Raw genomic sequence first — 72,089 nt, forward strand, 5'->3', positions numbered from 1 at the left:
TTATTTAGGTCTCCGTCTAGACCAGTGGCTCTCGACCTTTTTTTTTTTTTTTTTTTTTTTTTTTTTTTTGTTTTACCCATGGACCCCTTTTCCTCTTGATTTCTTTTGGTGGACCCCATAGCCATTCCACGGAAAAGGGATTCTTCTACTTTTCACTAATAAAAAGGAAAGGAATTGTATCAAAAATTTAAAAAAATAGTAAAATGATTATGCTTCATTTTGAAGGAAAACTACTTTAATGCAAATAAACTTATTTAACATTTAAATTCTATGGAGCATTTGTATACACTAGTAAACAATTCATAATAAACCATTTTAAGATGAGTGAGTAATTAAGGAAGAAATGCAGATTTACTCAATGAGATCCCTGTGGTTGATGCTGCTCAGCGGGTTTTTTATATTCGGCTCCATCGATATTAATGATAGTCGAAGATCACCCTTTTTCACAATGTCGAATCTATTGCGACCTTTTGATAATCAGTGAAAAACGCGACTAAATCCTGATTCAACCAGGTAAGATGATGGAGAAGCTATAACGTAGAGCTGTGCTTTGTCCCGGTGTCATTTGTTTCCCATATATTATGCTTCCCATCCTTGAATTTTGCATGCAATATTTCATCACTTTGTAATTCAATGGGGGTCTCCTGTAAAGAAGTGTCTACATCGGCAGCATTAACTTCAAAAGGAATTGCCACTCAACCGAGCTTGCATATTTTCATGCAAATTTTCCAAAGATTCACCATACAATGCGAGGTCATCATCGTCAAATCGCTGCTAATCGAGGCCAAACAAGGAAACTGTTCAAATGCACGACGTCTGATATTAATTTTGTCAGCTGCAGTTTTCTCAGAAAAGTAGTAATAGCACCTGTACTGGATATGAGATCAGAATTTTTCCTTGGAGCTGTTTAGGCTATTAAGTAAACTGATTTTTTCAAATATATCTAAGTAAAATACATCACATTTACAGTAGTTGTAAGCAGTTATTCTCCAAGTTGGGTGTTAGCCAGAAATAAGACAATAAAGTCCCAAAGTGCAATAAAACGATGAAAACAATTCCCCTTTGATAACCACCTCACCTCAGTATGCAAAAATCTGCAGAATTCACGAGAGAGGCGATCTCGAAGAGAATTTGATTTAATAAGGTTAACCACTTTTATCACAACACTAAGGGCATCATGAAGACATCCGCCAAATTGCTTTGCAACTAAGTGTTGACGGTGTATCACGCAATGAATGCAAAATATTTCGCGGACAGCCTTTTTCAAGAGTGTATAACCTTCGCAACTGACAGTAAAAGCAAGAATAGAATATAAAATACTTCTTACAGTCTTTAAAGCACTAAAATATGGTGAACCAACATATCTGAGAAACTGCTTAAGCTTCTTTAGACCTGAAATGAATATTGTAATCAGATATGCAAGTGAAGCATATAGGCTATTTGAACCTAGAACAAACTGGAAGTCAGGCGAGAGAACATTTGTACATCGCGCACCAAGACTATACAACAAAATACCGCCTGCAGTGATCATACAAGACTCTCTTATTCTGCAGGAGCTACGATGCTGAAGAGAAAATACTTATTATAAAATATAAGAAGCACCTTATTTTGAAAACGTACACAATCTCCGACCCACTTAGGTCGTGCTCCGAGTTTATGAGCGGGGCCTTTCTGGACGGCGGGCAACGCCAACTATCACGGATTGCAACACACTCGAACACCTGTTGAACTCTTCCGGATTTTGCTTTGGGTGTTTTTTTTATGATTTTGCTGCATATAATGCAAAGCAGTCATGGTATGATTATATAGACAACATGTGTTGAATTCTACAACCTGTATAATATCGAAACGAAGAAAAAATGCCGAAACTGCCGGGTTGTAGTTAGTAAAGGGTGGGGGGGCGGGGTGGGAAGGGTAGAATCATCCCTGTGGAGTTCTGTACATAAAACCAAACTAAGTAAAGACCCGCAAACTCAACTTGTCTCATGCATAATATTGCAGAGACATTGTCAGAGTTGTACGTTTTTTCGATGCATAAATGTTATTAGTAGATACCGGTTAACTATAACTGGCTGTTTGAACGACCGACGGTTTCGACAGCTGAAGCTAATTGTGAATGATTTTCAGTTCTTGACGGGTCTCCTCAGCGTTAGGGTGTGATGAATGGTGAATTCAAGGCAAAGTTTTTAGGTGTGATGAAATCTTTGGTGCTTATTTGACTATAGCTGAACAGCCTCGCTGGGAAAAGTTTTCTGATCGCATTTCAGATGTACTGCAACGTTAAAAGACCCTAGTCACCAAACGGATTAGTCCGCGCTTGCTTTTTGCCTCTTTTTCGGGTCATTTAAAAATTTTGGTAAGTTTTCCTCTTGAAGTGTTATTTAAAAAAAAAACTTCTGTTTTGCAAATACTTATGCCAACCAACGGTACCCATTCTGCCCTATGCAAACTTCCATCCCAACCCTCCATACCCACACCATCCCTCCCCTTTCCTCACCTAACCTCCTTCCCTAGTCCATACCCTCTTTCCTCTTCCATCATGCACACCCTGTTCCCCCTTCTGCTCACAGTGATTATTTAGCTTGTTACTGAAGATGAGCTGGCTTTATGCCAGCAAGGATTCTTGCTCCTTGAGCAGCCTGTAATCGCTGAGCGTGCAGTTAGGCTATTTATATGCAGTGGCATACGTAATTAAATTAGTCAATCTCATGATGACACGCGACGGTTCCTAATGGATTCTTTATATCAATGTATGATGCCCCGATATTCTAATAGGTTAATCTCGTTACAACACGCGGAACTAACTGATTGGTTATTCGCCACCATTATTTATATTCTCAATAACCAAGAGAATATCAGTTATTGCAGTCATTAGGTGGCATTATAAGATTAAAGCCATAATTTAAGGAAGAAGTGTTAGCTGTTCAACTTTTAAAATCTGTTGGGAGTGAATTTTGTCAAAGGTATGAATTACAGTACTTCAATTGTGCTTTCTTGTTCGTTCGTCATAGTCGCTTTGTCTCGCCAAAAATGATTTGATATCATTGTACTTTAATACCAGTCCTGGATTGGCTTTTTTCTTTAACCTTAGATTTCCTTAATACGCACTATAAGACATACAAACTAAAATCTGCTGCAGATTCACTGTACATAGATATTTACCGAAGATTGTTGTTACTCACTTGGACTTCTCCGAGTTCTTTGTTTATATTTCAACGGTCATGCAAGTGGGACGGGGGCTGCCGATCAGTTTTTGTTTGTCCATTTGTGTTGTGGGCAAGGATGACTTGCGTTATCTAAATAAATGCGAGTAAGTGGACATTAATGAAACCTGATTGGCTCTTTTGTTCTAAGTTTCAGCAGTTAAGTGGGATTTTGGCATTCAGGCGTTTGAAAAAACCGGCTTTAGTTCTTAGTCACGTCCCTCTTAGAATATTTTGGTTGATTTTTTTTTCGAACGTTTCTGGGTTTCAGTTCAGTAACATATAGTGGTTTAAAGCTACTAGAACCCCGTATAACCCACAATTACTTATGAATTTGGAAAATTGTTACTTTTGACCATGATTATAGTTGGAGCTAAGAATATTTGTTTTCGGATTGTTTGAGATTGAAGTGCTTTGGACTTTCATTTGGGTAGCAAATGAGTAGGCTATGCTTACTTGTTAGAGACGCTAGATCCATTCGATATCCTACAAGTATGGGAACCACAAGGATAAATGGGCTTGTGGGTAGGGGACAACATAAAAGAATGAGGTAAAGGGATGTATTCTAACATCCCGGTGATACTTATGCAAGTTGTAATTGTGATTAAGGTTTATCGAAGTTTTTTAAGAGAATCTGGTAACCTGGGTTATGTTCAGCGAGCAGGGTAAGGACCCAGCGCCCTAGGTTAGAAGTTAGGTGTGATTAGGTCAGGTTGCAACCCTGTTTTTTATTTTAATTCAGACGGGGGATCCAGGGGGCGTTACCTTTCCCTACTAGCCCGTTAGGGATTCTACACCCTACGTTAGGTTAGGTTTGGTTACATGAGGATGCAACCCCATTATTTAAATTTGCAGTTACTAGATTAGGCCAGACTGTGGGATTCAGGGGGGTCAAAGTCCCCTGCAAGTTAAGGACCTTATAGATTAGGTTAAATAGATTCTTTTATTTAATTCATTTTGTGTTTTCCCCCATCCAACAACACAGTTCCAAAAAATTTGGCGGATAGACTCTGCCATTACAAATTAGTTTACTCGGCCTAATTTATGTAGATAATGTATTAAGTTTCCGCATTGGTTGTTTTATAGGTCGTGTGCCAGTGACAGTATATCAAGAAAACTATCGGGAATTGAACTCAGGACTGTGATAGTGACTAAGTTGCCTTCAATCCACAGTATTAATCTTAAGCGGAACTCGAGCACCGTGACGCAGAATTTGCTGCAGTTCCAACAGTTCCTTGGTCATTGTTGAGTCTAGCGATTTGGTGCACACTAACTTTATCATTTGTTTACATTTTACAAGCACAGACATAAAAACAGCAAATGAGTAGGGACAAAAAATTCCCGATGACGAATCAGTGTTGTTAAATCTGGTTTTATTGTTTGTTGTCTGACAGTCGTGAGATGAAAAAGCCATTCAGAGTGGACAGCAATCACTCACATAAACTACCAATGGATTGATTAACTCGACACCTGCCACACCAGAATGATAACGCGGTAGCTAATGCTTAATCTTTGGAAATTCGATTTCATCTCCAGTTCGTCTCGAGAACGTGTAAGTTCAGATACTTTGAATAACATTAGATTCGTATTTGCCTTTTAGAATCTGGTAGAACTTTAATTATACTTAATCGATTTTCAGTCTCAGTATACCGGCTGTGATATGTATTACATGAACAATACGTATAAATTTAATTCATATATACTCTTTTTACTAACACTTTGGGTAAATATAGGCCTACACATTAATATCATACAGTATTGCACACACTTATATATAATTATATAATATATATATATATATATATATATATATATATATATATATATATATATATATATATATATATATATATATAAGCATTAAACTACAAACGTCCTTTAATATCCAATTCGCTCTACCTCGGAAATAATATATTTTCATATATGTTACTGAAGGGGAATTTTTTTAGTTGGTAATAAGTTCGTCGTCCCGTGGGCTCGAAACAGTGAAAGACAAGAACTGAGGACTACAGTGACGCCTTTACCCAAGCAGCCAACAAGTGAGGTAGAAGTTGATACCGACCCTCACATACAAATCCCCGTCGAACTCAGGTAATTGTATTTGGAATCGATATCAACCCACCTCTGCCATGCTGACCATGTAGTGCGTTTGTCGCACGTAGCCATATTATGAATGAATTTTTATCACATCGCCGTGATTCATATACAAGCATTAAGCTACAAACGTGGGTTCGAGCCCAGTTTTTTTTTCACCTTGACCTGTTTTACAAGGTTACATAGGTAGTTATAAGCTGGAGAGATTGATTTGTTTTCTGGTTTGGATAGAACTTGTTAGGTAGATGTCATGAGATGTTCAGTAATTTGAGTGAAACCCTAAACTTATTCTTCATATATTTCCTGAAATAATCTCTAATGCTGGAAAGGAATGAAGAAAAATAAAATTCCTTGAATCTCTTAAGATATATATTGCATATTTTTGTGATGTATATAGTTATGGAGCGTGAATAAGCGATAAAATACCGGAAATTGAATGCTGGTTATGTCCCAAGAGTGTCTCCTAGGCCTAAAGAAAGGAAGGTTGAGAAAGCTGTTCTTTTAAATTGAGATCGTACCATCAAGCAGGCCACTTCTTCCAACATTTTCTCTGTGGGGAATCGGCGTGTTCGGTTCAGTGGAACTTTTCCCCATCTATTACCTGACATTCAAGTTTTCCCATTCTTTGATAAACTTTCGACCTGCAACTGATTCGTGACCTTGTTTTATTTACCAGGTTCTTCACTCGGCTCACAAGAAGAACGAGGACAAACCAGTGCTCAAGGTTGCCTGTTTCCGTAAGTAAATCAGGTTTTGTTGTTTCAGAATTATAATTCTTTATTGGTTGAATATCTTTTATTAATATAGCAGTATACTGTATTAATGAGTTTACAAGTGAGATACAATTATAACTTCAAAACAGTGGTAAAAGTGAGATTAAGTGGCTGACCGGATTTTTGTAAGGTATGTCTAATGACACGTTGGGATAAAGTGATCCCATCAGTGAATCATATTTGGTAATGCTTTTATGTTAATTGCGTTTATTGTTGCTTGATGCAATTGTTGAGGGATGCAAGTGGCTTTGCTTGTAAGGAGAGTTGGTTGCAGCAGTATTCTCTTGCATGCAGCAGGGATGTAAAGAGGATTCTAGCCTAGGTGTGGGTAAGTCTATCTCCGCGTCAGCTTAATGCAACTGCTTATCTCATTTTTCAGTGGACAGTTTCTGTCGCTTTACAGTGTTGTCAAGAGGACAGCTGTAAAAGAATGCTGACAATTTTGGGTATTATTACAGTTTCGGTCAAATTCGGATATGTATTGTTTTTTTTTTTTTACTTATTCATTTTTGAGATGATTCATACGAAAAACTTACTCGAATCTAGTGCAAATTAATGGTTACGGAGATATTTGCCGATGAATATTGTTCGTACTTTGATGGGATAACAATAAGGAACAATATTCATCGGCAAATATCTCCGTAATCATTAATTTGCGCAAGATTCGAGTAAGTTTTTCGTATGAATCATCTAAAAAATGGATGATAGGTAAAAAAATAATACATATCCGAATTTGACCGAAACTGTAATAATACCCAATTTTGTTTGTAATTTTAGAATGCAATCTTGTCCACATTGGTGCTAATGTCAAGAGTTTAATAGCATTTTCTTGTATGACCTCCAGAGTCCTTTTCTGAGTATTTTATCACTTTTCATTTATGTTAACTCCGAGGTACAGGGAGTTGTCTACCCAGTCACATGTTCGTTATAAAATTGTTTTGTGGGATGAGAATAAGGTCCCCAATTATACAAACATGATCAGCAGTAGAATCGTGAATAACGCTGTGTAACTCACCTACTAGTAGGATCATTAGTTAAACATTAATTATTAGGATCTCAGAGTTCCCTACTGTCACTTGAAGCCCCAGCTATCTTTCACTTTACTGTATATTTATATCTATATATATATATATATATATATATATATATATATATATATATGTGTGTGTGTGTGTGTGTGTGTGTGTATATATATATATATATATATATATATATATATATATATATATATATATATATATATATATGTGTGTGTGTGTGTGTGTGTGTGTGTGTGTGTGTGTGTGTGTGTGTGTGTGTGTGTGTGGAAATCGCTTGAAAATGCCTATTCATATTAAAGTCCCAATATTCTTAAATTGTAATGTAAGAACATTAGCATCTCTCCGGTTTCATCTTTCAATCGATTTCTTTTCGGTGAGCAAATATTTCCACCAACACTAAATAACCTTTCGCTTTCAACAGAAGAGGGAGTTGCAGACATACTTTCTAGCCAAAAGTGCCATGATGGGAAATTTATTTTTACTTAACCTCCACCACCGCAAAGGATTCTCATCTTTTGTATATCCTTTAAAGCAGTATATTTGGCCATTTCATGCTCCAGTAAAATTCTTTTGTTCCTATTTTCGCCACATTCGTTATCACAGCTTGACGTTGGCTCCACTTATCTTGTAGAGGTTCTCAACTTGTTCTTTAGAAATAATGATACGTCATATATTAAGATTATATAGATTATACTGATATTTTAAAGTCGTCAAACAAAATTTTAACTTTTTCTTATTACCTGGAATCGAAAATTAAGTTTCAATCATACGAATTCCAAAGAATCGTTTTCAGAATCGGAGGTTGAATTTAAATTCTCCGATTCCGATACCTGAAAAAGTTCCGATACGATTCTCGATTCCGATTCCGAGTATTCGTCCCATCACTGTCAGGTAGGTGTTACCATTATCTGGTTGCTTGTTCTATTGATACTGTGCCCAGGGCACGGGCACTTAAGTATGTCTTGTCAGCGATCAGGCCTATCCTCCGCTGTAAGGCTCCCACTTAAGTAGAGGCGACCCACGGCTCAGCCGCGGCGCCACTATAGGTTAAGATGAGCCCCAAGGTCTATACAACCAGAGGCAGTATTCACCTGCAGTAGCTCTCTTACCAGGTAAGGAAATGACAAGCATCGTTTCAATGCTCGCAAATTTTCTATTTCAAGGTCATTATCATGCATCAGTGTTTTGGAATAGAGTATGTCCATGTATCCCAACCCCCTTCACTGTGGGATTCAGCTATGTAATTACTTGGTAAGTTACTTATATGAAAATGATATTTTCGTAATAAAACTAAGTTTCATGTATACTTACCAAGTACAGTAATTACAGAATCGGAGCCCGCCCTCCTCTCATGGACATAAGGGCATAAACAGAATGTTATCTGCTAGGTCGTTCCCAGTATACTCTTGTTAGTGGGCGGGGCTTGTCACCTACACTAAAACAATCGAAGTGCTACCGCAATTTTTTAAAAGGTTGCCGCAGGAGGTAAAAAACTGTTGCTATATAATTACTTGGTAAGTATATATGAAACTTAATTTTGTTATGAAAATATCATGTTGACACTGAAGAAGTTGAAGAAAGATGGTATGATAAAAGAATTTAGATCACACTTGAATTTCAGTCATAGAAGAGTAGTATTTGATAGCGACCTTTGTGAATTGACAGAAAGTGAAACATTAGAAATTAGACCAGCCTCTGTATGGAAGGTAAGAAAAATTCCAAAGGCAAATATGGTCATTTTTACTTTTGAGGACTCCGAGGTAAGTACCATCTTATGTCAATTTTGGAAATGAAAGCGTCAGAGTTAAATCATTTTTATCAAAACCTCTGCAGTGCTATAACTGCTTTCAATTCAGTCAGCCATCCAGATTTTGCAAAAACAATAAAATTTGTAATAATTGATGTCCCTGAACATGGTCCTTTTTCAAAATAACCGAAATATATTGGTTGCAAACTGGGTCATACCCCATTCACTAAATATTGCAGACAGTATAAATATGAAGAGGCAGCTGTATGTAAAGCTAATGCTGAACACGTAAGCATTAGTTATGCTAAAATAATTGGTCAAAGACCTATGCTATGGCTTTGAATTCCGTAGCCCCTCTAAAAACTCAAGCCAATAACGTAGCACCTTTGCCTACTGTAAAAGTTAGAACTCCTGAGACTAAGGCCGGCCACACACGTGCAGTTTTAACTGACAGTTATGACTGTTCAGTTATAACTGACACAGTTTAAACTGACGTCAGTTAAAAATGAAATGCACACACACACACAGTTCAATCCCTCAGTTTTTACCATGGATTCCGAAGATCTTGCCGCTCTCGTTGTATTCTTTGTAATGCTACAAACAAATAGAAAAAGAGAACTAAAATGCGTAAACAGTGGTGCAAAAAGTGGTTACGAAGGCGAAATCAATGTTCTGATATTAAATTATTAAAGGAATTAAGTGAAGAACCAATTGATTTTTTCACATATATTTTCATCTTGTTAAACATTGTTATTGATTACAATAACCGCGATAAAAAAAAATGGCCTTTTATGGCCTATGACATTTCGATTAATTTTCATATAATTTCAGTTTCTGAAAGCCATTTCTCATCTTGTAGGCCTACATTTATATTGCAAACATTGGGGTCTTTAGATGTTCAGTCACTGATAACACCACGGAATCTTCAGTAAAGTCACTGCATCAGATTTTACGAATTATTTAATTGAAATTTAAAGGAAATGCCATTTTCAGTAATATTTAGTTTTAGCAGCCTCTTTAACTATTATATAAATTTTGTTTGTAAAGGTAATGTTGCAACTCTTTTGCTTTTGTACAATGACCTTTCATAGTTTGTGTTTGAGGTTCCATAGTGGGGTACACTAAAGAACAGATTTCTTTACTCAAATATACTTTAAATCACATGTATGTATTAATAGATGTACACACACATAAGCACGCAAATTTATGTGTGTGCGCGTGTGTATATATATATGTATATGTATATATATGTGTGTGTGTGTGTACGTATATGTTTTATGTAAATACCATATTTAGTTAGTTATCATTTAAAGCAGAATACATTCATTTGTAAAGTTTCTATATTGCTGTTTTCTGTCATTATTAGTATTTTACAGTTTGTATGTAAAGAGTTACCCAAGAAACAAGGAAGGTTTATTAGTGCCACAGGCAAGGTTCAGATCAATAGAGTTCAATGAATCCAACAATCACTTCGTTTTGTTTACGTGCCATCTCAACAAACTGCACTCACCGCTACCACCTGTAGAAATGAGAAGTTGAGAACTGTACAGTTAAGTTACTCCTTTCAGTTAAAAATATGGAACATTGCATTTGTCTCAGTTTAACTGTACAGTTTTGTTGAACAACAACTGAGATACCCACAAGTTTTAACTGACAGTTATAACTGTCAGTTAAAACTGCACGAAGACCCAGTCATCTGGTCTACGTGCTCAGCTGCTAGGGCTGAAGCACCCCTCTTTAAAGAAGATGTGCCTGCTTATAGAGTAGAATCATCTCCAATTGATGAGACCTTCCTTCTGTCTCTCCCATCTCTCATGCAACAAGAAATCTTTCCCAAAGAAATGGAACAAGAACAACTAAAGATCCAAAGAGAGTAAGCACTCCTTCGTCCTCTCCTCCACCTGCTCAAAGTGTGAAGATTCCCCAACCCCATAAAAAGTGTAACGAGTGAGGCCAACAATGAGGGTGCTTCTGCCTCAGTAACAGCCAAGGAATCAAGTTCTTGGATAATAAGAAAATAGTAGTTGAAGTCCACTCTGCTCCGTATCAAAAAAGCTAATAGAAAACATAGTGGAGCTAATCATAAGCCACATATCTCAAGACAATTTAAATAAACTCCTATAAAGTCCTATAAGGAAAATAAATCAAAGAAATAGTATAGATTACAGTGGAATTGCCCTTGGCAGATCCTAGCACTAAAAATTCAATCGGAACATTTTACAATGGAACTGTAAGGGACTAAGAACTCGTTCAGAAATTCTAAGTGTTACTTCATGAGCATAAATCCAGGGGTTGTATATCTCCAAGAAACTAAATTAGGGGATGCGGTATACAATCCGGATTATCCGGGTCTAAACTATGAGATCTATAAGATGAGCCCCATTGATGGGGACTGTGCCCATGGAGGTGCTGCAATAATTATTGCTAAAACATTGCAACATTTTATTGTTCCCTGAACACGCAGCTTCAAGCAATTACTATCCAGGTTACTTTTGACCGTGAAATCCCAATCTGCTCTCTTTACCTCCCCCTGAGATTTAGGTTCACTCTTAGTGACATTCAAGGTTTAATTAATAAATTTCCTCCTCTTTTATTACAGTACTTGGTGATTGTAATTCACACAACCAACTTTGGGGTGGTAATTTTTTAGACATAGAAGGTAGGATCATTGATGACATTGTTAATAATAATGATTTTAAACTTTTTAATGATGGTACTATAACATCATAATATCTATATACAGGTGATTCATCTGCTGTAGACTAAAGTATTTGCTCTTCTCTTTATCTGGATTTTAACTGGTCTGTAGATGAATTTCTACATGACTGATCACTTTCCTATTCATCTGAAGTTTGGGAGAAATGTCCCCTCGAATTTTCCTGTTAAATGGAAGGAAAAGGAAGCAGATTGGGTCAGATTTCAAGAAGGTACTAACCTATCCCAGGAATTTGAGTCCTTTGAATTTCATATAAAGGCTTATGAGTACTTTCCCTCTGCAATATTGAATAGTTCTGAAAACTCAATACCTAAGACCAAAGGGAAATCTTGCAGGCCTGCTGCACCATGGTGGGATAAAACCTGTGGTAATTTGAGGAAAATTACCAGGAAATGTTACAGGCATTATAAATCCAGTCAATCTGCAACAGCAAAATCTATTTGCCAACGAGCTATGGCAAAACCGAGACAATATTTTAAAGTAAAAAGAGAACCCTGGCTCTTTTTATGGAAATGGCATAAATTCCAAGACCTCATCCAGGTTAATCTGGAAAAAGATAAGAAAACTAAGTGGCAAATACGTTCCATCGCCAACACTTTGTCTGAAAATCACTGGAGACCTTGTCACCAAGCCTAACGAAGTTGCTGGAATACTGGGTGAGCATTTCTCTGAAGTATCGAGTAATAGAAACAATTCAACTCGGCTCCAGAATATTAGGAATTCAACCATTTCCCTTAATTTAAATTCTGTAATTGGTGAATCTTATAATGACAAGTTAACTTTAAGGGAATTAGGGGATGCTCTATCATCTTTTGAATCGACATCCCCCAGGAATGATAACATTCTTTATAGCATGCTTAAAAATCTTCCAGATTCAGCTAAATCTCATCATCTTAAAATCTGTAACAAAACATGGGAAACTGGTACATATTCTTCCCCCTTCTTGGAAGATTGCAGTTGTTGTCCCTTAAGAAACCATTGAAAGATCCACATCTTCCTACAAGCTTTCGGCAAATATCTCTTACAAGTTGTGTGCAAATTGTTTGAGAAAATGGTGAATTCTAGACTAATGTGACATCGAGAGAAAAATGGTTTGTTATCATCTGTCCAATTTGGCTTTAGGAGAAATCGTTCCACTCTGTACCCACTACTAAGATTATCATCACAAATTCAGCAAGGTTTCTCAAAACACAGTCAGACTATTAGAGTCTTCTTCGATCTCGAAAAAGGACACTACTTGGCGTTTTTATATAAGCGACTTACCAAGCAATTACATAGCTACCAGCTTCCTACCACGGCAGACCAAAAATTCAAATTTCGCAGTGGGGCTACCATCACTAGTGTAGGTGATAGGGTCCCGCCCACTATCGGGACTGACAGGTATGTAAGGACGGGAGAGTGAGTGACATACTGGCTGGGTGTTAACTGGTTTATTGGTGGTTCCTTACTGAGATGAATGTACATGTTGTTTTAGATTTAGCTGGCCTTGTGCCAGCACGGGCTCTTGCTCCTAGAGCAGCCCGTAAGAATGTACAGAATCTTCGAAGATGTTATTGACATGTGCGAGCGGTAAAGTAGCATCTACACATAGACAGGTGAAAACAGAGGTAAAAGATTCAGACATCTGTGTTTGTCGGCAGACAAACAGATGGCGATATTGATAGACATGATAACCGTACATACATCAATGGAAAGGCCAGGAAATTCTACATATGGCCAATTGCATGAGATTCGAGACAGATTAATGAATACAATGCAGTAGCATAATGTATGTGAAATGGAGAGACGTTTGGCGTCTTCACAAACAGAAACACATACAGTTTGATACAGAAGATTCGGTGGAACATTGAGTACATGATTAGAATGCTTGCATGGCAATGCAAGTAGTGGTGATTGTACATAAATCAAGACAACAATGGTTAGGGAGAAACAGACGGAAATATTGTATGGTTGAAGTCGCATTCCGTCAGAGAAAGAAAACGAGATGCTCTTGTTTTGTCTTGTCCACTCCGATGGATGATGAATGACGAACACACGAACACGTGTTTGGAAGAGACGGCGTCGGACTCTTACAGGTACAACTCAGGCAGGAAACATCAGTTCGTTTTCTGCCGGCTTCCGATAAACATTGGTGGTTTTTGGGCAGTACCTTTTGTCATTCGTTGGATTGGTTTCCAGTTATTGGTGACATACTCAGATTTTGTGTGGCCTTTTTTCAATTAGTGAATTGGTGGTTTTGATTAGCATTTTTCACTTTTTGTCATGTCAGACCCTAGTTCCTCTAGTGTTCAGTTTTGTACCAAGGGTGTAAAACTAGGTTAAGTAAAGTAACATACAGTATGATTCTCATACTAAATGCATTAAATGTAGGGGGCAGGATTGTAATGGGGAGATTACCCGTCCAGAATGTCAGGATTTGGATGAACATCACTGGAAAGTTTATAGGTCTCATTCCAATAAACTTGATAGAAATAGGAAAAGGACGGCGGCTCTTAGAGCGGAGCATAGAGCTAGCTTAGAGGCAACTCCTTTGCCTTCAGTGGCTGAGGGTAGTGCTGTTTCTTCTCCACTTATCCCTTCTTTTTCTCCCATCCTGAGCCCTCCTACTGTTTTACCTCAAACTCCTTTACCAAGTTCCCGTGCTTCTGATCTCAACACCATTGTCAGTCTCGAATCTAGGTTCAATAAGAAGTTTGAGTTCCTGGCCAATACAGTCATGGAATTAGGTTTATGTTTTAAGGCTTTTGTAGATAAAGCTTCTGTTCCAGGTGTTTGTGCTCCCAGTGCTAGTGCAGTGCAGAGTGAGAGTGCTGTGATTTCTGAGGAGGCGGCTGTCTGTCCTACCAGTGCTCCTAGACGAAGGTCCCTGTCCCACTCACCCGCACCTGGGAGAAAAGACACTGGAGTTCGAAGGGAGACTGGTAGGGTTTGCCCACAGGCAGTTATCCCCCTTTGTCGAACCTGTTGCACATTCCCAGGTGTCGACTGAGTGCCACTGGAAAGGTGTCTCTTTTAGTGCACATTGTATGTCAGACTCAGAAGATTCGTCTTTGGATGGAAGGCATCATTGGCATCGGTCTTCTGTCTCTCACCCTTTAAAGAGGCATTCTGCTGCTGCACACAGCTCTCCTCCTACTGTTAAGAGGCTTAAGGAAGTCAGTACGAGTCCTCAACCCTCATTCAGGTTCACTGATCCGCTGCCTCCGTCAGCACAGATTTGGCAGTCAGCTTGGGACAGTCCGGAGTCTCTTGGTTCTGGAGATCTCCAGGTTTTGTCTCCTAAGTACTCTCATCATAAGCGCTCGCCGCCTCAGCCCAAGCACTCCTGTTTTCCTGAGCGCCTGCCTTCTGAGTGCTTGGCGCCAGCTGCTCAGTCTCAGGCATCTGCACCTTCTCATTTGGCGCCAACTTCGGACCATTCGACTCCTTCTTCTTCTAGCGCCCGGCGCCATCACCGCCTCGCCCTCTTTTGTCTCCTCAAGAGGATTCGTCTTTGGCCCCAATTAAGCATCAACTAGATGACTGAATGAGCTTCTTGAAGAAGACAACTGTGCCTAAATCTGAGGAGTTCGGCTTGTCACTGATTTTGTCAAAGGAAGAAGAAACTGACTGATTCGGCACCTTCTTCAGCTTATTCGAGTCTCCTCAGGTTCCTTTTGGCGAACTTCCTGGACTTCTTCCAGCCCACACCTCCAGATTCTCCTGCATCTACATTTTTGATGAGGAGGCAAGCTACTGACTCTTGCCTTCCTAAACTTGTCCTCTCCTCTTCATTGAAGAGATCTTTGAAAGAGGTCGACAAGTGGGTGGCTTCTAAGAGGGACTCTGGCAAGGGTACTTTCGTATTCCCTCCTTTGAAGCTTCTTATGAGGAGGTACAGGTTTTATGCCACCAGGGAAGTTCCTTCCTTGGTAGTTTCTGCCTCCTCCCAGGGGGACATTCCAGCTTGGTTGACGCTATGCGTCATACTGCTTTGGCCTCTGCGAAAGTCTTTTTCTCCTCTCCAGAACTGGATCACCTGGTACAGAATATCTTCAAGGTTTTGTAGATTTTTAGTTTCCTTGATTGGACAGTGGGTGCCCTGGCAAGAAAAACTGAAGACTGTCCAGTCCTTGTGGAGGACTTCGCCTCAGACTGGCTTGATGTTCTGTCTTGTGTGGACAAGGCGGTTAGGGATGGTTTGGCAGAGCTTGCATCCTTATATGCGATGGGCTCTTTGAAGAAGCGAGAGCTGCAGTGCTCCTTTGCTACTTAGGGAGTTACCACAATTCAGAAGTTAGAACTTTTGTTAGCTCCTCTCGATAAGTCTTACCTCTTTCTCCAGGACACTGTGAAAGAAGTTCTTTCTGCTCTGCAGAAAAAAATCTACAAACGATCTTCTGGCCCAATCCTCGAAGCTTCTCAAGGTAGTTCCTGTAGTTGCTCCGAAGACCTTCTCACCTCTGCAACCTCAGCCCTTTCATGGAGGACAACCCAGATCCCAGTCAAGACCTCGCTCCAATCTTTGTCCCCCAGCGAAGTCGTTCAAGAAATCATCTGCCAAACCGGCCACCAGCAAGTGAGACCTGTGTCCTTCGCACCCTGTTAGGTGCCTTGTTGCACCATTTTTGGAAGGAATGGAGTTGCAGAGGTGCAGAACCTTGAGTAGTGCAGGTTTTGAAAACAGGCCACTCCATTCCTTTCAAGCAGAAGCCGTCACTTTCCAAGTTGCCGATCACCTTGATGGCTTACTCAGCAGGGCCTGAGAAGTTTGCAGCCCTTGCCCAAGAGGTAGATTCTCTCATTTGCAAAGGAGCAGTGGAGGAAGTAGTGTGTTAGGGCCTTTATCCATGCCTGGCATGGTTGGGAGAGGAAGCATAGGGGGCTCTCTGTCCCTCTTCTGTCTCCTCGCCTTGTTGTTAAAGGTGTTGAGTTGTTGGGAAGCCTGGGGGTACAGTGTACTTTGAGTACCCACCAGTTTTTTATGGTTGGGGTGACGGTTGTCTAGCTCTTAATTGTGGTGTAGGTGACAACTTTGTTTTTATTCTGGTCACGCCCAGGGCAAGGGCACCCTCTTTTGTCTTTGTCAGCCGTTGGTGAACCTCCACAGCTGTAAAGTACCCACTGACCACGTAGGGGTTAAGATGAGCTCTGGCTGTCTTGCCAGGTAAGGTATAAATAATAAATATACACCCACTGAGCTCAGCTCTCTACGAAGGTTAAGATTTTACGAGAACCAATTGCCAACGGGACTTACAGAGGTGGAATCCGAACCACATTATTTACCTATCACCAGCAATAAATTCTCTAACTCTTCATCAGCCGGCCCGAGGAATTGAACTCCGGCCCATCCAGTGTCTTGCCAGGTAACAAAGGTACAAGCATTGTCTCAGTGCTAGCAAGCTCTCTAGTTCGAAGTCATTATCTTTATCTACCTCTCAGTGTGGAATCAGCTATGTAATTGCTTGATAAGTCACTTATATAAAAATGACATTTTTATGATATAGTTTTATATTACTTACCAAGCAATTTATATAATCAGAGTCCTCCTTCCTTCCCCACGCATGGACATTTTGGTTCAAACGAATTAATGTTTCCTGCCGAGTTGTACCTGTCAGTCCCGGTGGGCGGGACCCTATCACTTACACTATTGATGGCAGTGCCACCGCGAAATTTGAATTTTTGGTCTGCCGTGGTAGGAAGCTGGTAGCTATGTAGGCTAATTGCTCGGTATTTTATCATAAAAATGCCATTTTGGTATTAAGCAGCTTCATGACATGGGAATACAAGGTAATATGTTAAATTCCATCAACTTATTTCTCAGTGATAGGTATATTAAAGTTAGAATTGGAAATACATTGTCTAATGCTTTTGAGCTGGAGGAAGGCATCCCACAAGGCAGTATATTGTATTGAGTGTCGCCTTATTTGCTGTGGCTATAAGCAACATTGTTGAATATGTCTCACCTCCAGTAAAGGCATCTTTCTTTGTAGAAGATTTTGCTTTTTATGTCACTAGTTATGATGCTATTGCAACTTGTAATTTCTTGCAAAAGTCAGTACAGTAAATGCAATCGGCAATTGACTGATGACAATGGCTTTCGATTCTCCCCTTCCAAAGCTGTGGCAGTTCGTTTTACTAGAAGTACTCGACAGGAAACCATTCCAGATATTAAGCTGAAAGACACTCTAATACCACATAAGGAAGAGGTAGTTTTTAGGGATGATTTTTTATCAGAAGCTGACATGGGCTAGTCATATTGACGCCTTGAAAATTAAGTTAAAGACATCCCTCAACATTTTAAAGTACTGTAGTCTCAGGTTTTAACTGGGGTGCTGACTCATTATGTAAATCTAAGTTTGAGTTTGGTTGCCAGGTCTACTCTTCAAGTGCAAGCAAACTTAAGAGAGTTGGATGTAGTTCATCATGCTGGTCAAAGATACTCTGGCGCATTTAAGACATCACCGGTTGAAAGCTTATATACTGACACCGAAGAGCTCCCTTTATATTTACATTGAGAGGAAGTGGGACTGTGGTATATAATCAAATTTAGAGGTTCCCCTGAAAACCCTGCAGCATCCATTCTTAACCAAAGCGATCCACGTCAGTTTGCAAACACTGCTGTAGAGCATCCAAGTCTTTTCATGTAAGAATAAATGCTGCAGTTGACAATGTGTCTATTAAAAACCAAAAAATTAAGACAATACATTGCTCCATAAAAAAACAAAAAATTAAGACAATAGCCTACATTGCTCCAAGATGCCTCCTTGGTTGATCCCAGAACCATCGGTCTGTCAAAAAGCTGCTGTTAAAAATCAGTTAATGTCCAGGAAGTGAAGGCTCGTTTTCTTGATCATGACCAGATACCTTCGGGTTCTGTTAAACTATTTATTGATGGATCAAAGACATCAAGTGGCTTTGGTTGTGCTGTTGTTCATGGTAATAGGTCATATGCGGGCAGACTATCTAATGCCTCTATATTTAAAGCTGAATTAACTGCATTTGCCAAACCTCTTGAGACTGTTTCTACTCTACAGTACAGGGTAATACTTGCACCATATTCAAGAGTGGTTGTATAGGCTTGCTTCCAAATTCAAATTAGTCCATTTTTGCTGGGTCCCCGCCCATGTAGGCATTGTAGGTAACGAACTTGACTATGAAGCTAGAGATGCCATTTCTAAGGATATCATTCTATTCCACCATATTCCCGCTACCAATATGAAATGGACTGTTCAGTCATATATCAAAAATACATGGCAAGTGTGTTGGTAATCTCCCCTTCTGGGCAACAGTAAAAAGTACTAGGAGATCAGACAAAATACTGAGCATTGGCCATCTGGATTCCAGCAAAATTGTAGGGTAGAAATTGCAAGATGTCTGAGAATTGGCCATACACGATTGACCCACAGATTCCTTTTAGAGTGGGAACTGCACTTGTATGTATACAGTGTGACTCTCCTCTTACAGTGGAACGCGTTATTACATTTCCGTTGTTATGCTGCAGCACGGCAAGGACATGGGTTAGTGGGCAGGGATATAACAGAAATGCTTGGGTAGTTGCATTCCTTAGGCACATTAACCTCTATAATGAAATTTAATACGTATTGACCTCTTGGTACGTTGCCAAGCGTAGTATATACACTTTTGCAGTTATGTATGTATAAGCATGTTTATGGATATTTAATTTTTTTTTACATTTTTATACTTTAAAGGTTATATGCATACCCTAATTGCAAAGTTATAATTTTGGGGGGGAATTATCAGTTTTTGCCAAATGTAGATTTTAAAACGTAAAAACTATTCTTTTATTTATTTAATTTATAAATTCATTGCAATACCTATTTCTCTCAAACCAAATTCATTATAGTGCTGAATAATCCCTCGGATTCCAGTGCTTGGCTTCAAGCCTACATTTCATATTCCATTCCATTCCTTACCCGCAGAAAAGTTGCTGATGTCCAAGCAATGGGAAGAGCACAACTCTTGGCGAAGCAGTGTAGCCTCTTAGTGTTGTCTTATGAAGAAACAAATGGAGTAGCATACAGCTCTTATCAAGAAAAGCAAATTCTACCACATCAGAGGTTAGTAGAGTACTACCCTTAGAGGAAGCAGCAGCATGTGGAGTGATAGCCTCATCATAAATTGACATATTGAATCAGAGGTTAGTACAGTACTACCCTTTGAGGAAGCAGCAGCATGTGGAGTGATAGCCTCATCATAAATTGACATATTGACTAGTCATGTGTTCCTATAGCAAACTGAAGCCACAAAGTAGAGCTGAGAGCCAGCCCTTGAGGTGACAAAAACTGATACTTTCCAATGTGAGAACGGCACATATCTCTATTGAGGTGGCATACATATCAAATCTCTAAAGGACAACAATCTTGTACTGTGAGAAGAGATAAAGTCATCATCCTGGCCTAAGGATGGATACAGATCTCAAGCAAATTCTCCAGTAGGTGCAAGAGGCTTTTGTCAATCTACCTGTGAATAGATTTAAATAGTTACTTTTTCATCCTACCAAAGTTCAATGCTGCCATCCTTGACTATGCCATAGGAAACCTAGTGCGAAAGGACTTCAACAGATACTTGGACAAGGTTTTATAGGCCTCTGATACAGACTAAACCTCTGTGTCAGATGATTGCTTCAAGTATTTTTAATGCCTTCTGGAACTACAAAGTAGCCACTGCAACAAATCTTAACAGACTGAACTGTACCTTAACCAAGTTGAGCAAACCTGGCATCTGCAAATACTGCATAATACATGAGAATCCTACTCTAAAGAGGTCATAAGACTTTCACACTACTTACCTGGAGTACAAGAACACCTCCTTTGAGCCATAATTACCAATAATTTGACTACAATAATAACACGCTATTCTGAGCAAAATATACCTCAAAAATGTTCTTGTCAGAACAAGGTTACAGCATACAAATATTTAATATAACAGGAAGATATAATAATCCATAAGAAAGTTTTTCCTTGGCTTGAAATAACAACACTACCCAGCCCAGCTGTGTAAAGAAAAATTAATGAACTACCTAGCTAAGGTACATAATCAGCAGAGGAAGTTCAAGTATATTTGTACTTAATTTGGTTGTTAGACTGGTGCTTTGAAAACTCACATGAAAGAAAAAGTATTTATTTGAAATCTCACATGAAAGAAAAAGTATTTATCATTAGTCTTCTCAGAGGAAAAAGCCCCAGAGACAGAAAAAATAAGAATAAACACTGAAGATCAAAGAGTTAAAGAACAAAAATTAACAAAATCCCTCCAAAACTGGGAGTAGCAACAACAGGTGAGCTCAGGCCAAAGAGACACAGGGAATGATTGGTAGTCATTGGAGGAGGCTCTGGGGTTCCTGGATGTGTGGCCAAAAGGAGTGTGTTATTCATTCACTGGTGTGTCTTTTGGATTGCTGACTGTACAAAGACTTGTAAAAACTGATGGGATTTGTGGTAAAACAAGGAATTCGAACATATACAGTATACTGAAGCTGAACCATATTATCAAAATCTAATCCAGTCTAACTAAGATTTTCCATTAGTTATAGGGGATACAAGTGCACTAGTAAATAATTTTATGGTGTTTAACCCCTGAGGACTAAAAAGGATTAAAAAATGACAGCACTCTATATACTGTAAGGAGTAACAAGGATTTAAAAACAAAAATATATTCAAATATTTTACTTAACTCACATTAGTCATCATTAAAATCTATCAACGTCATTATAAAGCCAAGAAAGTACTGTGGAGCACAGCTTTTCAGCTTGTTTCTGGCTGACCTGTCTGCAAAGTAAATTTCTCCTGGAATGGAACAAAAATAGGATTTTTGGTATGTTTCCACATGTGGTAACTCCAAGCCATATTATTAGCACATCCTTCACCACATATGTTACATTTAAATGGTTTGGGTTCTTCTGGGGCTTTACATTTATGATTTTCAAGGAAGTGAAGGGAAGAATATTTTTTCTTACATATACTACATTCATACTGCTTAGATTTATTATGCGTAATGTAATGTCTCTGAAGGTCACATTTCTGGAAAAAGCTACGGCTGCAGATTTCACATCGATGTGGTTTGTAGCCACTATGAGCAAGCCTGTGCCGTCGCAGAGCACTAATATGAGATAAACCAGCACCACAAATGTCACATTTATATGGCTTGGCTGCCTCATGACTCTCCACATGCTCTAACAGCTCTTCTCTATAAGTAAATTCTGTATCACACATAGCACATTTATAAGGTTTATCAACTATTGAGCATTGCAATGTATTTGGAATGGTCTGGCCAGTGTCAATTTGTTCTCCTAGCATATAAGAATTATCTTTAATATGATTTTCCATATGCTCATCAAATGAAGCTTTGGTATAGAATGATCTACCACAAGCCTGACATTTCAGTTCCATAAAGCGTTCATGTCGTCTCTTCCTTTTCATGACACAACTATGTTCTTCATGTGCTTCATAATGTCCTTCCATAGTTATGTGATTTTCATTAGCATGCACAGATGGTACCTGGATCATACCTTGATGATTACCCATTATTCCTACTGGATAAGAATGATGAGGATGACTAGCAGGAGAAATATTTACATTACCACCTGGTATGGGTGAAGGATGATGGTGTAGAGGTGGAGCAGCTGGTAGTGGGGGCTGGTGATGAGGCAAGGGTGAAGATAGTGGTGATGAAGACTTTGGTCTTCCGGTTAAATTTAAAGGTGAACATCTTGTTCCATTTACTGTTAAATTTGAAGGCTCTGTCTGAGGAGAGTAAGTGTACTGAAATCCTTGCTCAAAGTGAGAAGAGACTTCTAGATCTTCTGGATTCAAAGGAGTATTTCCAACTCGAATGTCTAATTGAGGTTCAAAAGCACAAGGACTTAAAGCCAAAGACTCTAAGTTAAACTGTCTCCAATGATTGTTTATGTGTGTCATGACAGCAACAGCATCAGGTGGAAGATCTAAGCCACAAAAACGACACCTTTCCCCTACAGGAGCTCCATAACAGGCCATTCCTGCCTACTCCTGCAAAATGAAGTCATGGAAGATAAAAAAATCAGTAAAAGCTTAAATTCATGATAAATATACAAGTTTTTAAAACTTACTTCAATATTTATATAACATACCCTACATCTTACAGTGGCATTAAACACTGGACCACAGGCTATACCATTCTAGTTAGTATTTTAGTTTGTTTAGTGGCTTAACAACAGTGTCTCATAGACTGCTGTATGTTAAGCAGGTACTTAACAAGTAAGATGGCTTTCACTTTTCTTTGGACTATATTAACCTGCAGAAAAAGAAGAATCATTAAGGTCACATACAAATGACCTAATTACAACAATATATATCAGTACTATTTCTGGCAAGTTATGTAGGCTATGCACAAATCAGTCTTTTTGTTTATGATATTCACAGCATTAAACAGTTTTTCATGACAATGGAATTTTCTAAATACATATGATACTGTACAAACATTTTACAATATAAAACTAAAGTTAGACCAGAAAAGGAAGCCTGTCATTCACTGTCAAATGTATTTTGAAATAAGTACAGGCAGTCCCTGGGTAAAGTTCCAAGTTTACATCACTTTTCAAATATATTCATAATAAATTGGTTCCAGGTTACAGCACATTTGAAATAAGTACAGGCAGTCCCTGGGTTAAGTTCCAAGTTTACGTCACTTTTCAAATATATTCATAATAAATTGGTTCCAGGTTACAGCACATGTTCCGATTTTGTCATTCATACAACTACAATATAAAGTAAAAATTTAGAGGTTTTAGGATGCACACCACATCAGAATGCAAGTAAGATACTGTACACCCAGAGGATTAAAGATAGGCTTTCATCACTTTATTTCTCATTTTTATACATCTGTCTTGCAATATTCCGAGTTACATCACTTTCCAGGCTACAGCGCGGTGTTGGAACAGAACCCCCAACATAACCCGGGGACTGCCTGTACAGGTCTAGTACATGATTTTCAACCTTTTAAAACCTTTATTACATCTCTTAATTATGTATACTATAAATTCTGAGCTCTGACCAGAAAGTTTGGTCCCCTGTTGAATGCCTCTTGAGATATTAATGTTCACTTATGATCCCCCAATTTAAAATAAATGATAAAATGACATTTTTATGATAAAATTAAGTTTTATATATACTTACCCAGTGATTACTTAGCTAAGAGTTTCTACCCAAAACGGCAGTTAGAATTCTGAATTCTGCGGTAGCGATTCTTTTTTGCGTAGGTGACTATGCCCCGCTCACTTTTGAGGTAAGACAGAGGAACAGCGTTGCCAACATGACAATTTATTTATGCAAAAAAGAGACCATGTGTGGGGAGGTTTAGAAATTATGGTATGGGTGGGGTGGTGAGCGAAGTGAGCCCTATCAGCTGGGGATGATGGCGGCACTGTAAGCCCCCCAAGAAATTTTTGGGAAATTTGTGCGCAATTTGGAGCATTTTGAAGCCATATAAAAGCTGTATTGAGTTAAGAAAGCCACAAACAGGTGTGCCACACCCACCCACATAATGTAGTTGTTGTTATTATTATTATTATTACAGGCAGTCCCCGGTTTACGACGGGGGTTCCGTTTTTACGCCGCATCGTAAACCAAAAATCTTCGTAAACCGAAAAATCGTCAAAAATCCTAAGAAAACCTTACTTTTAATGCTTTGGGTGTATTGAAAATGACTTCAACAAACTCTTCAAAAGATAGTCTATTCCTGGGCTGAAAAGAACGTCTTGGCTGAAGCGAGAGCCAATCTATGTCCCGCGTCAGTGAGTGCATAAAAGACCCCCTGGGAGGAGGCAGCCACTCCCAGGGAAGGAGCTTCTCCCGTTGCATAAGACAAGTACCACATATGTGCGAGACGAGAGGGTGGAACACTAAAACATGCTTTCCCTTGTTCCCTCTTCTTGGAAAGCCAGTTCTCTACCTGGCGAAGAGCTTTCTTCGATGAAAAAGAGAGAACCATCTTGGGAAGTCTCGTCGAATCTACGGGCTGATTGCTCATCAAGAAAGACGAAGCTGGAGAGGGAGGAGTGACCGGTGTAAAAAAAATCGGGGAACTGCAGAAGGAACTTGAGGAATGTTGCATACGGTGTAGAAGACAAGTCCTGCTCTCCTTCCTTGTCTACAGAAGAGATCGGAGACAAAACCAGGTCTGATTCAGAAGTTGTCTGTGCTGCAGGTTTCTGTAAAAGATGAAGGATCTTATCTAGTTGACGTTGCAAAGGCGCAAGAGCTGGGTCCAACACAGGAGAAGGATTATCAGAAGATACAAGGTGCTTGGAGTCTTGAGGGGGTTCAAGTGCTAGAGGAAGCTCGGAAGCTTCAGGGCACTCTGACAAAATAGAGCGTCCGACCACCACAGGGCGCCTGACAGCTGCAGGGAGCTTGGCTGCTTCAGGGCACTTAGCTGCTTCAGGGCACTTAGCTGCATCAGGGCACCTGGCTGCTTCATGGCGCTCATCAATGCGTTCCGCCGTTACAGGACTTCAGAAGAATCAGGGCGCTTATGTGAAAGCTGGAGCTGCTCACTCAATTGGTGCAGTGAGCTAGATTCTCACTCCTGGCACTGAGGAGAGAAGCACTCCAGACTGTCCCACTTACTACACGAGGGCTGAGGACTGAAGGAAGGCTCCCTCATTCTTTTGCAAGGAAGATGCGGGGACTGATCTTCACCCGAGAAACTTCTCTTACCGGGCAAGATTCATCGGGGAAGCGACGAAAGCAGCTCTTACAAGACAAGGACTCCTCAGAGCTTGATGAAAGCTGACAAACTTCCGAGGCACCTTTCCAGCAGCTGTCTCTAGTCGCGACCTGGGATACAACAGGCTGGACTGAGTGGAGCGACTGCCCATGGGCAGGCCCCACTGACCTCCCTTGGGCTACCGGTATGCCACCTCCCAGGAAGCGGGGAGTATGGCAGGGACCAACACCTAGGAGAATCAGCAGGACGAGCAGCCCCCTCCTCCACTGACACTTCACCTTTAGCACTTTTTTCAAACTTGTCCATCAGGACACGCACTGAAGCCTCTAACTGGACCACTGTACTCACTACCAAATTTAATTGCTGCTCAAATTTATTCTCAAGGCTGGCAAAGCAATCAGGTTCGGGAATGATGGAGCCAGGAGGAGTAGGTGGTTTAGGAGAATTAACTGGTGCAGGTGGGTAAGGGTTAACAGTTGGAGAATTGACAGAAATGTCAGCCTTATCAGATCTAGGAGTCAAAGCCTGACTAGCTAATTTCCCGCTGCCTTTAGCGGCTGCTTTCCTCTTCCGATCTCTTTCTAACTTAGCTAAATGTGAAGTTAAAGTTTTCCATTTCTGCTCTCCGAAATCCCTGCACTCATCACAAGTCAAATTAATAGAGCAAATGTGACCTCTGCAACCGGATCACAAAGTGTGAGAATCGTAGGTCAATTTTGTCATTTGGGTATTGCAGCCTTTCGGAAATTAGAACTACTGGTGTTGGACATACATAACTACTGTAGTTGAAAAGTCAAAATCGTGAAAAGACAATTCCAGAAAAGTCACTATGAAGAAAAAAATGCCGAAAAGGCCACAAAAATACTTCACCAAGGAAGAAAATAATGCATCCAAAACTCTAAGCTGCTATAACAACACCAGGTGTTGACTCTACTAGTGGCAGAAACAAAACTGTCGTGTTGGCGATGTTGTTCCCTGTCTTACCCCGAAAGTGGGCGGGGCATAGTCACCTACACAAAACAAAAGAATCACTACCGCGGAATTCAGAATTCTAACTGCCGTTCGAGTAGAAACTCTTAGCTAAGTAATTACTGGGTAAGTTACACATATATATATATAAATTTACATTATATTTTATGCTCATAGCACTGAAAAAACTAAAATAAACGTTATTTTCATTTGTAGAAATTTCATACACTCACTGATAATTTAGTACTATACGCAAGGGGCAGCAAAACTCAAGAGCAAAAAATGATATTTTAATGATAAAATAAAGTTTGTTCATACTTACCTGGCAGATATATATATAGCTGTAATCTCCGAAGTCCGACAGAATTTCAAAATTCGCGGCACACGCAGTGGCCGATCAGGTGGTTAGTACACATTCCCGCCGCTGGGAGGCGGGCATCAGGAACCATTCCCATTTTCTATTCAGATTTTCTAACGCCACTGTCTCCTGAGGGGAGGAGGGAGGGCAATATGAATATATATATCTGCCAGGTAAGTATGAACAAACTTTATTTTATCATTAAAATATCATTTTGTTCATGAGACTTACCTGTCAGATATATATATAGCTGAATTTAAAGGTAAAATTATTTTGGTTCCTTACCTGATAGCATAGCTGACTGCGTGGTTACTGTCACCCTAGTCTGCTTCTGCTTTTCTAGAGACCCCAGCGAGGTAGTGACCTATAAAGCTGGCGACTGCTAGATGATCTGTCAACAGGGGCGTGACCACAATGTGACTAGATCATAGACCATACAACAAGAACAAAAGAGCATACTAACCACCTAACCAACACTAAGACATTAGTCTGCAGTGGATTGGGACGACTGTCTCCATCAATCGACCCAACAACCATAAAAACACAATTAAAGGATAGGAGCAGAGCTACCCCCTGACCCCAAGGTTGTTGAAGCAGCAATGTATGGTCCCAGCGAAAAGCAATTTTCGTATGCTACCTTAACATCTCTCAAGTAGTGTGAGGCAAACACCGAATCGCTTCGCCAAAATGTGGCACTGAGAATGTCACTGAGTGCCATATTTTTCTGGAACGCCATGGAGGTAGCGACCGCCCTCACCTCGAGGGCGTTGACTCTCAACAACTTGAAGTTGGAGTCGTCACAACAAGAATGTGCCTCCTTGATGACATTCCTAATGAAGAATGCCAGTGCATTCTTCGACATGGGATTAACTGGCTGCCTCACAGAACACCATAAGTTATCCGAGGGACCACGAATGTCCTGAGTTCTTTTAAGGTAATACTTGAGAGCTCTAACAGGACATAGAACTCTCTCAGGTTCCTGTCCAATAAGGTCTGTCAAACCTTTAATTTAAAAAAATCTAGGCCAAGGGTTAGAAGGCCTTTCGTTCTTAGCCAAGAACGTAGGGGTTAAAGAGCAGACGGCATTGTGTCCCTTGAAGCCCACATGACGGTTGATAGCCTGAACTTCGCTCACTCTCTTCGCCGTCGCCAGAGCAGTGAGGAAGACCGTCTTCCTAGTAACATCCCTAAAAGATGCAGATTGGAGAGGCTCAAAAGGACTGGACATTAAAAACTTGAGCACAACGTCCAAATTCCAAGTAGGAGGAATTGGCCGAGGAACCTTAGACGTCTCGAAAGACCTCAAGAGATCGTGGAGGTCCTTATTGTCAGACAAATCCAGTCCTCTGTGTCTGAAAACAGAAGAAAGCATGCTCCGATAACCTTTGATTGTCGGAACTGCTAACTTGAGTTTTTCTCTCAAATAAAGGAGGAAATCAGCGATCTGGCTCACAGTGGTCGAGGAAGAGGAAATTCCCTTCTTGCTGCACCAACCTCTGAAGGTTGCCCACTTCGCTTGATAAACTCTGATAGAGGAAGCTCTTCTGGCTCTAGTGATGGCCCGTGCCACTCGGCCAGAAAACCCCCTCACTCTGACCAATTTTTCGATAGTCTGAATGCAGTCAGGTTCAGAGCAGGGAGGTTTTGATGATATCTCGCGAAGTGGGGTTGTCTGAGCAGATCTGCTCTCGTAGGTAGGGTCCTCAGAACGTCTACCAACCAGAAGAGAATCTCCGAGAACCAGTGGTTCGAAGGCCAAAACGGGGCGATGAGAGTCATCCTTGTTCCTTGTGAGGCCGAGAACTTGCGAATCACTTCTCCCAGAATCTTGAACGGGGGAAAGGCATATACGTCCATCCCCGTCCAATCCCAGAGAAGAGCGTCTATTGCCACTGCCCCCGGGTCGTGTACAGGGGAGCAGTAGAGGGGAAGCCTCGCTGTTCTTGAGGTCGCGAAGAGATCCACGAGAGGGCGACCCCAAAGTTTCCAGAGATCTTGGCAAACCTCCTGATGAAGGGTCCATTCCGTCGGCAGAAGTTGATGGCGCCGGCTGAGCAGGTCTACTCGAACATTTTCGACCCCTGCAACAAATCTTGTGAGGATTGAAATGTTGCGAGCATGAGCCCAAAGGAGAATCTCTCTTGCAAGGCCGAACAGGGAACGAGAGTGTGTTCCGCCCTGTTTCTTGAGGTAAGCCAACGCCGTAGTGTTGTCCGAGTTCACTTGAACAACACGATTGGAAACTTGGACCTCGAAGAATTGGAGGGCTAAGAAGATCGCCGCCAACTCTTTGATGTTGATGTGCCAGGACACCTGTTCCCCTCTCCAGGTTCCTGACACTTCTTTTCCCCCCAGTGTTGCCCCCCAACCCGCTGATGATGCGTCGGAAAACAACACTAGGTCGGGGCTCAGAAGCTTGAGGGAGATCCCTTTTCCCAACTTCGCAGGATCGAGCCACCACTTCAGGCACTTCTTTATGGAAGGAAGGATCCTCAATTCCTCTTCCAAATCTTCCTTGTTTTGCCAGTTCTCTAATAGATAGAACTGAAGAGGCCTGAGATGCAGTCTTCCCAGAGAAACAAACTTCTCCAGCGAGGAAATGGTCCCCAGCAAACTCATCCATTCCCTTACCGAGCATGTTTCCTTCTCCAAGAAGACCGAGACTTTTTCGCAACATTGAAACTGCCGTTCTTGCAATGGAGACGCTAGAAAAGCCGCTGAATTCATCTGAATCCCCAGATAAACAATGGACTGTGAGGGGATCAGCTGCGACTTTTCTGCATTGACTAGAAGTCCCAGGGACTTCATGAGTTCCAGAGTTAACTGAAGGTCCTCCAGACAACTTTGTTTTGACGACCGCACAATCAACCAGTCGTCCAGGTAAAGAGAGATCCTGACGCCCGAGAGGTGCAACCACATCGCTACGTTCTTCATAAGAAGCGTAAACACCCTCGGGGCTGTGCTGAGTCCAAAGCAGAGAGCCCTGAACTGGAAAGTCTTGCCCCCCAAGACAAACCAGAGATACTTCATCGAACGCGGATGAATAGGAACGTGGAAGTAGGCATCTTGGAGATCCAACGATACCATCCAATCCCCGGGACGAAGGGCTCCTAGTACTGACTGAGACGTCTCCATCTTGAACTTGTCCCTCAGGACAAAGTCGTTCAGCCTGCTGACGTCCAAGACGGGTCTCCAACCTCCTGAATGTTTCGGGACTAGAAACAGTCTGTTGTAAAATCCCGGGGATTTTGTGTCTTAAGACCTGCTCCACTGCTCTCTTCTCGAGCATCTGTTCGAGAAGTTCGAACAGAATTTTCTGCTTGGCAGGATGGTAATGGGGAGACAGATCTCTGGGGGTTGGAGACAAAGGAGGAAGAGTCAGAAAAGGAATTAGGTAGCCTCTCTCTACTACTTGGAGGGACCAAGCATCTGCCCCTCTCTCTCCCCAGGCTTGGGCAAAATGAAGAAGCCTGGCTCCTACTGGTGTCTAGAGGTGAAAGGAGTCACTTGCCACCTCTCTTGGAGGCGACTTTGCCTTTAGGGAAACCTCTCCCTCGAGGCGCGGGTTTCGAGAAGCTCCCCATGGAAGCTCCTCCACGAAAGGGCTGCTTCTTCTTAGCCTGCTGTGGAAAAGATGAGGACGATGATGGTGCTGAAGGACGCTTAGAAGACCTGGAAAGGAGGTCTTGAGTCGCCTTCTCTTGAAGGCTGGCAGCGATATCTTTAACCAAGGTCTGGGGAAAGAGATGGCTTGAGAAAGGAGCGAACTGTAGCTCTCCCTTCTGTGTTGGGGAAACAAACTTCGCCGAGAAAGAGCAAAACAATGCCCTCTTTTTTAAAAGGGCCGACGAAAACTGCGAAGCAAGTTCTTCAGATGGAACTCGGGCTAGTAGCCTTCGTGTGCAAAACTCCCAGACACCAGTCCAAGAAGTTAAAGACTTCCACAGTCCTGAAGAGTCCTTTAAGATGGTGGTCCATTTCCGTAAGAGTCCAAGAAACCTTAGAAGAGGACAAATGAGATCTTCTGGAGGCGTCAACAAGACTCGCAAAGTCCCCTTGAGAAGTCGAGGGAACTGTCAAGCCAATATCTTCACCTGTATCATACCAAATGCCTGCTTTGCCGGACAAACGTGAAGGAGGCAAAGCGAAAGAAGACTTTCCTTGGTTTTTTCTCGTAGTCATCCAGTCCTGAACTTTCTTGAATGCCCTCTTGGTAGAGAAGGACTTCTTCATCTTAAGAAAACCAGGAGTTCTTCTCGCTTGAGACGAAGCCAACTGTGAAGGGGGAGAGAGAGGAGCTGAAGCTTGAAAAGTATCAGGAAACAGATCCTTAAACAAAAAAGTCAGAGTTTGATAATCAGTAGAAGAAGAAGCGTGTTTCTCTTCGTCCGAAGGCTCTGACGGAAGGGGTTCTTCTTCCTCCACTGGAGGGTCTAAAGAGCGAGGAGGAAGGAGACCCGACTCGCCGATACGTAAGCGGGACCTCTCGTATTTAGAAGAAGTCGTGGCTAAATCCTGAAGAACGACAGAAGTCGAAGCGGGAAGTTGAGCATCATGAAGCACTGCAGGCGTGGTGTCAACGTAAGAAGGGCGTGAAGATATAAAGCGAGGCAAGCGAGGTGCGTCCTGGCTGGGAGCGCCGGCTCCATGGCTGGATATGGAAAGAGCTTCCTGGTTGTGGCGCGAGACTCAAGGCGCCAGAGACTCAAGGCCAGGCGCGCGAGCGTGAGCGCGCGAAGTGCGAGACACGCGTTCTGGCGTATCGAAGAGAAAACGTCCAACTCTTCAAATCGGGAAGACGAGAAGGAAGCTTCTTTATACCTTCTTTAGGTGAAAGACAAGAAGCTTCATGCGATCTAGCAGACGAAGACGACGAAGCAGGAGACGAAGGTGAAGGCCTGGACTTCTTAACAGGCAGATGCAGATCCTTGACGAGGCCTGTCCTTTCTACGGTCCATGAGTATCCAGCTGCTGTTGCAAGCCCAACAAAATCTGGCGTGTTGGAGAAACAGCTCTCTCGGGAGAAGGGCTGAACCTGCGAGAAGGAGAGGGGAGATGGGACGTCTTCTTCTTTCTCACCGTGAATAAGCAACAGCTCTTGCCTTAGCGCGACTGGGGTCGAGCAGCGTCATCATCCGTTGCACAACGAAACTTCTTCCGCTGAGGAACATTCCCGAAACTTTCAGGGGAAGAGCACAAAACGTCTAGAGGAAGAGGACGTGAAGCGTCCTCTCCTCTCCTCTCAAGCTTCTCTTAAGAGGGCGAGAGTCCAACCAAGAGCTCCAATCCCGACGTGGGGAGGACGTGTCGGAGGACGAGAAGCAATCCTTACGGATGCGTGCCAGTGCACGATCCCTGGCAGCCTGGGTAGGGTCATCAGGACCTGCCGAAGTGACGTCAGATCGGTGGGAAGTCCCCGTAACCTTCATGCAGCTTTCGACATGCCCCCTCCCTGTATCCTGGGAGTTCGGCAGAGGTCCAGGCCTAGAAGCATTATAGGGCCAATCTGACGCCCCCTCCACAACACTAGGGGCATTAACACAAACAACACTTTGCGCTTGCAGGGCATTCACTTTGTTTTCAAGAGCGCGAATTGACTGTAAAACGAGAGCCAAGGTATTATTCTCTGCAGCAACAACCTCAGGGCCCGAAGGCAACACTACGGGGTTAGGACTAAAAACTACAGGGTTACTAACATGAGAAATCCCTGACTGTCCGTCTACAGAAGCACTCCTGGAGGAAGACCTCCTCAACCTATCACGCTCCAATTTTCGCATATAGGATTCATACTTCTTCCACTCCCCTTCAGATAATCCCTCACATTCATTACAACGATTATCCATAGAACATTCCATACCCCTGCATTTCATACATAAAGTGTGAGGATCTACAGAAGCCTTCGATAGCCTCACCTTACAATCACCCAAGCTACAGACACGATAGCTAGAGGAAGACATCTTATTTAAAGAAAAGTCAAAAGCAAAATCAAAAACGGTCCAGAAAAGCGTATGCCAAGTCACAGATCCAAGTCGAAACCAAAAAACAACCAAAATACTTAAGTGACAACAAATTTCGAAATCCAAATGGCGGGGGAACTGACAACAGGTGTTGACAGTCCGGCGACAGAGAAAATCTGAATAGAAAATGGGAAAGGTTCGTGATGCCCGCCTCCCAGCGGCGGGAATGTGTACTAACCACCTGATCGGCCACTGCGTGTGCCGCGAATTTTGAAATTCTGTTGGACTTCGGAGATTACAGCTATATATATATCTGACAGGTAAGTCTCATGAACAAACAGTATATTTTAAAAAGGATTACATGTAAAGACAGAAGTGTGTATGTCAGAGAGGACTGAGTTGGTTGTAAAGATGTAATGGAAATATATAACCTGGAAGAAAAAATCATGAAAAAGCAATGCTGGAATTCTGCTTTGATGGATTTCTACCAAAACTAAGGATTAGAATTCTAAACCACATTATGCCAAAACCAAGGATTAAAATTCTTAAATACAGGATTAAGAGACCCAGAGAGAACCTGATAACCCAAAAAGAGTTAACAAGCTGAAATACAGTGATTTCAAGAAAACGTGTGCAGATGGCATCAGTAAGGAATTGCACTGTTACCAAATTTGAGAGTTACAGAGAAATGGAAGATTAGCTACTGTCAAAAGAATAAAAAACTAGAAACTGAGAGATAAAGAGTTAAATAAGAAAATCCAGAAAGTGTCACCATATACAACATCAAAACATCAAAAAATGGTCTATGCAGAAATGTAGAAGTAAACATTGGGATATTGGAGATGGATACAGAGAGACATGATCGTGGAGTCAAGCTGTATAAAAGAATCAAATGAGAAGAAATTAGCTTCAAGCTCTGGCAGAAGACAAGCTGGGAGATAAGACATGTATGCAGGGAAATAGTCTAAAAATCTGGTGGTAATGTATACAGAGGGAGCTGGGAAGAACAGGGAGTCTCAAAACAAGAAGAAAATATTTGAGGTAGCAATGTGGCTGAGGAGAGATAGAAAGGATGTGCAAGGGGGTGAAATACTGTACATAAAAGATGACAATACTTTCAAAGTTTGAAAAGAAAGAGATCCTGAAACAACTGACCACACTGTGTGACAAGTGACTAAGATTAGGGGGGATGAGAAGTCTTATTCTAGAGTATCTCCTTTTAGAAAGGAAGTAATTTCACCAGCAGCTACAAGTGGGCCAATTGAGACTATATCTAAGACTTGAGAGTAAGATCCCCTGCAAAAATGAACACAAACTTATTAACAGCTGTGCAGTCAGATAAAAGTAACATTAACTCTCAAGGGGTGGGTTCCCAAAACCTCACATTTGCTTGCCAATTTTCAACAGCTGTACCAATCTTTGCCAAAAGTGTATCCACATAAAAGACAAAGGTTTATATCCTCATAAGGACAACATCAGAACATAATCTTCAGGTGTTGCTAGGTTCAGTAACCAGGGTAGGAGGGATTATGTACGTACATCTGTGATCACTCCTTGTAGTGAGGAGCGTAGAGAAGATTCCCATACTCTCCAAACAGTTCTCAAGCACCAATCTAAGATAGGGGAAGAGTCTGGGTCTTAGAAATAGAGAGAGATCAACTAAGCATAAACTCATGCTCTGTGAAGAAAGCATGAACTTGTGCTCTGCAAAGGAAGAAAATGAGAAGGGTATGTGGAGTGTAGATGAGTTTTTTCACCTACAGTATTCCATCTAAATCCTCTCCCAACATCACCTCATCCTCTAAGATCAAAGAGGAAGATGTAGCAGTTTGTAAATTGACCAAAAAATAGGGGGGACCTAATCTAAACCTGCCTTGAGAGTCTTGTCAAAGGTTGGTCACAGCTCTCATGATCAAACCTACAGCTTTTCCCAGGAAGATGTGAAACGCTGGCCTCCCTTCTACCAAAGGGAATATTTAAAAATCAACACCGAAGCTTAAACCACATCAAGTTCAAAGACCACCGCAGCTGCAGAAATGTCTGGACTCAATGCCTGTTGTAGATGAAGTCAGGTTGAAAGTTGAGTCACATGAGCAGGCAGTAACCCCCCCTCCCACCTACCAATTGTTAACTATCTTGTTACCAAGCTGTAACACATGGAACAACTTTTTCTGTAAACAACAAAGATTCATAATCTTGTAGGAAGAGCTAATTATTATACACTTATACCCACACTGAAAGGATATAATAAATTCTAATAAAATACAAATCGGGCATGATTCGCCATATTACTTTACCATAAATACCTACTCCTAGAGAAGTCATCACTAACGATACTCAGCAATTGTTCAGAGAAAACAGACGTGCTGTACTTACAAAGCCCAGCATGATAGTAATAAGAGACAGTACTTTCAGCTGGTGAAGGAAGATTATACATAATACTGTACTTGCATTTATAGAATTTGAGAATTATGCACAAAACATCAAAATGGGACAATACTAAAATCCCTACAGAAATATGGATGAAGCAAGAAAAAAATATGAAAATGTAAAGAGCATAAAATCAACAATTTTAAGAAAGTCATAAAGTAGTTGTTTCCTTCTGGGACACATGGGGAATGACTAGAGCAAAGTCACAAGTGGTTTCTTGCTTCAGGAACACACAGGGAAGATAACTTAACTACCACTATTACCTCCACAGACTCTGCCCAGGGGATACCTGGCCAAGTGAGTGGTCTTCCTTTGTGCATGGGAGCTGTTGACTGCAGGATTGGGCACATGTAAACTGATGAGATTGAGTTAAACAAGGACAAGAGCAAAAAACTTGAAACTTTGTACCTTAAGAAGATGGGGCAAGAGTAACCTCGAAGTAGCACTGGCATTATTTATACCAGTTGAACTGCAACTGTGCCAGAAATATCCCATAGCCCATTTGTAAATGCCAGTTTAGTCATCAATCAGAAATATTCTGTAAATGGAATCCTAATGTAGATATTTAAGGAAGGTGCACAGTAACTTAAACTTACAACTTTTATTTAATAGCAATCCTATGAATTATATTAATCATTCATTAACTGTGTACATTTATGCTGTACTGGTAGTAGTCCCAACAAACCATGCATCTAGATACTGTAATTGCAGGAAATTTAGAGAAAGAAAGGAAAAGAAATTTGTCTGAAAAATAAAGGAAAAACTGCAATATATGGCCACAAAAAAAACTGCAAAACTTGTCACTGAAAAACTATCAAATTTAAAGGTAATTTGTATTTTCCTACATATACCAGGGACTTTTATACACAAGTGTTCTCGGCAAGAGCTGGAAACAGTCATTAAAACTTTATGAAGAGTTCAACTGGTAGTAAGTGGCAAGGTACTAACTTTTAATTCTAACATTGTTCAGACTCCACACACAAATGTAATTTTCCCAATCACTTGTAATAAGCATGGGAAAAATCCTGTAACTACTTGTACAGGCTGACAGGGGGAGGCAGAGCCTGAGAAGCCAATGAGCCAGCCAGAGAGAGTTTGGCATCTGAAAAACTAGCACCTGGAGAAAATTGAAGGATCATATCTATCTTACACTAAATGGGAAGAACAGGTTGTTAGAAAGTTAGTTATACAATACAGTGGGTCCAGATGATCAGGCTCTAGTGCCCCCTTGTTAAAAAGAAAATGGAGGAAGTAGCACATTTTGTGCTGAAGCTCTAAGGATAGGATACTCTGATATCTAACATACCTGCATGTGGCCAATCCCAGCAAGTAATCAACCTGACTTCAGCCTCTCAAGAAAGAAGCCAGTCATTCATCTGTTTGACCTCAGCCTTACAATACCCTATTAACTTAGGCAAGATGCTGTACTGTGCATGTGCAGCGTGGATAGCCACCACAGGTACTGTAATAACAAGAAATTATCTAAGAATTTTGGATGACATTGCTCAAGCAGAATGAGATGGTGGTATGTCAATGACAGATCCTGGCCTTCATTACTTGTCACATTGAGACATTCCTGTGTAATGCCAGGAACAAGACAATGGCTCTGACTCCTTGAGCTCTCACCTAGATGGACTGTGGTTCCCCTCACTGGACACTTTCCCATGCCTGCCAATATTAACAACAGTAGGAGCAGGAGTCAATTGCAATGAAGATCAGGAAAGCAAAAATCCTCTGAAGGTACCAAATGTGCCTTCCTTGATTTCTTCCACTTTGACCTGTACCTCTTCCACTAGGCAGGCTACCATGAGTCACTCAACATAATTCAGAGACTGCATACATTCCTGACCTCAACAGAAAGAACAGTAAGAATAAGAGAACATCAAAGAAAGACCTGAACCTTGCACTCACATGTTCACACCATGGACACTTAATGATTATTCTTACTAGTGAGAAACTCATCAGCCATCACCATTATTACATCATTAACAACCATGATTAAAAAGAAGCACCCCAGTCTTCAACGATTCAAACTGAATAATACAAAAACCTAAGTAAATCTCAACAACAGCCATGGTAGAGAGGGACACAAGACATCCATTCAGCAAACCTTTGTATTTTGCATGAACACTCAATCCTTAGCAGGACTTCTGATGAAACAGGAACCTAAGGTTATTAACCTCTGCTATACCCCAGTCAGTCTCTGTTAAAGGTGAAAGACAGAAGGAATGGTCTAACACCACCAGGAAATGCAAGCTTCCCAATCCAGTGTATTAAGTATGGGAAAGCTAACTCCTATGACCACTTATACAGCCTTTCATCTGATGCAAGAGGCTGAAAGGGCCCTAAGCCAGAGTTTGGTTTTCCCTTAGGAGGTTGCACTGTGTAGGCATTACTTGAGGTTGTTCTGCAAAGAACCTCAAGTAATGCCTTTCCTTCCTTTTATTGTACCTCCATTCATTCTCTTTCTTTCATCTGACTTTCTACCCTCTTCTAACAATTGTTGTATGGTGCAACTGCTAGGTTTTGCTCCTGTTGCACCTATAAAACCTTTTACTCTCAATTTCTCTTTCAGCACTAAATGACCTCATAGGTCCCAGTGCTTGGCCTTTGGCTTAAATTTTATATTCTATTCTATTCCATTCCATCTTCTAGAAAAGATTCTAGAGAAACCCTGTCTTGACAATAAAAGAATGGGAAATCCAGATTGGTAGTTGGCAATAACATCCAGGAATGAATCATAAAGCATTACAAACACCCCAACTTGTTAGGTGCTAGGTCATGAAAAGACCATGCATCCAATGTCTCCCTTCTCCCACCCAAGTCCAACTGTTAACCTCCAGCAGGATACAAACTTCTCCTGTTGTTGCTAGGAAAGTTACAAAAATTACTTAGCACCACTATAAGACTAACAAACAGGAGTTAGGCCTAAAGTGTCACTCTAATAAAAGTGAGGAACAAAGCTTGTATGCCATATGGCTCCTTTCTCATACCTAACTAAAGTTCCATCTAAAGGGGTAGTTGCAACCCTAAACCCTGTGAACTAGAAAAAGCATGGAAATTGGTCCTTAACTTGCAAAAGTGGTCTACAAGTTTGCACAAGGATGCAGGATTAGAAGTAGTGCCAAGCTAAATTTGGCCTTCCTGGACCACCCAACTTGACATTTTGTATAGCGGAAGAATGCAGGCACAACTATCTGTAGTACTACCTGCTCTCCATTTTCCATTTCACCCTACCCTACCTTTCCCACTTTGGCCACTGAGCCTCCATATGTTGTGTTCGGGATATTAGGGATAACAAAAAACAAACTGACTTAATTACTTCCATAATGATGGTAAAAAACATCCAATCACAAAAGAACTAAATAAAGAAATAAAAGTCTAATCCTAGACTTAGGCTATATTCATAGCATAAGAATGCTAAATGATTAGCCATGCATGGAACCATTCCATAGGTAACATGGAAGTCCAGTTTTTCTCCCAACAATAATCTAGACTATTCTTTTCTTAGGACTACCAAATAAGTAAGGCTCACATTCCAGCAAGGTACTGTGAACATAACCTTCCCAAGGTGGATAAAAGGATAAATCAGGTATCTCGTGCCTACCCAGTAAGCCGTTACACCCGCATTAATGCACCTAGCATACTGTATGGTATCCTAGATGGCTGCATGTCATTTAACCATCCTATACTACGTTTCCTAATTTGGCATTATTTAAACTAAATACAGTTTATCAGAACTTTTAATACCTGATAATCATATTACTGTTTCAGAATTGGGTATAAAAAATTACTTGGAGTAAATTATGGAGTAGCCATGTTATCTGCAAGTGGCCCTTTGTCGGGGACCTGACCTCAGGTAAATCTAAGCAACAGCTCTGCAGGGACTGTTACCTTGAAATGATTTTTCCTATACTTTTAGTGTTGCTTATTGTTGTCAAATTATTATTAACTTCATATCTACCAAACATGGTTGGGGACCCTTTGGGAACACAGGGTTTTGGGTTGGGGGAAATTGTTGGGAGAAAACTGGACTTCCATGTTGCTGCTATGGAATGGTTCCATGCATGCACAAGTCATTAGGGAGCCATATGTTCAAGAAGGAACTGGCTAAGGAAACCTATTATAAAAAGGAACTAGGCCCATACTAACCAAACTTAGCAGGCCATGTTACTTAGGCAGAGGCCCCTGGACCCCCCGGTGAAGGAAACTCCACTTCTTACCAAACACCCCCCTATAATACTGTGCGTGCGCGAGAGCATTCCAGGATAGTCAGCATACAACTAATGATGTTAATTACAAAAAAAAACAACGGTAGGTAAATTCTGAATAAGCAACCAAAGTACTTGGAAAAATCAATTTCCAAAGTAATACCCCATGCTATTGCTTGGTCTACTTGACCTCACACTAGCCTGTAAATGTTCACAACTAAGCTAGTCCAGGTCTACACGTAAAGCTGTGGACTTCATAAGCTATAATACACAAACTCCAAAATATAGGTTTAGTTTCAGACTAAGGCAGCCTACAAACATTATATTTTACGGCCTGCAGACGAAAACACACCAGCCGACACCTAGGCTATCAAAACAAAAGGACCTGTCACTCAAGTGCCATAACTTTCGGAACCTTAGCCTAAATTTCGACTCTAGTTTTACTTTACATGCTGTATATTAATTTCCCTTATTCATTTAGTTAAATATAAGCAAATTGTTAACGTGTTAATGTTTTTCAGGTGGTGCTTGAAAAGGACAAAAGTAGGCAGGGTTTAGTTGCTACTTACCTTTACATAAATGGTTCAGCTGATCGGCAACAAAGTTTGTGACGTCATACGTAAACAAAAAAGAAAAGCATGATCAAGGAAAATCTATACTCAGAAGCTTTCGTTCGTTTGCTGAAGATATTTTATGAAAATCAACATTATGATAAATATTACTTTGAATATTATATGGTACTCAACAATTATGTAGTTCTCACAAAGTCTCATTTACCAAAAACTGAATATAGACAGTCTTCTTCTGTTTTCATAATTCAGTCCGTTGGCAATTGATTGATTTATTTTAAGGTAGGTTGTCTTTTTCCTAAGGCAGCTCATAAGTGTCATAAGATGTGAAAGGGATTGGAAGGCCTGGTGTGCACCTGCAAACTCTTTAATCCAACAGAGATGAAGTCGTTTGAATCTATGTGCCTTTACATTACTTAGCGTTATAACTTGGGCGCTTTGGGTTTCCAAAACGTAGGCATTAACAGACATATGATGCAAAAAAAGTGTCTTCTAAAATCCCTGAACATTTGGAGAAATCTAAAGCTTATTCCAATCGCCGAGTGTCACTAGAAGATCCGGAGAAAATATCAGGAAGCTTTCAAGTGTCAGCTTACACTAGACGTAACTGTTAATTGCTTGAGATTACCTCGTGGTAGACATGAGTTAAGATTTGTGTGACTTGCTGTGTCAGGTGGGCCTACTGCTTAGAAAGCTTTAATATTGTATTGAATATTACTCCAAATCAGTCACTGAAATATTTGCATAAAGTTCCTGTTTGAACGTACATGTAAGAGACCCATCGCACCGATGGCGGTCTCTTTCGAGCACACGTGTGTTCGTCATCCATCGGAGGGGACAGAGAGAAAAACAAGAGCATCCCGTTTTCTCTCTCAAGGAACACAATACTTCTACCATACAATATTTCCGTTTGTTTCTCCCTAACCATTGTTGTCTCGATTTAAGTACAATCACCACTACTTGCATTGCCATGCAAGCATTCTAATCATGCACTCATAATGTTCCGCCGAATCTTCTGTATCAAACTGTATGTATGTTTCTGTTTGTGAAGACGCCAAACGTCTCGCCATTTCACATATATTATGCTACTGCATTGTATTCATTAATCTGCCTTGAATCTCATGCAATTGGCCATATGTAGAATTTCCTGGCCTTTCCATTGATATATGTATTATCACTGTACGTTTATTATGTCTCTCACAATCGCCATCTGTCTGCTGAAAAACACAGATGTCCAAAACATTACCTCTGTTTTGCCCTGTCTGTGTGTAGAAACTACTTTGCAGCTCGCACCAGCCAATAACAACTTCGAAAACAGTACATTCATACGGGCTGCTCTAGGAGCAAGAGCCCGTGCTGGCACAAGGCCAGCTAAATCTAAAACAACAATGTACATTCATTCAGTAAGGAACCACCAATAAACCAGTCAACACCCAGCCAGTATGTCACCCCACCCGTCCTTACACTGGTGACCCCGGAGTGACACGAAGGAGCCGATGGCAGACGGCCGACCCAAGATGACGACCCATGCGCCAACAGACCCTTCGCTGCCTCCCCGCTTCCCGCCGTTCCCAAGCTCTCGGTAGATGTCCAACGCTCCGAGATGACCCACCCCACAACAGGAACCCTGGACGCCTCCTCCAGGCAGCCTGCCGCCGCCCCCGAACTCGTACCGGACAACCTGACCAACGAAGGACCAGCCAACGTCATCCTTCAACCCGCTACCGTCCTCGAGTTCCTGCCGGCCGGCGCCGCCCTTCAGCCTCCTACCCGCCCCAAGCCCAAGCCCTTCGGGTCCATTCCCATTGTCAGCAAGATGATTTCCGCATCAACGACTTGTTTGTGGGGGGAGTATTGTAAGAGACCCATCGCACCGATGGCGGTCTCTTTCGAGCACACATGTGTGTTCGTCATCCATCGGAGGGGACAGAGAAAAACAAGAGCATCCCGTTTTCTCTCTCAAGGAACGCAACTTCTACCATACAGTATTTCCGTCTTTCTCCCTAACCATGCAAGCATTCTAATCATGTACTCATAATGTTCCACCGAATCTTCTGTATCAAACTGTATGTATGTTTCTGTTTGTGAAACTGTATGTGTTTCTGTTTGTGAAGACGCCAAACGTCTCGCCATTTCACATATATTATGCTACTGCATTGTATTCATTAATCTGTCTCGAATCTCATGCAACTGGCCATATGTGGAATTTCCTGGCCTTTCCATTGATATATGTATTATTGTAAGGACAAGAGATTGAGTGACATACTGGCTGGATGTTTACTGGTTTATTGGTAGTTCCTTACTGAATCTCAATGTACAGAATCTGCGGAGATGTTATTGACGTGTGCGAGTGGTAAAGTAGCATCTACACACAGACAGGTGAAAACAGGTAAAAGATTCAGACATCTGTGTTTGTTGGCAGACAAACAGATGGCAATATTGATAGACATAATTAACGTACAGTGTTAAAACATACATCAATGGAAAGGCCAGGAAATTCTACATATGGCCAATTGCATGAGATTCGAGACAGATTAATGAATACAATGCAGTAGCACAATATATGTGAAATGGCGAGAAGTTTGGCATCTTCACAAACAGAAACATACACACAGTTTGATATAGAAGATTCATTGGAACTTATGAGTGCATGATTAGAATGCTTGCTTGGCAATGCAAGTAGTGGTGATTGTAATTTACATACATCAAGACAACAATGGTTGGGGAGAAACAGATGGAAATATTGTATGGTTGAAGTCGCGTTCCGTCAGAGAAAAAAAACTAGAAGCTCTTGTTTTGTCTTGTCCACTCCGATGGATGACGATTGATGAACACACACGTGTTTAGAAGAGACGGCGTCGGGGTGACGGACTCTTATAATACTTCCCCCCTCCCCCAAGACGTGGGTAACGTCTGATTAATCGACGTTTCCCCCCCCCCAAAGCAAGGCGTCGACGCGGAAATTGTCTTGCTGACAATTGTAGTTGGCTCAAAGGTCTTGGGCTAGGGGCAGGTAGGGGAGGCTGAAGGGCGGCGCCGGCCGGCAGGAGCTCGATGAGATGGAACGGAGGGCGGGTTGAAGGAAAGACGTCGGATGATCGGCCTCCCCCCAGCTGGAGGGGGACGGCTGAAGGAGGCTGATCCTTCAGTAGCCGGCTTGAGGGCTGAAGGATGACGGCAGCTGATCACTACCCTAGCCAGCTCGAGGGGGCGACAGCAGGCTGAAGGATGACGTTGGCTGGCCCTTTGTTGGTCAGCTCGTCTATTTCCAGGTACCTGTTGCGGGCGGCATACCAAAGACAGTTTCCTGGAGGCGTCCAGGGTTCCAGTGGTGGGGTGAGTCATCTCGGAGGGTCGGACATCTGTTGAGAACTTCCAGCGGCTCATGGAAGCAGCGAGGGGACGAAGGGTCTGTTGGCGTGTGGGTCGTCATCTTGGGTTTTCCAGCTCTTCCGCTACCCTCCAGGGTCACCAGTGTAAGGACGGGAGATTGAGTGACATACTGGCTGGGTGTTTACTGGTTTATTGGTAGTTCCTTACTGAATCTAAATGTACAGAATCTGTGGAGATATATTGACGTGTGCGAGCGGTAAAGTAGCATCTACACATAGACAGGTGAAAACAGAGGTAAAAGATTCAGACATCTGTGTTTGTCGGCAGACAAACAGATGGCGATATTGATAGACATAATTAACGTACAGTGTTAAAACATCAATGGAAAGGCCAGGAAATTCTACATATGGCCAATTGCATGAGATTCAAGACAGATTAATGAATACAATGCAGTAGCATAATATATGTGAAATGGCGAGAAGTTTGGCGTCTTCACAAACAGAAACATACACACAGTTTGATATAGAAGATTCGTTGGAACATTATGAGTACATGATTAGAATGCGGCAGTGCAAGCAGTGGTGATTGTACATACATCAAGACAACAATGGTTGGGGAGAAACAGACGGAAATACTGTATGGTTGAAGTCGTGTTCCGAGAAAACTCTGAACGAAAGCTCTTGTTTTGTCTTGTCCTCCGATGGATGACGATTGATGAACGCACAAACACACAGCCACTGTTTAGAAGAGAGAGACGGTCATTATGTCTCTCACAATCACCATCTGTTTGTCTGCCGAGGTGACGGGCTCTTACATTATCACTGTACGTTTATTATGTCTCTCACAATCACCATCTGTTTGTCTGCCGACAAGTACAGATGTCCAAAACATTACCTCTGTTTTGCCCTGTCTGTGTGTAGAAACTACTTTGCGGCTCACACCAGCCAGTAACAACTTCGAAGATTCTGTACATTCATTCAGTAAGGAACCACCAATTTTTCCTTTTTTTTATCCGATCCTTTATGATAAGTAGAAATAGAGGATCAGGTACCCCCTGGGCCCTTTGATGATACTGTTTTGGTACAGATGACAATCCCTGCACCCACCTTGGAGAGTGAAAATTCTCCAAATGTTAAGAATTTGTGAGTGCTTCATGTAATAGACTTACCAGTCTGTACGATATGTTTTGATAATGTGCTGCCAACTGATAAGGAGTGGCAACCTGCAACACTACTACAAGTCAGTCAGCTCTCTGTTTTCTTACAATAAACATCACAATAGAATGTCTCCCATTGCAAACCCAACATGGCGCAGTGAGTTTTCGAGCCAAGTCATCCCCCGATACGTCAACCACCCCAGGCCACGCCGAGGCATGCCTCTCCTGCAATGCCCAGGGCCTTGTTACAGGCTGTGTTGCAGGCACAGACGTTAATTGCAGATCAGCAATGCACCGTCCATTCCCTTCAGGATACCCTTCCCAGTTCTGGATCACGTGCTAGCAAACTGATGCTTTGATGTCCTCAGCGGCGTTCAGGTTCTGGAGATGTTCGATGACATGTTGGATTCACCTTAACCAGTTTCCATCGAAGGATGATGTTATGCACATTAGCCTCAACTGTGTTCCAGTACTGCAACGTGCACTGGACACTCTGTACTTGGATGCCAAATGGAACGCCCTTACCCCAGATGCAGCTCTGGATGCCATTGGAAACATCGTATTACGGTCGTCGAACCAGTTAGTGCAGTGGTCAGAGTTTTTGCTCTCGCCCAAGGGCTTGAGGAGTCTGTGAGCGATTATTTCTCAAGGTGCGCTCAAAAAGCCACCGATTTGATTTTCAGTGTCCCAAATGTGGGGAGTGTTTAGCTGAATACATGCTACTGTACTACATAAAATAATGGTAGGTCTTAGTGATCGTGTGTTAAAAAGGCATGTGTTTCAAATGTGTGATACATTTAAAAATGTAGATGCCCTTCAGGCTTTGTGCAGTACTTTTGAAGCTGTGTGCCAAGATGTTGAAAGTGTCCCACGTGTCGTTGTGCTTAAGTCAGCCGGCACTTCACGTGATGATGTCACAGGCAGTGATGACGTAGAGCTAGATGTTGCAGTGTTGCACAGCATTTCAGATGCAAAGAAATGCTGGAACTGCGGGGGGCATCATTCCCCTGGTCGAGCATCATGCCCAGCAAAAGGTATGATGTGTCATGGGTGCCAAAAGGTAGGGCACTTCCAGAAATGCTGCAGGAGTGCGAAGCAGGTGCCGCTGGCCTCGAGTGTGGTGGTCATTGCAGAGACTCACCTCTCCCCCCCACCCAACAATCAAGGTTTGTGTCTCCCATGGGAGGGAGAGGTCAGTGTCCACATTTGCCGTGGCAGACACAGGAGCGCAGATCTGCATTGCCGGACCCATGGTGCTTTCAAGCCTGCGTATAAAATCCATGGAATTGCAACCTCGAACGGGTCTGAGGTACGTAGCTAATCTTCGAGTGAGATGCCTTGGATCAGTGGCATGCACCATTGAAATAGGTGGGTGATGTATGAAGCAGGAAGTTTACTTTGTGCCTGTAAGGAGCTGGGAATAGTACCACCAAGTTTCCCTTACCCTTCCCCAGTCGCTGCATCAGCTGACGTCACTAGTGAGGCAGTCTCGCAACCCAACTCCCCTCAGACAACGAAACCAGCAACTACACCAGTCCCACCCATAGAGGAGTACATCCTAAGACTGGAAGAATGGCTGTTACATCACTTTTCCTCTACGACCTTCAACACAACCAGGGAACCCTCACCTGTGATGAGGGGCAAGCAACGCCACATACATTTATTGCCTGAAGCCGTACCTTATGCCTGTCATACACCGGCAGCAATCCCTAAGCATTGGGAAGAGGTCAAGGCCCAGCTTGACGAAGACATCCGGAAGGGCGTTATGGAACCAGTCCCAGCAGGGGATGCAACGGAGTGGTGTGCAAGGATGGTTGTGGTAGCCAAGAAGACGGGCCAACCTCACTGCACAGTGGACTTCCAACGCCTCAACACCCACTGCCTTTGTGAGACTCATCATACACCAGCACCCTTTGACATGGTTTCAAGCATTCCAGTACACACATATAAGACTACAGCGGACACCCATTGGGGTTTCCACCAAGTGGAGTTGGACGAAGACAGCCGCCCACTCACGACCTTCATTACCCCTTGGGGCGGTATCGTTACTGTAGAATACCCATGGGTCATTGTTTAGCTTCCGATGCTTACACAAAAAGGTTTGATGACGCCCTGCAAGACATCACCAGAAAGCATAAATGCATCGACAACACTTTACATACCCTTCAACTCCTCGAGTTCCTGCTGGCCAGCACCGCCCTTCAGTCCCCTACCCGCCCAAAGCCCAAGCCCTTCGCGACCATTCCAATTGTCAGCAAGACGATTTCCACATCGACGCCTTGCTTGGGGCGGGGGGAGTATTGTAAGAGACCACATCGCGGTCTTTCGGGCGCACATGTGTGTGCGTCATCCATTGGAGGAAACAAGACAAAAACAAGAGCATCCCGTTTTCTCTCTCAAGGAACACAACTTCTACCATACAATATTTCCGTCTTTTTCTCCCTAACCATTGTTGTCTCTATTTATGTACAATCACTACTACTTGCATTGCCATGCAAGCATTCCAATCATGTACTCATAATGCTCCACCGAATCTTCTGTATCAAACTATGTATGTTTCTGTTTGTGAAGATGCCAAACGTCTCGCCATTTCAATATATTATGCTACTACATTGTATTCATTAATCTATCTCGAATCTCATGCAATTGGCCATATGTGGAATTTCATGGCCTTTCCATTGATATATGTTTTATCACTGTACGTTTATTATGTCTCTCACAATCGCCATCTGTTTGTATGCCAACAAACATGGATGTCCAAAACATTACCTCTGTTTTGCCCTGTCTGTGTGTAGAAACTACTTTGCTGCTCCCACCAGCCAATAACAACTTCGAAGATTCTGTACATTCATTCAGTAAGGAACCACCAATAAACCAGACAACACCCAGCCAGTATGTCACTCTATACCATCCTTACACACTTTGTAGATCAAAACTAGATTGTGGGTCAGATATATTCAGCGTGTAAAAGTAAACTTACTGAGCTCAATATTGTCCATAACATAGGATTACGAATTTGTTCCAGTGCATTCCTAAAATCTCCTGTCGAAAGTCTTTAAGTAGATACCCATCTAGACCGTGCACTTGACTTACGACAAGAGGAACTGGCTCTACGTTACGTAATGCGCGTTAAAAGCAGTACTGAAAATCCTTCAGACAAGTCATTCGCCAACTTTACAACAGAAAATTTAAACCAAGGTCATCTGTTCCTTCCCAGGTAAGGCTACATCAAGTGGTAAATAATGACATGTTAAAAACTCAGAATATTTCACAGTTGGCTGCCTCCAGGTTCCCCCCATGGCTTATCCCTAAGGCAAAAGTTTGAAAAAAAAATGTTTAAGAACTTTACTGATGAAATGGCCAAGAATTTATTTTTAGAACATGATGTAACCCATGATGGTGCATATAAGATTTATACAGATGGTTCCAAGTCGAGAGAGGGAGTTGGGCCAGCCGTAATTACAGAAGATTCTTATGAGGCTGCAGAACTACCTCCTTCAGCTTCGATATATACAGTACAACTTTCTGCAATTAATAGAGCATTGGCTATTTTTCATCGCACCAACTAAAAGACATTTGAGCTTTTCAGTCGAGAAACATGCCAAGTGCCATTTTAAAATACAGTATAATAAACTAAATTAAAAAATACTTTGACCCAGGATGGCGCTTGGCATGTTTCTCGACTGATAGCCTCATTTGTAATATATTCGGATTCTAGAAGTGTTTTCTAAAGTAAATAGTCTCAATTTCAGTCTGCTGGGTTCCTGAGAATGTGGGGATCAAAGGTAACGAAAAAGCTGATAGAGAAGCAAAATGGATGTGTAATATATACGCCGTAAATGGCAGGAGCTATGGTCCTCAAACCACCTTGCCACAAATAAAAAGCTGAAGGCAATTAGACCTGATTTGAAATTTTGCCAGTCTTCATATTTTAGGAGACGATGTTGATATCCACAACCTTGTAAAATTCTTAAAAGAGATAGGTGTATACCCTAAAATTTTTACTTATTTTACAAAGATTTAATTCTACCAATGACCTTATTTTACAAAGATTTAATTCTACCAATGACCTAATGCATACAAGAGTATGCACTTATACTTTTGTTTTTATTTTAAATTATTTTTTTTTTTACTTTTTTAGCATTTATTATAATGAAACATGGTTTTTACGTTGTCATTCCCTGTAGGTTATCATCACCTTCATTTACTGTACATTTCATTAATCATTAAGTTATTTCTTTCCATTACGGTTGCTTGGGCTTGTCCCTAAATTTCTTAATCCACCCATCCATCCATTAGTAGTGAATGAATATCAGCATACTGTGATGACTGCCTGGTCCCTATGGCAGTCGAACATTTGCTAATTGAAGCCAGAGTTGAGAATGCCAACATTGTCGTTGCGTCCATAGTTTTTTTTAATATAATTTTCATCATTCTAAGTAAATGATATCGGTGTCAATGACCTTAGTTGTCGCGATGCTGGAGAACCCTAAATTAATCATTCACTCTATTACTTTTTATATGTATGACTACTAGTCGCCTTATGTTGCTAAACAGAACTGACATGATGATTATTGAACAATCATCATGCAAGTTTCTCGTGGCCATATTTTGTTTTTAAGAATTAAGCTCAATTTCGTACTAATTCATTAATTTATTAGCTGCATTATCCGATATCAGAATAGATTTGTTCTCTGTTCCCGTTGCACACTTGCCGCGGAATGTATGTCACAAGTGTGGTGAAGCGTGAACGAGAGCAAGAGACCTAGTGTGGACCTTAGCGTTCCATCCTATGAGCGGCTGTCATTTTTTTATGCTTAACAGACAAGTTTACATGTGAAAGCAGGTTTCTGTTTGCTTCATTTGTCTGACAAGATTTATGCTCATATAGAATCATGTCATACCCTTGTCTGTTTTTTCTTTATTAGGGTACTTCGTTTGTAGGTTTAATTTGAGCCATCCAGACTTTACAATCAGCTTTTCATCCATTTTTACACATTACGCTTAGTGCTGAAGGTGCAGTTGAGAAAATAAATGACATTCTTACTATAGTTAATGAATGGATGACATTTAAGCATTAGAAATTAAATGAAAATACAACTGAATTCATGTTGGTAGGAAGGAAAAATAACTAGAAACCTTGGTGATTTTCAGGTAAATATAAATAGTAAACCTGATCTGATAGCTGACAAAACGTGACTTGAGCGTACTATTGGTCTGTAATTTGTCTTTTTCATTCCAACTGCTGTCCCTGCGCTAAGGGGTCTGTTTCCTTGATGAGTCTTCTCCAGCTAATCTTATCTGAAGCATCTTCCTTTACACTGGACTGTAACTTTTCTCTCGGTACTCAAATCAATAATGTAAGGGTTACTGGCCATCATCTTGGGAATATTGCACTTGGTAAAAAAAATATCTTGAGTGTTGTATAAAAAAACTTAAAATGTCATATAGTGGAATATTGCAACTCTCATAATCTGCCTAAGATGCAAATTAGGAAGCTGCAAAGTATTAGAATGGCAAGATTAATTGAGAATGTTGCATCTTGGGACAGGATTACCCTTGTATTGAGTTGCACTGGCTCCCTATCAAAGCTAGAATGATGCTTGAGGTATGAATAATGACTTATCAAACTATCAAGGCTACATGTCCAAAATATTTGAAAGACTTGCTGTGTATAATATGGCCAAAGTCAACACAAGATTAGCTACAGATGGTCAAGTTATTGAACCAAGAGTTTCGAAATTTGCAGCTCCAAGACTATTTGATATTTTCGAATACAAAGAAAAAACTAAGACTTTCTTATTCTGTGAGAGTTCTTTAATTTTGGATGCGACAGTTAACATGGTATATGCAGTATGAATCTCATAATATATGTGTTACTGTGTAGTAGAGCCCCGGTTCTCGACACTAGTGTGAGATTCAAGACAACAGGTCTGGGTTTAACTGATTTATTTTTCGGTAGCCAGGTATACATTGAGGAAAACAGACGGAAAGGTGGTCACCGACCTGCAGATCCCATGTCACGCATTTGGGCAAGAATTTGTGTTTGTTAGACGACATATAAATGAGAATAATTTGCGTTACATTAAACGTACAAAAGTGGTTACATACATCGGCAGGAAGGCCAGACAATAATACGTATGGAGAGATATATAAAAATATGAAATAATAACAGATAATATACATGACATGATTAATGCAGAAATGAAGAGGCGCTTGACACCTTTACACTAGTCCGTTCCAGAAGAAGTGTCGAGATGCGATTTAGTCGAAATCTGAATAAATGGTTTAATCCATTGTTAACCACCAGTCATTACCCCAACCTTGCCTTTTTATACAAAACATTACACATAAATTACAATTAAATAAGTTCAGAGTTAAATAACTTACCGTATTGGACGCCCTTTTGTCATTTATAAATGCATACTGTATCAAAAAACTGGCATACGACCAATGCGGCCACATTACCAATGGTAGACCGAGCGCCATAGGCTAATACCTTACAGACCTTACAGTTTGTTCGGGTTGCCCCAGGTCCCTCTGTGTGAGGCACCTCTGATGTCTACCAGAGAATTGCTAATGCATCTTCCGGTATATCTTGCATCTTCCAATCTTGGATGGTCTGGGATGCAGCTTAGATATTTGTCGAGCTTATTCTTAAACATATCTAAGCTCGCTCCTGATACGTTCCTCACATGAGCTGGTAATGCATTGAATAATCGCTGCATTATTGATGCTGGTGCATAGTGGATTAATGTCCTGTGTGCTTTCCTTAGTTTTCCTGGTATAGTTTTGGGCACTGGTAATCTACCTCTGCTTGCTCTTTCTTATATTTTTAGCTCCATGATGTTTTCGGTGATTCGGTATATTAAAAATGGTGTCGTGTATTATTCAGTAGGAATCGTACACAACTTTAGGTAGCCTATAGGTACTACCTCAATATACTGTAATGGGTAGACTCAAAAACTGTTGTTAATAATAACAACATTGAAAAACATGCCTGATTATTACAGTAAATGAATAAAATATTAAAAATAAGCCAAATCATGTCCATTATCATAAACTTAAGAAAAATTGCCTAAGTTACTTCGTCACTAGGAAGCTTGTGGCATGAGCGGATGTACACAAACCAAAGCTCCATCCTGGTGGCCTATCGCGGCACTAATTACATAAACACTGTTTACGTTCAGCATTAATTTATGGTAAATTTCATAGAGAGTCTACTGGAAGTGTACAAAATCACTGTAAAACATCTTTCAATAAACCACAGCAGCAGCGTGTGTGGGCTTTAAACGCTTTTAAGTACACGTGGGAAGAAAGCAACCAACAATGCCAACTAGCATCATATGATTCATCGAGTCAGATTCCGATTTGTTGTTCAAGCTCCAATGCAAAATGTACTCTAAATTTTGCGTCAAAATCCAATTATGTCGAGTTCTGGTACGGTCGAGGACTGGGGTTCTACTGTACTGTATGATAAGTGAATGTTTAAGTCTTACAGAGCATCTTCGGCAGACTGAGACCAGAGAAGAAATAACATTCAAGTCAAAACTTTCACCACCATCACAGGAAAAGGTGTTGGTTACTTTTGTTTTTATTTAATCTTATCTGTTAAAGCCTTACCCATTTTGTTATTCAATTTGGCAGTGGAAAGTTCTTGAATGATGCCTGATGATTATTCCAATTACTTGAAAATAAGGTTTTTGGGCCACATTTTTCAGTTCATACTGATCTTTATGCCACTAGTAAAGACAGTTATTTTCAATGAAGAACTGGTGACATTCTCTAGGTGTGTCCACCCCATTAGTGGAGCAGCTACATACTCCAATTCTCATGTCATTCCTGAACCTTGGTTAGTTGAAGCTACAGAATGGATTCAACTGATTGGTCAACAAGAGTGTTTCCCGAGTTAATAAAAGTTGTAGTGGTTTATGAACAGGCAGACTGTAAATCCAAAGAAATTTCAGACATGTCTTCTGGGTTGTGACCATGTCATAAGTGATTTCCCAAAGTAGAAATAACCTCAGGGCACATGTAAAATATTTGTACTTGCGGTCTCTGTGTATACGCAGATGACCGCACGCCACTTTATAAGCGGGTCACTTCAATAATAAACTAGCAGTACTCGTCTTCCTGCTATGGTAGATATCCCGTTTTCTACGGTGCCTTCACATGCGACCTAAGATCGAACAGTTGCAACCTTATCATTATTGTGAATGGTTTATTTATTACCTATTCATTTGCCCATGTACCATGTATGTGTGACAGTGTATTTTTATGTCCAACCAGTTATTGTTAATCATGATGTTTTCTGTATGTACCTGTCCTGTTTTGCAGAGAAATAGTTTGACCTCAGGTCACATGTAAAATTTTTGTACTCGTGGTCTCTGGGTATACGCAGACGTCTGCACGCCGCTTTATAAGCGGGTCGCTTCAATAATAAACTAGCAGTACTTGTCTTCCTGCTCTTACTTTAGCACCTCTCACAGCTTCAGGATGCGGAGACAATTTTGTCCTAGTTACCTACTAATTCTCATATTCTCTCAGCAGAAGTGGTCTGCCCTGCCTTCAGATGTAGGAGACCCTATATTAATTGCTATAAGTTAATAACTGTTTTGTAGAAGCTCTTATCTGTAGACTACCTCACATATAGTAAGATTACTACATGAACTCAGTATTTAAAAGCATTTGTCAATAAATGATTGCACCAGGTTCCTCAAAAATAGGTATGGTAATTATATGATCAGTTAGACAACCCTAATGCAACATAGCCAAATAGGGATACATTTTTAGCCACTCCAGTTGGTTAAGATTCAGTCATAAAATGGCCTTGACACACTGTCCAGCATTTATTTGCAATAAATATAAACATAACTGCATATCTATTCACAAGTTTCCCTTCCACTTACAATTTCTGCTGTAACAGGATTGAATATCACATTAGTCTGACATTCCACTTTCAGAGTATCTGCATGGAGTAGCTTTACATTTTTTCATGTGTATAAATTACATTGACAAGACTTATTATATTTTGGGTTTCAGAGTGAAGAGATCATTCCATAAGAGGTTTGTTAACACCTTACAGTCATATTAAATCAAGCATAAATGCATGATATACAGCCATGGTAGTCTGTAATTTTCGTGTTTAATTCCTATTGTTGATTATGTTATTGTTTTCTTTAGTATTTTAAGCTCAGTTCTCAGCTTCATGACCTTTTTAGCTTATGAGAACTACTGGTATTTATATAAATGTCACCAATTTCCCTAGTTCTTGCTTGAAAACCATCCCCTAAACACTGTAGTACGGTAAAAAGGAGATTAAAATACACAATTAAGAATAAACCCTATAATTTCATATCTCAGTAGTGGAATATATATAAAACAATATGCAGATAAATAATTGGCAGTTAGTAAAACAATAATAATGTTGAAAAATATTCATACACAACAATTCACAGAAATAAAATAAGTCAGCAGCAAAGACAAAAATTCTCATAAAAATCTAATGTTAGTATAAACCACCACAGAAGCATCAAAATCCATAAATGCTAAGGGAAACATTCCAGAACCCTAACATACAAGAATACCATCCTTTAGGTGAGGCTTTAATGCAAGAACCTCTCAACCTACCACACTTCTTTTCTTGTCAGCTTCATTATCATATCAATTTATGTTAGGATATATTTTTAATATATTACAGGGTCTATGATTGGATGCTGTGTTGAAAGATATCAGTTTGTTGTTGAAATGGAAGCTGTGTGACACTGAGCTCCAAAGCAGTTCATCCACAAATTAAGGTAAAGTCACTAACTCGTCATCTTTTGTTACTTATCGAAAGATAGACATGAGGCATCTGATAAGTTGAGGGGCTATTCTCATGGACAGATTGGAATTAATTACATGAATTAATTCAAATACAACACACTGAACTTGGAAAAGAAGTCATGTTATGAGGGCAACACTGGCACTTGAAAGATGAAAAACCTTTTAAGAGATGAAACCACTTTAAATCGTATCCAGATCCTGATGAATAATAGTACACCTACCAAAATATTATTTTCTTAGAAAAATCATAAAAAGTCTTTACTCCACTACTGTATCCCTAGTGACTTGAAGCTTAAGCTTTATGATAGAACTGTGGTTATGATGTGCAACCATTACTGTACAAAGAATGATATTAGATCTGGAGTCTTCTGTAGTTGGGTGAAAGATATCTTGTTCCTTATATAGATTAAAGATATTGGTGTTTCATAAGAGGAAAGAGTGTTGATATGCAACTCTATTTATTATCAACATATACCACCACTTTGCATTACTGCAGTGCTAATTATCTAGTTAATACAAGCTGCTGTTGATCTTACGATTTTTCTTTGATTGCTTGATAGGATTTTATTGCTTGATAGGATTTTATGTGTGATGTACCTTTCATACACAGAGTCCACTGAAGATTACTGTAAATGCTTTGACGAATTCATTCATGTACATAATTTTTTTTTATGAAACGGGTCCGTCTTTTAAAGGAAGCGTATCTTGTAAATCTACATGCTAATACTTTTGTTATATCTTTGTGGAAGCTAAGTACCTTTGGTGTTTGAGACATTAATTGAAAATTAAAGTATTTGGTAGAGTTTATAAAGTCCTACAAGTTTTTGGTAAAGTTTATAAAGTCACAGAAAGAAAGGGACACTAATAAGATCTGTTTATCTCCTGATAAATCAAGAAAATTTAAAACTATTCATGCACATTTTGAAGCACAATGAATTCAACAGCATGAGCAAAAATCCATAGTGTACACTGCGAAGAAGTACTTATACCCTCCAAAAACATTTCTTCTTCAAAAACATTAGGTAAACCTGACTACATCAGCTTGCTAGCAAAACTAACAACAAACAAAAATTAGTTTATGCTTCTTTGCAATTACTAGTTAGGACTTCTAATGAAATTCCAACTCCTCAAAACATAAGTCACATATCCTTCACCATTGTGTGTGGACATCTAAGCAGCTTATTAAAACACTTCACTCAAATTGAATTGCATTGTGGTTCTTGAGGCTAATAACAAAAATATTTACCAAAGGATTCATATAAATTTTTTCCTATCTACTTAATGAGTATCATAACTTCTGAATTTTAATAGCTAATTAAGACACATGCTTTATACTGTAATTACTTTTTGCCCCATACTTGTAAAACAACACACAGAAGCAGTGTCTTCTGGTAACAATGCTACTTATCAGTACTGTCAGGATCTTGATTTTTAGAAACTTTGTTTTTTAGTCCCGGAAAGCCCCACTGGCATGCTACCTGATAATTTTGATTATTATGGTGTAATTACTGTACCCTGCAACATTAAGCAACCACAAGACAGATGTGATATTGTACAATGATATATATACAGGCGGTCCCCGGTTTACGACGGGGGTTCCGTTCTTGCGCTGCTTCGTAACCCGAAAATCGTCAAAAATCATAAGAAAACCTTACTTTTAATGCTCTGGGTGCATTGAAAACGACGTAAACTGCATTATTATTGAGTTTTACATCAAAAAAACCTTCAAATTATGATTATTCTGCTGTTTTGGGGCCAAATTTCTTCCGTCGGATCGGCGTACGACGCGTCGTAACCCCGGAACATGCGTCGTGGCGGAAATAATTTCTGATGAATATATTTGAAAAGCGTCGTAACCTCGAACGTCAGTAAGCCCGAACCGTCGTAAACCGGGACTGCCTGTATGTATATATATATATATATATATATATGGTTATATCAAAAAGTTTACCACATTTTTACATGTCCCAAATGCAAAGACCTATATATTTTACTTAAAGCATACTCAAGGCAGGAGCTGGATATAAAAGTATGACAACCATCTCATTTAGGACATTATAGCTGTAGTGACACATTGAATGACTATAAATCTGAGAACAGACCTCTTAAAAGGAATTTTACATCACGCACCTCCCGCAAAATCTAATAAACGGAATTACAAGAAAACAACAGCCTCAGTTGTTATACCTTAAGTTTCTCATACATTACTGTGAGTAAGTACAATTTGCTGGTAATGAGAGTTAGTTACTTACTAGTATTTAACTCGGTGGTTGTATATTTTGTACTCAGTGTTACACGGATGTGAACCGTTAGTCAAAAAGGTAGATGGATGAAAGAAGCATGAACACCAGTGGGTAAGCCTAGAAAATCATGGTGGAAGGGCATGGATGAAGGCCTAGACCATTGGGAATTTTTGGCAGAAAGTGCACAAGATAAGGAATGAGCTCATTTCAAGTATAATATCATAGGGGGAATAGCTGACATAAAAATAATGATGATGATGATGTGAAGACATACTTCAGGCTAGAATGCTATTTAAATTACCTTCACCAAAGTAATACCAGTTCATCTTTTAATGCACCTCTTTGAACTGCTTAACCATAGTGCTACAATATTACAAAAAAATTTTTTCCACAAACCCAGTAACTTACATAGCATGTTTTTGCATACAGCATGAATCTCAGACAAGTCATTCCATTGTACAAGAGGAAAAAAAAAATAAGCTGGCTCATGTATATTTGCCAATTTGCATAGATCCTCTTTGATCCTCAGTAGTTAATTGAACTGCTGTGTGTGTCTGCCAACTGGTTAACATCGATTCCTAGACACTTGGAACAATCCAGTCGTCTCAGAAAGATTCTGTAAGAGCTGTACTTTGATTACTACCTTCACCATTCCCAAGCTTTTCTGTCATTTTGATTTCTAAATCAGAAATAATTATTATAACTGTGTAAGGAGATTTTATTCTTATTACTGTTTGACATTCAAGTACTTGTGCCCAATTGTTAATAGCTGTTAACTAATTTGCATTTGGTTTTAATATTAGTTAACAATCATTTTCTTAATTTCTGATGTTAATGTTTGTTTTTATTTAGCATTTTCTCAGTGAAGTCTAAAGTGTCAGTGGTAGCGAGTGAATGTGACTTTTCTTTAGCAACATTCACTTCAGGGTGTGACGTCTCTGCCTACACGAGTTAGGGTAGAAGAGACTCTTTCTTTAGCCTTGGCAGGCAACTCTTCTAAAAGAAGGACACTCCGAAATCAAACCAGCGGGTGGAAGGGACCCTTCAGCCTTGGTAGGCAACCCTTCCAAGAGAAGGTTACTCTGAATAAATCCCTTGTTCTCCAGCCTTGGACTGTGCCACAGCCATTGTACCGTGGCCTTCCATCGTCTTGGGTTCTGAGTTCCCTTGCTTGAGGTAAAATCAAGCATTTTTCTCTTTTTGTTTTTCTTTGTTCACTTTCCTGTTTTTTGAAGTGTGTAGGACTGGCTGATGAGAAAGCAAAAGTTGTTTGGTGGATTGTCAGAAAAGTGCCTTTGTCTTTACCTAATCTTTTCCTTTTAGGCTTTTTATACTGTAACTTCTAAATCCATCATGACTGTCCTCCTCCAGTTGTTGTGGCAAACCTGGCGGGCTTCTTATATGCCTTATCGACCGATTGCTTCAGGCATTTTTTCAGTGACACATGGTTAGGTGTATTACTGTTTTTGTTGATTGCATGATCATTGTTTATCATCCTGTTGATTTTTATTATGTTGCTTTAGTTTGGAGTCTCCTTATTAGTTTTGCTACTAATTTTGTTGTTAATTTTAATATTTTGGGAGACATTGGGCTGAAGCCTGGGCCTGCTACTCATTACTGTAAGAAAAGTTAGTTAGTTATAAATGATTTGTTTAACCAGACCAATGAACCCTTTTAGGGTTCTTCTCGGGCTGGGATACTGTAAGAAAACTGCAGAGTACTTTACTCGGATATTCAGGGCTTATGATCAAATTTGCTTGATCTCCAGAGTTACACGCTTCCCCATGATTTGATGTTTTTATCTGAGACATTTGTAAGTAGTAACAAGTTAAAGGTTCAGTTTTTAATCCCAGGGTTTGATGGCCCAGATGTTACTTATCGTCACAACATCCCATGTGCACAAGGTATGGCTATATACACTATGTTTCAGTAAGTTCTAGAGTGTATATGTATTTGCTGTTTACTGCAATCCAAATACTGTATTGACAGAGTTGTGATGTGCATGGTGTTGCAGAATCAGGAGTGTCCACAAGAGAAAAGTACATTGCCTGCATCACCACTCATCAGTAGCAGAGGGCAGAGGATTGCACTATGGATAGCAAGCAGCAATAAACAACTTTGTGGACTGTGGTGGCCATATGCGCATGGGAAGAAAAAAAGAATAGTGTTGTACAAAAAATGGCTTCAAAGACATAAAAAAGGAAGATTTGAGCAAATCCATAATGGATTAGTTTTGGAAAGTGCAAGTGACTTTTGGAATTTACTCAAATACCTACAGCAGCAATTTATTCCTTACCACAAAAGATATTTTAATGAAGAAGGAAGAGTTTCTTGTTAGCACTAAATGTGTAGTATCAAACACATAGTTGAAAATTACATCTATAACAATATAAATCCTGAAGTTACCTTTTTTTTTATTGGGCCAATGTAATATAACCATCTGTTTACTATCAGCAATTTAATAATGTGCAAGATATTCCTGTTTTTAAGAATATTGCATTATTATTATTATTAAAAATTATTTCACATTGACATGGAAGAAGCCTACAGAGGCCATTTGCTTGAAATGCACACTCCACAGAATATGGTGTAAATACTTAAGAAAATTGAAAAATTCTCCAAGGAAATAAAAATTATAATGAAAATAATAAAAAATAAGACAAAAAAGGGTCATTTCCATTTTATGGTAATGCAGTGTAGCAAAGGTAATACTCCACAGCGACTTTGAATATCATGGTCTGAATACTCATTCTATTTTCCACAATTATTTTCCACAGCAACTTTGAATATCAAGGTCTGAATACTCATACTATATTAAACATTATTTTTAACTATAATGACAATCACCATATATAAATTACTTGCCCAGGTTTTGTATTATGCAAATTGGAAGTTGACTCCAAAATAATTTTTCTGTCATCAAGAAATGAGTTCTGGTGTGTACACACTTTTGGCCCCTTTTCCTGATTAATGTGATGCCTCCATGGCTTTCTTTTCCTACCTGAATTGAGATTTCGTGTAGTTTCTTCACAATATGCTCAACTTTACTGGTGCAATTTATTTCTCATAACAGAACCCCTCATTTGCTTATTCCTATGCCCTGTACTCTTAATCTATCATAGACAGGGATGAAAATAGTGGCTTGCTTACTTCATATTACCTCTTCAGCCATTGCAAAAGAACTGATACAGGAATAAATTGACAAGCTGTACCAAGCAACAGCTGCCTTGAGACTGAGTAGTGCCAGTCCTTCAAGCAAGTTGGCGTCAACTTCTCCCGGAGCATGGCACAAGACACAATCAACACCAAATTCCTTGGCCTACGCATCTCCAAAATGAGCAGGTTTCAATGAAAAACCCCAATCTGGCATGCTTTCATTACCATACACATGAGCACAAGTGTGGTGATGGATAGTGAACAGGACTTGCCTCAATATTTTACTCATGTCTGCCCAACACCAAACAACTCTGGCACAGTTTTGTCAACACTATTTTAGGAAAGCCAATCACTGCCATTGATGGTGTTCCCCACCCTCTCCTTGGGTAAAGACACTCAAAAGCAGCCTATCAAGACTTCTTATACAAGGACTAGATTTCCCCTTCTCAATACCAGTAAATGACAAAGTAAAAGACACATGAAGAGCACTAATGACTCTCCTACTCTTCCCTCCACTGTCCTTACTTATAAGCCTTATACCACAGGACTGGTTGAGTCAGGAACTGAAGACTAAGCCACATCCATTGGAGGAATCTCCCCACGAAAGACTGCTGCAACTGGAAAACCATTTTCTACTGCAACAGTCAATAAAGCTGAGACCACCATAACCATCAGTAACTGCCTCTGAAGATCGTGAAGGCCTTCTTCCTCTGCCAGGTTAAATTTAGAAGGCCATGACAGGAGGACTATCTAATCCTTGGTATACCAAATTCCTGCAGGAACTTCTATAATGACTAAGCCTTATGGGCACCTGATTAGTATATGTAGAACAATGACACAGCTACTGATGAACCTTGGCAAATCCCAGACATCATTTTAGCAAGGAGAAGTCTATAACATGAAATTCTCTTGAAACACAATTAACCCTTTAACGCCGAAGCCCTATTTACAAAAACGTCTCCCGTATGCGGGGGCGTTCAGTGAGTTAGCGCGAAAGCGGAAAAAGTTTTTTCAAAAATCACAGCACGCTTAGTATTTAAGATTAAGAGTTCATTTTTGGCTCATTTTTTTTTTTTGTCATTGCCTGAAGTTTAGCATCCAACCATCAGAAATGAAAAAAAATATCATTATCATATATAAATATTGGAATATATGACAGCGAAAAAAAAAAAATTGTATATAATTGTATACAAATCGCGGTGTAAGCAAAACGGTTAAAGCTAATGACTTAATTTTTTTTAGCTGTATTGTACACTAAATTGCGATGATTTTGGTATATAACAAATTTTAAAATGATCAAAGCAACACAGAGAAAATATTATCACAAAATGATGCATGAATTAAAACGCCGCTGGGACGTAAAAAAATGTTTTTTCAAAAATTCACCATAAATCGAAATATTGTGCTAGAGACTTCCCGTTTGTTGAAAAATGAAGCTAATTGATTGAATATTACTAGACTGTAAGTGTTTTAGCTTACAATTGCAGTTTTCGACCATTTCGGTCGAGTTAAAGTTGACCGAAAGTTGAATTTTTTCTATTTATCGTGATTTATATGGAAATATTTCAAAACTGATAAAAGCTACAACCCTGAGTTATTTTTTTTTGTATTGTACATGAAATTGCGCACATTTTCATATATAAAACTTTATGTAACGACTAATTTAAAGTGGTGCAAATATTACGACAAGGAGACGAAAGAATTTCTGAGATGTTCGGCCGAGTTACAGCGCAGACGTAAGGAAAATGTTTTTTTAAAAAATTCACCATAAATCAAAATATTGTGCTAGAGACTTCCAATTTATTGCAAAATGAACTTAAGTTAAACGATTGAATATTACTAGAATGTAAGAGTTTTAGCTTACAATTGCGTTTTTTTACCATTTCGGTCGAGTTAAAGTTGACCAAAGCTTGAAATTTTGGCAGTTATCGTGATTTATGTGAAAATATTTCAAAACTGATAAAAGCTACAGCCATGAGCTATTTTCTGTTGTATTCTACATGAAATTGCGCACATTTTCACATATAAAAGTTTATGTAACGACTAATGTAAAATGATGCAAACATTACGACAACATGACGAAAGAATTTCTGAGATGTTCGGCCGAGTTACCGCGTGCAGACGTAAGGAAAAAAATGTTTTTTTTTTTCAGAAATTCACCATAAATCGAAATACTGTGCTAGAGACTTCTAGTTTGTTGCAAAATGAAGGTACATGATTGAATATTACTAGAATGTAAGAGTTTTAGCTTATAATTGCATTTTTTTACCATTTCGGTCGAGTTAAACTTGACCGAAGCTTGAAATTTTGGCAGTTATCGTGATTTATATGAAAATATTTCAAAACTGATAAAAGCTACAACCATGAGTTATTTTCTGTTGTATTCTACATGAAATTGCGCACATTTCCATATATAAAACTTTATGTAACGACTAATATAAAACAGTGCAAACATTACGACAACGTGACGAAAGAATTTCTGGCGCAGACGTAAGGAAAAAGTTTTTTCAAAAATTCACCATAAATCGAAATATTGTGCTAGAGACTTCCAATTGGTTGCAAAATGAAGGTAAATGATTGAATATTACTAGATCGTAAGATTTTTAGCATAAAATTGCGTTTTTTGACCATTTCGGTCGATTCAAAGTTGACCGAAGGTTGAAATTTTGGCAGTTATCATGGTTTATATGAAAATATTTCCAAACTGATAAAAGCTACAATCATGGGTTGTATTTTGCTGTATTGCACATGAAATTGCGCACATTTTCATATATAAAACTTTATGTAACGGCTAATATAGAACAGTTCAAAAATTACTACAAAATGACGAAAGAATTTATGAAATTTTCGGCTGTGTAAGAAAAAAGTTTTTTTCAAAAATTCACCATAAATCAAAATATTGTGCTAGAGACTTCCAATTTGTTGCAAAATGAAGGTACATGATTGAATATTACTAGAATGTAAGAGTTTTAGCTTACAATTGCGTTTTTCGACCATTTCGGTCAAATCAAAGTTGACCGAAGGTTGAAATTTTTTGTAGTCGACGTACGGTACGTCCACTCGGCACCCAACAGACAATTTTAGTCGACGTATGATACGTCCAATAGGCGTTTAAGGGTTAATTAGAGACTTAAAATCATTACCATACATATAACAGCCCACAAAGGCAGTCATGTCTCAGCAATGACAGCATTAAGTTTTTATTCCAAAGAATAAAATGCAAGAAGTAAGGCAACAATGAAATGTTACTACACAAAAGAGAATGGCAATGAGAAAACTCATCTAAAATTCATGTTCTCATCTGACAGTCAGGACAGCAAAGTGTAACATATCTATTCTGTACTACAACCATAAGAAAAGTGACTTTGACAATTAGTGACTGAAGGATACTCCCCACTCACCCCTTTTTCCACCTGTTAACCACCTTGTAACCAAGTTTCATCTGGTTTCCAGCTTGCACTGGAAGATACTCCTACATAAATTTGATTCTTTATAAAATCAAATATTTTAATATAACCCCATTACATAACCAAAATCCCTTCCAACTACTAGGCAATGCTGCAGGCTGGATCAAACTACACAAATTGTGAAGTTTTCTTCTATGGACTGAAGGGAATGTATAAACATGCACCAAGACAACTTATCTGAGCCACCTGATCTTTTTCCTCATACAATGGAATGATGTGCCTGGAATTTGTTGGCAGTCCATGAAATGGCAAAGTTAAAGGAATGGGATTCCTGTGAAAAAAAAAAAAGTTAAAAAATAGTTATCTACTCAACAGCTTTGGTTGCCATCTGCAACTTTCAGCACACTAAATGCATTTGTTAAAGGTCATTTGCCACTTTTTTGTGCAAAGTAAAACCTCATTTACAACTCTAAATTATTAAATGTCCTTAATTCTAATGATTACACATAATTTTGAAAATACCCATATTTCCTAAAAAAAAATAAAATGACACTAAACAAATCACCTTGCAACCAGTTCCTACCCTGAATCCCTCCACTCTTGATCTTTTAAGTCGAGTGTTACCATACAGACAACATAAAATTGTTCATTCATGATCAGTGAAATGCTTACCTAGTAATACAGAGTCATTAGAAAACAAATTCCTCACCTGACATACTAGTGGTTACCCTCACCTGACATACTAGTGGTTAACTTAATGTTTGCCATGCTGGTCTGAATCTTTTAATGGATTTTATAATTCATCATATACAATATAATTTAAACTTCAGTTTCTATGCAGCTCTTACTCTCGTACAGTATACATGGACATCTAAGGAGAGAGAGCTTGTTGCACACACACCTTTAGTACATTTTGTTTGGTATTTTCATCTCCAGAAAGCATTTCTTTTAACTGTATCCTTATAAAACATAATGATGCAAACAGTACTTTAGACAATCCTGTTTCACAGAATGTACCTTCCTTACACAAGAAAAGTAGATTCAGGACTTGACTTTGGCAAGTACAGGTGTACAGTATCTGTAGATAAGCTAAAAGTAAATCTAATCTGGATCCATCCTTCCAGTTAGTAAGGGAAAGTAAACCACAAGTAATATTTGCACCACATGATTCCAAGATTCAAGTTAGGCTTAACTAATAAGGCATAAAAACTAGGTTAAATAAAAATATATACATATAAAAAGTGACATCTAGTTCATTAGAAATTCTAAATACTGGGATATGAATTTATAGCACCAAATTCATTTTCATAATCCAGTTTCTCACTATTTTTAAGCACATTACATTCTAAGGGAAAAAAACGACTCTTGTTATACCTGAAGGCTTCAAGACACTTTGGAATATTTCTTTTTCCTGTTTCTTCTAATTTACTATATACTTTTAAATTAAAATCCAAATTTTTCTCACTTATATTCTAGGAAAATTTAAATTTCTCTAGACTTTAGTAAACAAGAAGTTACTGGCATGTTTAAATGCTTCCTTGTCACTCTAATCTTGGATATTAAAAAACTCTGTACTGGTCTTATGTATCCCTGCCTAAAATACTGATCTTATAATGATGGTTAATTACCTTCTATTCGAGAGGTCAATTTGTAGTTAAAGATCCTTAAATTCCAGTTTTCATGGTCTATGGCTCTACCCAGTTTTTCCATGTTGTTACTGTATTGGACTAAGTTCTGAAAAAAAAAGTTAAAGTACAACAGCAAGGGAAGATAAGGGACTACAGTAATACCTCACCTTATGTTGTTCATTCATTCCAAGACTCATGACTTAAATAAAAAAATTACTTTCATCAGAATAAACTTTAAAAAACAACCTTGACACCATATAAATGCCTACTGTATAAAGAACCTAACAACATTGTTAATACAGTAAGACATCTGATAACTGAGCTTTTTATTCTCTATTAATAAATTTCCAATTCTTCCGATTGTACAAAATGGAAGGTTTGTAATGAAAAACTAAAAAGTTTACATATACAGTACCTGACAGGTGACATCAGACCTTGCATGGCTTTTTATCATAGCAACCTCATTTTCCAATGGTATACCTGATGCGTAGTAGTATTATTGCTATGAGTAGAAACTTTTTTCAGAGCTATGGGGACAAATATTAAAGTCATAAGCTCAAAGCAAATGAGAAACTGTGACTAACACATACATAAGCACGCATTTGAGTAAACTGACAAGAACCAGTGCTGTCCCATGGCCAAATACTGGAACTGTTACAGCTGAAAATGTAAATTTTAAAGATTTTCAGTGGTTTTGTACATTATAAACCATATAAATTGTATCGAATACTTTAACATTTATTATTAATTTGAGTTTGCACTTTTTTATTGAAAATTCTGGTTTTTTATGACATTGTTACACATGTTCTGACAGAAATGAAGCTGCATAAAATAATGTATGTATGGTGATTTTTATTTTTCCCTATTTTTTAGCAATGTAAAGGCAAAAATGCTGGAAAGCAAAACGACATAACTGGACATATTACTTTAATGCTGATGATTGATTGAGTTCAATATATCCTCCTTGCTCTCTTAGGGGACTCTTAATACATTGCAATATAGGCTAATAAACACTGTAATATTATTGGCAATCAGAAGATTTGATATCCCCATTAAATGTTCTTGATGTAACAGTAGGTTTCAGAATTTACAACTTTTGTTTTCCATTATTCTTACAGCTGTAAATCTTTCAAAGGGCAAAGCTATTGGACATAAATCCTTATCCTCCCTTCTTATTTTACCTTTCTTTACTTTTATTTTTTCAGGATTAGCTGGGTAAATGGCATCGATCTGCCAATTCTTCTAGCTTCTATACAAAATACTCCCATTTCAAAGATATCTTCATAAACAAACAAAATATACAAAAACTTTAGGAATCAACACAAAGACAAAAAAGCAATTGCCTTGATATTGGTGAACTTTCCAGTTGTCTTTCATTAATCTGTGCATCTTTCTTACACTATTCTGAAAATATTTTTTTATGAGAGAGAGAGAGAGAGAGAGAGCTCTTCATTTGTTATTCCAAATCTAAGATAAATGAGTGCCGTGTCATCTACTGAAAGACTTACATTTAAAAATCAGTAAAACATAAGAATCTCAAATATTAAGTACTACACTCTGAAACATTTAAAAATTGGTAAAACATAAGAATCTCAAATATTAAGTACTACACTCTGAAAATGATGACAGCAATATCTCATTCTAGATCATGTTAATAGGCTGCTTTTCATTACTAGCTGACTTTAGTAACATAACAAGTCCTGGCATTTCTGCTTTACATTTACCAAAGTACATTAATCAATCATCTTTGTGAGCAAGTAATAATGAAAAACTGTGTTATCATACCAATTTTCTTTCTTTAGGAAACTGAGAGCTATCAATTTTAACTTCATCTCTTGCACTGTAGCTATATGATGGATACCCTCAAAACAACTATTCCATCCTAGCTCAAGTTTTATTTTCAGATGATACTTTGCACTCAAAACATGGATAAATGGTTTTTTTAAAAGTCCTAAATTTTCAATGCAAACCACTGAAAATACCGTCAAACTTTTGCATGGTTGTGCAATATGACCATGTACATACATACAGAATGTCTATTCTATGAATTCTATAAAGATAATACGAAAAATGGACAACAAAATCATCTACGCCAAGATAATACTGTAAATTTAAGATTATAGTATTGACCTGTTTATTAATTAACTTTTAAACATGCTAATAATGGCCTAACTCACTTCTGTAAGATGCTATAATATAATGAACACATTTAGATAAATGTTGTATACAAGCACAAATACAAAATGTACCTTGTAGCAAGTTTCTCAAAGGTGTATCATTTCAATCATGATCACCTTACTGTATATCAATAATGATCCTTTATAGTCTATTCAAATAAATATTCAGCACTGACAGAAAGTAATATGCCTTATAACTTTTCATATAAAAATGACATTTTCAGAATAAAATAAAGTTTTAAGTATACTTACCCAGTAGTTACATTGCTATTGTTCTGAACCGAACGGCAGCTAGAATTCAAAATTTGCGTCAGCAAAACAAAAAACAATATGGCGGCTAGGAGATACCCCCACCTCTGCCCACTGGTGGAGGAGTGAGGAACTACTTTAACAAAAATTCAGTCGTTTATGCCCTACATTCATGAGAGGGAAGGAGGGAGGGCTTTGATCATGTAACTACCGGGGTAGGTATACTTAAAACTTTTATTTTATTATGAAAATGTCATTTTTAAGTATGTAACTTACCCAGTAGTTACACTGCTGATTCCCACACTAAAGGAGGTGGGACCATGAATAGATAGAACTATATTTAATTTGTGTTAATCTTCTTTTATTGGGTGAAAGAAGTGTTGTAAGTTCCTTACCTGTTAAGTGAGCAATCCACACTGATTCTGCCTCTTAAATATGGAGCTCTTCTTAACTGCTAGACATGGCGAGGGAGCCATGGGACGTCTATAGCAAGTAAATTATCCTTGTGACCTAGAAGGGTTCGTAGGACACGAAGGATGACCAGACAAATGCCCCTGCTCAGGGTGCAGTACCAACCAAAAAATATAAAACCAGTCGATGGGTATCACCACTAGCCTACACCAAAATTAAACCCCTTAAAAGAACTAATGACTGAGGTACTCCTAAGCGCACAGCACTATGTACCCCTAGACTCCCCAGCAAACTCGAAACCTGCGTCAAGGAGAAGGGGACACTAAGGAAGGATGCACTTCCTTATCACACTCACCCAATACCGTGCCAGCTGCAACAAAAGGACCTAGGGTACTGCAATTATCATATGTGGTCTCCATATCTCGTAGATAATGCGAGGCAAAAACTGACCTACTCCTCCAAAAGGTTGCTTGTATAATGGAAGAAAGAGACATTGTCTGATGGTCAGGGAGGTCGCAACTGCTCGTACTTTATGCGTGTGGTTGTACTTTATGCGTTTTAACTTTCAAAACACTGCACACCGCCTCATCCTAATTGTCATGAGCCTCCGCTATTACACTCCGAAAAAAGAAAGCCAACGAGTTTTTTGAGAGGGGTCGAGAAGGATTCTTAACAGAGCACCAAAGATGGTGCGAGTTACCTCTAATAGACCTGGTCGCTTGAATATAGAACTTGAGAGCTCTAACGGGGCATAAGAGTCTCTCCTCTTCTCCGTCAACTAGATCTGTAAGATTACAAATCTTGAACAACCATGGCCAAGGCCTGGATGGGGTTTCATTCTTGGTCATAAAACCCATATCAAAGGAGCAAATAGTATTACCATTTGCAAAACCTACTTTTTTATTTAAGGCATGCACTTTTCACTTACCCTCTTTGCTGTAGCTAAGGCTACTAAAAATAGCATTTTTCTCGTCACCTCCCTTAGAGGCACTGTACTGAGAGGTTCGAATCTATCACTCCTAAGCCACTTCAAAACCACGTCCAAGTTCCAGCCTATTAATCTTCGTCCTTCTATCCTCTCCTTATCGAAAGACTTAATTAAATCTGACAAATCTTTGTTGCCAGACAAACCTAGACCACGGTGTCAAAACACCAAGCCCAACATAGCCCTGTACCCCTTAATGGTAGAGGTAGATAATAGTTTCGTCTTCTTCAAATACAAGAAGAAATCTGCCACTTGCGCTAAAGATGTCTTAGAAGAAGAGACTCCCTCTCTCCTGCACCAGTCTCTAAAAACATTCCTCTTGGCCTGGTATACATCCGAAGATCTCCTGCATTCTGCGATAGTGTCTGAAGCTTGTTGAGAAAATCCCTTGTCTCTGAGGAGACGGTTGATAGTCTGAATGCGGTTAGCGCTAGACCTGACAGACCTTCGTGGAACTTTCTTACGTGAGGCTGCCTGATAAGATCCCTCCTTTGAGGTAGAAGCCTTGGATAATCTGTCAGAAGTTCCAGCAGATCCGGGAATCATTCCCTTGATGGCCAAAATGGGGCGATCAGAGTCATTCTGATGTTCTTGTAAGTCCTGAGTTTGTTCAATACTTCCCTGACTATCTTGAATGGCGGGAAGGCGTACATGTCCAGATTCTCCCAATTCTGAACCATGGCATCCGTAGCCCAAGCCTGAAGTCCGGAACTGAAGAACAATAAATTGGAAGTCTGTTGTTCTTGGCTGTGGCAAATAGGTCTACCAGCGGAATTCCCCAACACTTCCACATTTGTCGACATACCATGGGGTGCAAAGTACATTCCGTAGAGATCACTTGCTTCCTGCAACTGAGCAAGTCTGCCCTTATATTTAGTTTCCCTTGAACAAACCTTGTCAATACTTGTGTCTGATTTTGCTTCAGCCACAAAAGCAGAATCCTCGTCGCCTTGTAAAGGGAGAATGAGTGAGTGCCTCCTTGTTTCCGAATATGTGACAGAGCCGTTACATTGTCCGAATGGACTACTACCACCTTCCCTCTGAACTGTTCTGCAAATTTTGTCAACCCTATATGGACAGCTACCAATTCTTTCATGTTGACATGCCACTTCTGTTGGCTTTTGCTCCAAACTCGCGACGTCTCTATGTCCCCTAAAACCGCACCCCATCCCTGGTCGGATGCATCTGAAAAGAATGTTAGGTCGGGGTTCAGCGGAGCTAGAGACTTTCCTTCCGTCAATCTTTCTCTTGACAGCCACCAAAGTAGATCCTTCTTGAATTCTTCGGAAATCTCAATAACGAAGGAGTCCGGGAATCCCTTCCTCCGCCACTTCGCTTTTAGATAAAATTGTAATGGTCTCATTTGGAGGCGGCCCAGATCCACAAACATCTCTAAGGACGACAACATCCCCATAAGGCTCATCCATCCTTTCGCAGAGTAAGTTCTGAGAGTAAGAAATTTCAAAACTTTTTGAAGGCAAGGAATCGACTCTTTGAGTCGACGGAGAAGCCCGAAAACTCACTGCATCTATCTGAATTCCAAAATATACTGTCTTCTGAGAAGCGGTCAGACACGACTTCTGATGGTTGATTAGAAGACCCAACTCCTCTGCTAATCTTAAAAGTCACTTGAAGATCCTCTGTGCACTTCGCTAGAGTTCCCGACCGCAGAAGCCAGTCGTTGAGATAAAGAGATATCCTGATCCCGTGTTGATGAAGTCATTTCGAAAATGGGGTTAGAATCCTGGTAAAAACTTGAGGTGCTGTTGAAAGGCTGAAACAGAGAGCCCAAAACTGGAAAACTTGGTTCCTGAATACAAAACGTAGGTACTTCCGAGACTCTTGGTGGATCGGGACATGGAAATATGCGTCCTGCATATACACCGTTACCATCCAGTCTACCTGTCTGATGGATGATAGAACCGTGTTGTTGGTCTCCATGCAGAATTTTGTCCTTTTTACAAACTTGTTGAAAGCGCTGACATCCAACACGGGTCTCCAACCCCGAATCTTTTGGAACTACAAACAGGCGATTGTAGAAGCCTGGACAGCTCTGATCTTCCACTGCTTCTACAACTCTCTTGTCTAACAGGGCCGACACCTCCTCGGAAAGTGCCATATATTTCTTTGAATCGCCTAAGTAAGCCATCAAAGCTATCGGTACTCTCAAAAGGGGGGGGGGGGGCTGAACCATAAAAGGAATACGGTAGCCCCTTCTCAGAGTCTTATCTCTTTCCAACACCTCCAAAACTGTAAAAGTCTTGCTCCCACTAGTGCAAAGAGGATGTGCTTCTCACTTCTTGTTGGCAGACTGGGGAACTTTCTTAATTGATCTACGAGGGACCCTTGTTCTTCCTCTAGAATTTGCCAATCCTCTATAACCCCCTCTACCTTGACAGGGCACTCCACGCGAAGATGAAGACAGACGCAAAAGAGGAAGATGAAGTCGGGCGTACAACTGGCGAAGCAACAGAAGCCTCTCTTGGTCTTTTGGAGGATTGAGCCAGTAAATCCTGCGTTGATTTATTCTGAAGAGCTGCAGAAATCTCCACCAACAGCTGCTCTGGAAACAAGTTCCTCTTATTAACCCTTATGGGGTGGATTGATCCTCAGTGTGAAACAGTATTACGCACCACTGTTATGATAATAATGCGTCGAAACAGAGGTGCCAATACTTCTATATGCTATAAATTCACTAATGGCAACTTTTATACAGACGTGAGAGTTGGGCCAGTTGCCACAGATGTCTTTTCACAGCCATCAGTAATGCTTGTGACTTCAAGGGGGGAAGGGGAAAAGTACTGCATCTCTCTCTCACGAGTCTTTTTGTAAATTTTGCTGGTAAATATACGAAGGGGTTGCTGTTGTTTTTTGTTTTTGTCTTTTACGATAGTATGTCGGTTGTAAATGTAATTTTACAAAGAAAATTGCAAAGAAATATAAGATAAAGCATGTAAAAGTAAAAAAAAGTTACTCAATCTTCCTTCTCATAAATTTACATGAATATTTTTTAACAAATATGCAAAAAATCTGTTACTGCTTTTATTTCTTATCTGTTTTGATATTGTGTGAGCAGTAATAATAATTTTACAAAATACAATAAATTTATTTATTAGAAAAAACATATATAGTATAAGTTGGTAAAATTTATGATTGTCTTGTAAATGAGGCCCCACAAGAGGTTGTAAATAGTAATTTTCAACTTCTCGGGGAAGGTAGGGAAAATTTTTTATTTTGCTGACCTCAAAGTTTCCCCGGTCTGGAGTGCTGCACATTGATAAATTATGCCGTCCCTTAAGGGTTAAGAGGTGCAAACAACAATGCTGACCTCTGAATTCTTGACACGCCCTTCGTAAGGAAAGAACACCATAATTCTCTCTTTTTAAGAATGCCTAAGGAAAACATAGCAGTCAGTCCCGAAGCAGCGTCAATAACTCCTTGATCTAACACATTAAGGACTTCTGATAAATCCATAAATGTCTCCTCGTCTAAAGAAGAACATGCAGAAATCTTACGGCCCAACTCTCCAATGAACCAGTCCAAAAAACTGACCACTTCAAAAATACGAAAGATGTGCTTCAACAGGTGATCCAGTTCGAGCGTAGAACTCATAACCTTTGCCGAATTAAAAGCTGAATGTTTCAAAGCGTCGATAAGCCCCGAGATGTCTCCCTGGGAGGAGGCAGAAACTCCCAAAGAGAAGACTTCCCCGGTCTCCTAGCAGAGTTGTCTCCGAGACGTCAAT

General features: G+C 39.9%; 1 protein-coding gene across 5 annotated transcripts; it reads right to left on the reverse strand.

Annotated features, from left to right (window-relative positions):
- Positions 1 to 21,226: 21,226 nt before the first annotated feature.
- Positions 21,227 to 46,522, reverse strand: LOC136828639 (zinc finger protein 227-like). 5 transcript variants are annotated; one of them, XM_067086675.1, is made up of 3 exons: positions 39,775 to 39,989; positions 35,403 to 35,532; positions 21,227 to 22,582 (listed from the first exon to the last, which is right to left on the reverse strand). In XM_067086675.1, the coding sequence occupies exon 3, from the start codon at positions 22,568 to 22,570 to the stop codon at positions 21,320 to 21,322; it is 1,251 nt and encodes a 416-aa protein (XP_066942776.1). In that variant the 5' UTR covers positions 22,571 to 22,582; positions 35,403 to 35,532; positions 39,775 to 39,989; the 3' UTR covers positions 21,227 to 21,319. The 5 variants fall into 5 exon arrangements, with proteins under 5 accessions (XP_066942776.1, XP_066942779.1, XP_066942777.1 ...); XM_067086678.1 differs by lacking the exon at positions 35,403 to 35,532 and adding an exon at positions 26,572 to 26,736 and having other exon boundaries at positions 39,775 to 39,812; XM_067086676.1 differs by lacking the exon at positions 39,775 to 39,989 and adding an exon at positions 36,301 to 36,456.
- Positions 46,523 to 72,089: the final 25,567 nt, after the last annotated feature.

The sequence above is a fragment of the Macrobrachium rosenbergii genome, chromosome 43 (assembly GCF_040412425.1).
Source record: "Macrobrachium rosenbergii isolate ZJJX-2024 chromosome 43, ASM4041242v1, whole genome shotgun sequence".
Taxonomy (NCBI): domain Eukaryota; kingdom Metazoa; phylum Arthropoda; class Malacostraca; order Decapoda; family Palaemonidae; genus Macrobrachium; species Macrobrachium rosenbergii.

Coding starts and splice junctions, on each gene's coding strand:
- LOC136828639 (XM_067086679.1), bottom strand. CDS start 22,570: ATGGCCTGTTATGGAGCTCCTGTAGGGGAAAGGTGTCGTTTTTGTGGC.